This window comes from Canis lupus, chromosome 12 (genome assembly GCF_048164855.1).
Source record: "Canis lupus baileyi chromosome 12, mCanLup2.hap1, whole genome shotgun sequence".
In the NCBI taxonomy this organism is placed as follows: Eukaryota; Metazoa; Chordata; class Mammalia; order Carnivora; family Canidae; genus Canis; species Canis lupus.
Window position 1 is genome coordinate 17,655 of NC_132849.1, and position 71,530 is coordinate 89,184.

Consider the following 71,530-nt stretch of genomic DNA (forward strand, 5'->3'; position numbering starts at 1 on the left):
AACATAGTATTGGAAGTCCTAGCCTCAGCAATCAGACAACAAAAGGACATTAAAGGCATTCAAATTGGCAAAGAAGAAGTCAAACTCTCCCTCTTTGCCGATGACATGATACTCTACATAGAAAACTCAAAAGCCTCCACCCCAAGATTGCTAGAACTCATACAGCAATTTGGTAGCGTGGCAGGATACAAAATCAATGCCCAGAAATCAGTGGCATTTATATACACTAACAATGAGACTGAAGAAAGAGAAATTAAGGAGTCAATCCCAGTTACAATTGCACCCAAAAGCATAAGATACCTAGGAATAAACCTAACCAAAGAGGTAAAGTTTCTATACCCTAAAAACTATAGAACACTTCTGAAAGAAATTGAGGAAGACACAAAGAGATGGAAAAATATTCCATGCCCATGGATTGGCAGAATTAATATTGTGAAAATGTCAATGTTACCCAGGGCAATTTACAAGTTTAATGCAATCCCTATCAAAATACCATGGACTTTCTTCAGAGAGTTAGAACGAATTATTTTAAGATTTGTGTGGAATCAGAAAAGACCCCGAATAGCCAGGGGAATTTTAAAAAAGAAAACCATGTCTGGGGGCATCACAGTGCCAGATTTCAGGGTGTACTACAAAGCTGTGGTCATCAAGTCAGTGTGGTACTGGCAGAAACACAGACCCATAGATCAATGGAACAGAATAGAGAACCCAGAAGTGGACCCTGAACTTTATGGTCAACTAATATTCGATAAAGGAGGAAAGACTATCCATTGGAAGAAAGACAGTCTCTTCAATAAATGGTGCTGGGAAAATTGGACATCCACATGCAGAAGAATTAAACTAGACCATTCTCTTACACCATACACAAAGATAAACTCAAAATGGATGAAAGATCTAAATATGAGACAAGATTCCATCAAAATCCTAGAGGAGAACACAGGCAACACCCTTTTTGAACTTGGCCACAGTGACTTCTTGCAAGATACATCCACGAAGGCAAAAGAAACAAAAGCGAAAATGAACTATTGGGACTTCATCAAGATAAGAAGCTTTTGCACAGCAAAGGATACAGTCAACAAAACTAAAGACAACCTACAGAATGGGAGAAGATATTTGTAAATGACGTATCAGATAAAGGGCTAGTTTCCAAGATCTATAAAGAACTTCTTAAACTCAACACCAAAGAAACAAACAATCCAATCATGAAATGGGAAAAGACATGAAGAGAAATCTCACAGAGGAAGATATAGACATGGTCAACATGCACATGAGAAAATGCTCTGCATCACTTGCCATCAGGGAAATACAAATCAAAACCACAATGAGATACCACCTCTCACCAGTGAGGTTGGGGAAAAGTAACAGGGCAGGAAACAACAAATGTTGGAGAGGATGAGGAGAAAAGGGAACCCTCTTACACTGTTGGTGGGAATGTGAACTGGTGCAGCCACTCTGGAAAACTGTGTGGAGGTTCCTTAAAGAGTTAAAAATAGACCTGCCCTATGACCCAGCAATTTCACTGTTGGAGATTTACCCCAAAGATTCAGATACAATGAAACGCTGGGACACCTGCACCCTGATGTTTATAGCAGTCATGTCCACAATAGCCAAACTGTGGAAGGAGCCTCGTTGTCCATCGAAAGATGAATGGATAAAGAAGATGTGGTTTATGTGTACAATGTAATATTACTCAGCCATTAGAAATGACAAATATGGGATCCCTGGGTGGTGCAGCAGTTTGGCGCCTGCCTTTGGCCCAGGGCGCGATCCTGGAGACCCGGGATTGAATCCCACGTTGGGCTCCCGGTGCATGGAGCCTGCTTCTCCCTCTGCCTATGTCTCTGCCTCTCTCTCTCTCTCTCTCTCTGTGTGACTATCATAAATAAATAAAAATTAAAAAAAAAGAAATGACAAATACCCACCATTTGCTTCAACGTGGATGGAACTGGAGGGTATTACGCTGAGTGAAGTAAGTCAATCGGAGAAGGACAAACAGTGTATGTTCTCATTCATTTGGGGAATATAAATAATAGTGAAAGGGAATAGAAGGGAAGGGAGAAGAAATGTGTGGGAAATATCAGAAAGGGAGACAGAACATAAAGACTCCTAACTCTGGGAAACGAACTAGGGGTGGTGGAAGGGGAGGAGGGCGGGGGTTGGGGGTGAGTGGGTGTCGGGCACTGAGGGGGACACTTGACGGGATGAGCACTGGGTGTTATTCTATATGTTGGTAAATTGAACACCAATAAAAATTATTTTATTAAAAAAATGGACAGAGCATATGAATAGATATTTTTTCAAAGAAGACATGCAGATGCTCACATATACATAGAAAGATACTCAACATCATTAATCATCAGAGAAATGCAAATCAAAACCACAATGAGATATCACCTCACACCAAAAAGACAAGAAATAACAAGTATTGGAGATGATGTGGAAAAAAGGGAACTTTTGTGCACTGTTGATGGGAATGTAAATTGGTACAATTTTTGGGTATGAAAACTCCTCAAAAAATTAAAATATAACTACCATGTGATCCAGCAATTCTACTTCTGGGTATTTATCAAAGGAAATGAAAACACTAATTGGAAAAGATATGTTCACTACATCATTATTTATAATAGCCAAAGTATGGAAGCAACCTAGGTATATACTGATGGATGAATGGATAAGGAAATCATGGTATGTATGTGTGTATGTACGTGTGTTTCTGTGTGTTTAGGTATATGTGTACACACACAGCAGAATATTATTCAGCCACGAAAGAGAATGGAATCTTGCCATTGGTGACAATACAGATGGGCCTCAAGGGCATTATGCTAAGTGAAACAAGCCCAACAAAGACAAATACTATATGACCTCTCCTATATATGGCATCCAATATACACAGAGAACAGACTGGTGCAGATGCTCACATATACATAGAAAGATACTCAACATCATCTGGGGGAGGGGTGGTGGGAGGAATGCCTTTTTTGCTTGAGTTTAAATAAATTGAATAATAATAATAAAGTCCCAGGGCCAGGGCATTCCTTTTAAGCAAAAGAATCTAAAGTTATATGACTTCTGCTCACATTCCATTGGTGAAATCTTTGTGTCGCAGAACTATGACTTTGCTGCAAGGGAACCATATCTCAGCTGCGGTTTTACTGTTATGGAAGAAGGGAGAATAAAATTTAGTGACTGTGCCCCCTCCAGGTCTATATATACCTACAGACAGACAAATTATCTGTTCCCTCCCTACTCAATATCCAATGGTGACATGTGAATAGGATAACTATAACTAAACTAAAAGAATTAGAAAACTAACAGTCACCAATCCATATTAGTTGTTAAGTCCATTTAGCAGGTAATCCCAAGCCCCTAACAGTAGATTAAATTCCTTGAGTAGACTGCCCAGATTTTGCTGATGAGGAGAATTCCCAAATCCACTATGCTCCAGCGGCCTGTCTTTGCTCTCTGGGAGTTTCTTCTATTATTCCCCATGATAGCAGATAAAGAGAAGTCAGGGAAATACTCTTCTTGGGAGCTACCCATTTTCATAGCCTGGTTCTTGCTGCAGCAGGTTTTTCCAAACATTATCCTTTGTGTCACCTAGATGGATTCTCATGCTGCTTTGGTTAATGCTCAACTATTGATTCTGGGATTTCCCCAACCACTGACACCCACTATGCGAGTTCTGATGCTGGCACTTCTTAATCCTACCAGAACTTAAACCTTCACTAATATAAAATTTATCTCTTGCTGCCCTGGGCTTTTTGCAGGTGTGTATAACAGAATACTATCCAGTCATTAAAAAAGGGAATTCCTGCCATTTTTGATAACATGAGTGGAATTTGAGGGCATTATTTAAGTGAAATAAGTCAGAGAAAGACTAATGCTGCATGATTTCACTTATGTAGAATCTAAACAAATAAAAGCCCCTCAAAACGCAAACTCAGGAGTTCAAATTTCTGGTTAGAAGGGTATGGAAGTAGGGGAAGTAGATGCAGGTGGAAGTTAAAAGGTACAAACTTCCACTTATAAGATAAGTAAGTACTGGGGATGTACAACTTTAATATAGTTACCACTGCTGCATGGCATATTTGAAAGGTACTGAGAGTAGATTCTAAGAGTTCTCATTACAAGAAATTTTTTTTCTTTTCCTTTTTTTGTATCTATCTGAGATGATAGATGTTAACTAAACTTCTTGTGGTAATAATTTCACAATATGTAGAAGTCATTATCCTGCACACCTTAAACAGTGCTGTATGTCAGTTCTATCTTAATAAAACTGAAAGAAAAAAAGAACTGTTAAAAAAGGAAATAATTATATGAAAACTCTTCTCAAAACTGAAGAGTGAATAAATCAGTGAATATTTGCCCAAGTTAAACAGTAACAAAGGATCCTAGTGAAAACACCCTGCTCTCAATAATTAGTGTGAGATATAGGATAATCTAGATATGAGATACAGACAATTATATGATGAATAATATTTGACTTTTAATAGTTTAATAAGTCAGATATTTTAAATAGGTTAAAGATATTCAGCAGATAAAGAATACCATAATCCATATGACTTTTATCAATACTGCAAAACAATCTCCTTTTTATTAGCTGACATATTCAGTATAAATATAAACCAGCCTGAAGGGCTCTCTCTCACTTTTCAAACCCAGGATGATTTGAGCATCAAATAACTAATGATGGCAATAGATTTTAACCACAGAATGAAAGAATCTATGAGTCCCTACTAGTAGAAATAAATAAGAAGAGAGAGCTCCTTCTTAAAATTGAATTGCAATTAATAAATATGGTAGATATGTGTGCCGCCTGGGTGGCTCAGTCTGTGAGTGTCTGCCTTCAGTGTGGGTCATGACCCCAGGGTCCTAGGATCCAGTCCTGCATTGGGCTCCCTGCTCAGCAGGGTGCCTGCTTCTCCCTCTCCCTACTTGTGCTCTATCATTCTCTCCAATAAATAAATAAAATCTTTTTTTAAATGTGGTAATTTTATAGAATTAGAAAAAAAATCACAACTTGTCATGAAATAAAGAGAAAGACTGAGGAATTACCTCAGAGTGGAGGAGACTAACAGAGAAATAATAACTAAATGCAATAAGAAAGGGATCCTGGACCAAAGTAAGAACAATAAGATATTTAGCAAAATCTGGAAAAACTCCTTTTCTTTTGCTATAAAAGACATCAGTGAAACAAGTGGCATGATTAAGATCTCTAGACCATTAACTGTATAATAGAACTTTATGCAATGATGAAAATGATCTATAGCTATGATTTCCAATATGGCAGCCACTAAACTGCTAACTGATTGAAATGTTAAGTAGTGTGACCAAAGAAACAAATTTCTAATTAATTTAAGTAGCCACGTGTAGCTAGTGGTTATTGTATTGGACAGCACAGCTATATAGATTAGATAATGATACTATATCAATGTTAATTTACTGATTTTGATAATTGTATTGAGTTCATCAGGCTGTCCTTGGCTTTAGAAAATATAGAGAGAAATTTTTAGAGGTTAAAGGGCATTATGTGTGCAGCTTAAGTACTTCAAAACGTCTCAGAGAAAGGTGAGAGGAACCTAAATCAAATGTGGCAAAATGTTAATATTTGGAGTATTTGGGTAAAGGGCATAGCATTCATTGTACAATTTTTGTAACTTTCTTGTAAGTCTAACATTACTTCAAAAGTTAAAAAAGAGAAAAGAATAAATAGCTGCATAAAGCTAATGTTATTCTAATCAGAGCTTATTTGTAAATATAAAATTATTAAGATCCCATTTATCTCTGTATTTACTTAGTTTCACTTGGTTTTCTACTTAGTTTTTAAAGTTTAAGTATTCAGTTAATTTGATTTTCATAAAAAACTACTCTTCTAACTCTCTAAAACAAAATATTCACTCTTGATCTAAAGTGTGTGTATTTAGTTATTTCAAACTTGAGTAGTTAGCAGAGAAGAAAAGAAGATAAAGCTCAGATTATGACCCGAGTACTGAATGTTAAAAGCAGCAAGGATATTTAAAAGTTGATGTCATTCAGGAGAGCACAAATAACATTTTGAGCATCTTTCTGAGGATGTGGGATATATATAGTCCATCCCTACAGAGTAAAATGAAGAGGCCTGCAAAGTAAGATTTAGTGGGTTCATCCTTGAGAAGATAATCAAGAAAAAATATCTCTATGTTTCACCTGTATGTGATCAATTGTATGTCAAGGACCAATAATGCAAAAGTTGCTGGACACAAAATCTGGAAAATAAGGAAGAAAAGGTGTCTACTTAAAATAAGATTTCTTTTTTAAAAATATGCAAATCCAGTATAATCAAATCTTGTATCTCTATATATTTCTCTAAAACTATTCTCAGTATGATCATTTATGTATTTTTCACTAAATCCAATGAATAATTCTTGGTTCTTAATATCTGGATAATTTTTGATAATACAGACTGTCTTTTTTTCTTGAAACATTTTCTCCTGATTTTAATGATGTATATTTTCCTGATGTTCTTATCTCTCTACATCCTGCTTCCAATATCCTTTGCTCATTTCTTAACTATTGATATTTCTCCAGATTCTGTTCTAGACCATCACCTCTTCTCATTTATACACACTGTTCCTGAGTAATTTCATTCTATATTCTTGGCTTAGAAAACCATATACTACACATATGGGAATGAATCCAAGAGTGTACCATCCTAAGTCATTCCAGAGGTTCATGACCACAAATGGACTAATGAACATATCTAGTTTAATTTTTTAAAAAAGTCACATACAACACTTATAAAAGTATCTTGACCCCTAAAGAAAATATTGGGTTCCCAAAAATCCAACAGCAGAAAGTGGCTCTAAGTGGTTGCACATCCCACAAGAGAGCATATTCTTTAATGTACACTTTAAATGTGGCTACAAAAAAGAATCTTCTAATAGAAAAGCCTAGGATCACAGAAGACAATGAATAAAAAGATTCCTCCTAACAAACAGAACTGGGGAGAGAGGAGGAGCTAGGTGATGTTTTATATATGTGGGAAGTGGTTATGTCTATCTGTATTGTCTTTTAATTATCTTTTGTGGTATAATAATCACCACAGATTTAGCAGCTCAAAACAATGCACATTTATTATCTCATAGTTTCTGATAACAAAGAGTCCAAACATTGCTTAGGTGTGTCCCCTACAAGGCTACAATCAACATGTTGTTGGTTAGGGCTGGATTCACATCTGAACACAGTATTCTAAGTATTCTATTCCTTAAGATTACAGGCCTGAGCTTTATATAACTGCCCTACTCCAGTCTAACATAACAGAAAAGCTGTGGCCATACCCTCACCCTAAAGCCTGACAGATTTCTACTCTGACATGTGTTTTTTTTTAAGATTTTATTTATTCTTGAGAGACATAGAGACTCAGAGAGAGGCAAAGACATAGGCAGAGGGAGAAGCAGGCTCCAAGCAGGGAGCCTGATGCAGGACTTGATCCGGGACCCCAGGACAACGCCCTGAGCCAAAAGCAGGCGCTAACCACTGAGCGACCCAGGGATCCCTCCACTATGACATGTTATAACAAGGCAATTCTGAACTCTGCAGAGCTGGAGTCAAAGAAGACCAATAGGGAGCCAGGACGTTCATCCCCGCTGGCTGATAAAATGCCCTACTCCTGGGATGTCAGTGGAGGACTTGTGTGGAGATGAAAATTGTATACCTACCCAGTTGTCATGGGAAGCTCCTTCCCACAATCTCCCTTGGGATTTAACAGAGGACAATTGGGAAACCTAACACTTCTAGCCCCACATGGCAGTAATGAGGCTCCTTCTCCTGCTGGACAGGTGTTCGAGAAAACCAACTGAAGTAATAGGTTAAATAATATTTGGAGTCTCATGCTCTAATTCTGGACAAAAAAAAAGTTTTGACAGAAAGTTGCTCATCATAGGAAGAACCAGGAAGATCTTAAACCAAATGAAAAAGACATTCAACAGATACCAAAGCCCAGATAATAGAGATGTTAGAATTCTCTGACAAAGATTTTAAAGTGGCCATCTATGCTTCAGGGAGCAATTAAGAATACACTTTAAACAACACAAATTAGAAAACTCAGCAAAGAAATAAGAGATACAAAGAACAAAAAAACTAATACTCATGTCATCAGAGTCCCAAAGGAAGAGGAGAAAGGGGCTAAAAAAGTACTCAAATGAATAAAGGCCAAAAACTTTCCAATTTTGGAAAAACCTAAACTTACAGATTCAAGATGAATAAGTCCCCAAAACATAAACCCAAATAAATTTGTACCAATACATATTTTAGTCAAACTTCTGAAACTAATGTCAAAGAAAAAATCTTGAAAGCAGCAAGAAACCATCTAGATGACAGTAGATTTTTCATCAGAAACCATGAAAGCTGGGCAGCCCCGGTGGCGCAGCGGTTTAGCGTCGCCTGCAGCCTGGGGTGTGGTCCTGGAGACCCGGGATCGAGTCCCACATTGGGCTCCCTGCATGGAGCCTGCTTCTCCCTCCGCCTGTGTCTCTGCCTCTCTCTTCACTCTCTCTGAATGAATGAATAAATAAATCTTAAAAAAAAAGAAACCATGAAAGCTAGAAGTGGGATATTTTTCAAGACCTGAAAGAAAAGAGCTGTTAACCCAGAATCCTATATCCCTTAAAATTCCATCAGAAATGGCAAATTAATCAAGACATTCTTAGATGAAGAAAAACCAACAGAATTTGTCTCCAGCAGATCTAGTGTATAAAAAATCTATAGGAGGGGATCCCTGGGTGGCTCAGCGGTTTAGTGCCTGGCTTTGGCCCAGGACATGATCCTGGAGTCCTGGGATCGAGTCCCATATTGGGCTCCCTGCATGGAGCCTGCTTCTCTCTTTGCCTCTCTATCTCTCTGTGTCTGTCATGAATACATAAATAAAATCTTAAAAAACAAACAAACAAAAAACGATAGGAAATCCTCTAAACAGAAAGGGAATAATAAAACAAGAAAACATATAGGTAAACACAGTACACTTTACTTATTGAGTTTTATAAATTATATTTGATGGTCGAAGTACAAATTAAAATATTAACTACTATGTCTCTAAATGTATGTAAAGCAATACTTAACACAATTATGTTATAAACGGGAAAAGATAAAAGATTATTAATGGAAGTAAGGTTTCTATACTTCATCTGGTAAAATGACAACAGCAATAGACAATAAAGTGTGTGTGTGTATGCACATATATAAATAGTAACACCTGTGCAAACTCTAAAAAAGCTATACAGAGATATTCAAAAACACTAATATTAAATCAAAATTCTAAAAAAATGTTCAGGTAGCCCATAGAAAATTGGAAGATGTAAAACAAAAATGAAAACCACATTAAACAGGAAAAAAGAGGCAGACTTAAGTCCAATCTATTCATAACTACATTAAAGGTAAATGGCCTTACTACACTAATTAAAAGATGGAGATTGGCAGAGTGGATGAAAACCCATGATCCGAGTGTATGCTGCCTACAAGAAATTCAACTTCAAAAAAATAACATAATCAGGGTGAAAATAAAAGGATAGAAAAAGATGTATCATGCAAACACAAATCAACAAAAAGCAGGTGTGACTCCAGTAGACTTCAGAAAATTACAAAATACAGTGATGTTATATGATGATAAAAAGTCAATCCATTAAGACAATACAGCAATCTGAAATGTGCACACAACAAACAGCAGAGCTGAAATATTTGAGTAAAAACTGGTAGAACTAAAAAATGAGGAAATAGACAACCCACAATTACAGCTGGAGTACTTCAACACCCACTCTCTCAACAATTGACTGGACTAGACAGAGAATCAGGAAAGATATAAGATCTGAACAAGACAATCAACAAACAGGATCTAATAAGTATTTATAGAAAACTCCACTCCTAACAACAGAATACACATCCATTCAAATTCCCACAGAACATGTACCAAGATAGGTGATATCTTGGGTTGTAAAATAGACCTTAAAAAAACTTAAAAGAATTGAAATATAATAGAGCATGTTCTCTGACCACCAAGGAGTCTAACTAGAAATCAAGTATCAGAATGATAATGGGAATATCTTCAAACACCTAGAAGCTTTGTCAAAAAAAAAAGAAAGAAAGAAAAATTAGAGGGGACTTCTTCAACTTGACATTTTATCTACAAAACCTATAGCCAACATTATTGTTAATGGTAACACTGAATGGAGAACTTAGTGAGAAATCCCAAGATAGGGAAAAAGTAAAGGGATATCCTCTCTAAACTACTCCTACTTAATATAGGGCTGAGAGTTATAGCCAGGGGAATGGTAGAAAAAAAGATGTATATAAAGTGAAAGAAAGATGTCCATATTTGCAGATAACATGATTGTCTGTGTAGGAAAACTCAAGGAATCCATTAAAAAGATAGAACTAATGAGTTCAGCAAGGTTGCAAGGATACATGATAAACATAGATGTGTAATGACCATGTAGACATAAAATGTGAATATACAATACCGTTTATAAACATTCAAGAAAAATGAATTACTTAGGTATAAATCTAAGACGACATACAGTACTTGGATGCTGAAAATACAAAATAGTGATAAAAGAGATAGAAACCCTTAAAAATGGAGAATATAATGTATTTATGGATTAGAAAACAATAGAGTTAAGATTTCAACAGTTTCCAAATTGATATTCAAACTTCATTTAATTCCTATCAAAATCCCAGCAAGAATTTTTGTAGATATAGGTGAGATTCAAAAATTTATATGAAGGTAAAGAAGCTAGAAAAGCTAAAACAATTTTGAAAAAAACAAAGTGAGAGGAATAGAATGCCCATTTTCAAGGCATGACATAGAATAGTAATCAAGACTTTGTATTAGTGGAGGAATACACATGGAGATCAATGGAACACAAATAAGAACCTAAAAACACACTTAGGCAAAAGTGGCCAACTGATTTTTTACTAAAGTGCAAAAGCAATTCAATGAAACAAAGGTGTTTATTTCACCAAATGATACTGCTTCATTTTGGTGTCCATTATCTCCCCCTGACTCTCACCAAAAAGAATCTGCCAAGGGACACCTGGGGGGCTCAGCGGTTGAGCCTTTGACTGAGAGCATGACCCCAGGGTCCTGGGATCGAGTCCCACATCGGGCTCCCTGCATGGAGACTGCTTCTCCCTCTGCCAGTGTCTCTGCCTCTCTTTCTCTCTCTCTGTCTCTCTCTCTCTTTCTCTCTCTCTCTCTCACACACACACACACATGAATAAATAAATGAAATAAATTTTAAAAACGAATCAAAGTTTCCCATATTATACAAAAATTAATTCAGAATCAATCATGAACTTAAGCGTAAAATATAAAACTTTAGTACCATTCTTCTCAAGTGCACATGGAACTTTCACCAGAATAAACAACATATTGGGTCACAAATCAGGTCTTCACCAATACCAAAAGATTGGGATTGTCCCCTGTGTAGTTTGAGACCATAAGGCTTTGAAATTAGAACTAAATCACAAGAGGAAGTTTGGAAGGATTTCAAACACATGGATGGTAAGGACCATTCGGCTCAAAGATGAAAGGGTCAACCAGGAAATTAGAGAAGAACTTTAAAAGATTCAAGGAAACTAATGAGAATGAAGATAGAACTGTTCAAAATCTTTGGGATTCAGAAAAATCAGTCCTCAGGGGGAAATACATCGCAATACATGCATCCATCCAAAAACTGGAAAGAACTCAAATACAAAAGCTAACCTTGCACCTAAAGGAGCAGGAGACAAAACAGCAAATAGATCCTACACCCAGCAGAAGAAGAGAGTTAATAAAGATTCGAGCAAAACTCAATGATATAGAGAACAGAAGAACTGTGGAACAGATCAACAAAACCAGGAGTTGGTTCTTTGAAAGAATTAATAAGACAGATAAACCATTAGTCAGCCTTATTAAAAAGGAGAGGAGACGCAAATTTATAAAATCATGAATGACAAAGGAGAGATCACTACCAACACCAAGGAAATACAAACGATTCTAAAAACATATTATGAACAGCTATTCGCCAATAAATTAGGCAATCTCGAAGAAATGGACGCATTTCTGGAAAACCACAATATCGTTCTCAATGGGGAAGCACTGGGAGCCTTTCCCCTAAGATCAGGAACAAGACAGGGATGTCCCCTCTCACCATTGCTATCCAACACAGTACTAGAAGTCCTAGCCTCAGCAATCAGACAACAAAAAGACATTAAAGGCATTCAAATTGGCAAAAAAGAAGTCAAACTCTCCCTCTATTGCATAGTCAATATTTAATCACTATATTGTGAGACAGTTCAGTAGTGGAAGACAAGATTAACATATTGCTTTAAAACATTCTATTACTGGGGGATCCCTGGGTGGCGCAGCGGTCTGGCGCCTGCCTTTGGCCCAGGGCGCGATCCTGGAGACCCGGGATCGAATCCCACGTCGGGCTCCCGGTGCATGGAGCCTGCTTCTCCCTCTGCCTGTGTCTCTGCCTCTCTCTCTCTCTCTCTCTCTCTGTGTGTGACTATCATAAATAAATAAAAATTAAAAAAAACATTCTATTACTTTCTGCATCTGATTACTAATAATAAAAGACACAGCTGTTCTAAACTAAACAGGGATCCCTGGGTGGCGCAGCGGTTTGGCGCCTGCCTTTGGCCCAGGGCGCGATCCTGGAGACCCGGGATCGAATCCCACGTCGGGCTCCCGGTGCATGGAGCCTGCTTCTCCCTCTGCCTGTGTCTCTGCCTCTCTCTCTCTCTCTGTGACTATCATGAATAAATAAATAAAATCTTTAAAAAAAAATAAAAAATAAACTAAACACACTAAGAGGTGTAAAGTGCTAATTTGGCATTTTATGTAAAAGTTACTCCTCATTTACTTTTGGAATACTCTAAAATTATACTCTAAGCACAGCTACCAATAACTTGAAGAATTTTTTATACTAACTTGGATTATTCTACTCATTGAAGAAAAGATACACTTATTTCTCCATGAATTCAAGGTTATTTTTAAACAGTACACATCCTGAACTAATTATAATTACCCCAGATGTTTTCCATAAAAATGCTCACACATTTGAACATGGTTTCTTTAGCAACTGTTCTATATCAAATTTACTGCAAAGAGCATCAGAATTATGATGTAACACTGTATCAGATTTGTTATGTTCAAACTACAAATGATAATGACGCTTGAGCTTATAATTTATTTTGACAAGTTTTCAGCTAATCTGTAGCTGTATGTATTTAATCCAAGGTCACCATAAGGAAATTCAATATTTTTATGATAAATCTTCAATAATAACTCACCTAAAGGAAGTCAAAGTAACCATAATTTGTGAATAGCATGTAAATGTAACTATATAGTTTTGACCTTTTTGTTTGTTCTTAAAGCATAATATACTACAATCAACTTAAAATATCTCGAGTAGGGGTGCCCGGGTGGCTCAGTGGTTGGGCGTCTCTCTTTGGTTCAGGGCATGACCCCAGAGTCCCGGGATTGAGTCCTGCATCGGGGTCCCTGCAGGGAGCCTGCTTCTCCCTCTGCCTGTGTCTTTGTCTCTATCTCTCATGAATAAATAAATGGAATCCTTCTTAAAAATATCTCGAGTAAAATAACTCCATTCTAGTAATTTAATACACTTGGATAAATACTTTTAAATATTATAAGATATAACAGTGATATTATGAGACAATTACGTATTCAATGTCAGTGAAGATATGAATGTATTGGTGATAAGAAAGAGCACTGAAATATTTTAATTTGGCAATTATTTTTACTTAATATATAAAACTTGGAGAGGAAATGTTACTGTAGAATATCAAAGGAGTCCAAAGCGTTCCAGTATCTTTCTCTTCTTTTCCTGAAATAAACATATTTGTCAAATTAGCTGGGCTAATTTTTCTAAAGAAAAAGAGGTTCACTAACATTTACAAATACTTAAAGAGTCATTGACACTACGTCTATATTTTGAGATATACCACTTGAGGAAAAACATATAAAATATGTACATATTAATGCTTTAAGACTTTTCTTTGTTAGTTCAGGTACAAATGCAAATAAAATACTCTACAGCTTTGTAGTAAAGGTTTCTCTGTCAAGTCATTTAGTTACAACAGCTTTTCTGGTCCTTCTGGAAACAAGTTATGATCAATGAAAACTATGAGTTTGCTGCTTACACTTTGGAAAGAAACAGAAGAAGCAGAATTTCACATCAAAAGAATAAAGAAAAATCAATTTTACTGTGGAATCTAACAAAGTTTAACTCTGCCTATAATGTGGTAAAACTATGTTATGTAGAAACATAACCATGGGATTTTCTGGTTTGTAACCTAAGTCAAGGTATGTAGCCAATAAACCAAATCATATGATAATGAAACTGTGAATTGTTTATACAGATTTCATAAGACTATCAGTCTTTGTAAACTTAATTACTGTATGTAATGATTTATTCAAGCTATCTTAATCTTTTTTTTTTTTAAATATTTTTTCTTTATTTATTTATGATAGTCACAGAGAGAGAGAGAGAGAGGCAGAGACACAGGCAGAGAGAGAAGCAGGCTCCACGCACTGGGAGCCCGACGTGGGATTCGATCCTGGATCTCCAGGATCGCGCCCTGGGCCAAAGGCAGGCGCCAAACCGCTGCGCCACCCAGGGATCCCTATCTTAATCTTTATCATATTTAATTATCAAGGAAGGAGTTTATTACTTGGAATTGCATAGAATTACATGCTGTGATATACTAACTACAAAAGTACAATGCATACCTTAAAAAAGGATTTTTAAATTCCTTTCCCATACAAGATTATATTTAATTGGTTAATTTTTATTATAACCAGATATACATATTTATTTTGCATTCTTTTGTGTTCATAAGGAAAGGTAGACCAACCAATCTGTATTATTAAAAGAAACAGGTGAAGTAGATATAAAAGAAAAACTAGGAGTAGAAAGAAAAATAGAAACTTCCTTAGAAAACTGAAATTTGAAAACTCGCTAGAGCAGTTAAGTCCAGTAATTCAGGGAAATATAAGACAAAAGGGCAATTTACAGATAAAATGACTTGCAATTCATTAAAGATAGTAGCAACAACAGTTTAATGCCTTAAAAAACATCAGCCATTAAAGGAATTACAGGATGAGTGTTTCTAACAATGAAAAGCTACTAAATTTTAAAAACTGATATTGTATGAATTTAGTCAAATTTGTGTTACATTCTTGATTCTTTTTCTAGTATATATTAGTATGGTTAGAATCATGAGGCTCAGGCATAGGGTCTTACATTACACATCACTTGAGTAGCTACTGCACTTCATCTAACAATCAAGTGATGAGTTACAGCTGTGTTCTGAAACATTTCAGGATGGTAAGAAATCAATAAATTCTCTAAATCTCTTTCATAACTCAATAATCTTACTCCATGTATCTCCTCGTTCAATCTTAAAAACTGATATATTTCCTCCAAAACTAGTAGCAAATACATAATCATAATCGTATGTTCAAATGGATTTGAATAAAGTGGTATGTTAAGACTAGCAAAGCTCAACTTCTTTGTTCTATAGAATTTCACCTAAAAATCTGTAAGTATTGATTCTAATTCCTATGACCATGATGTGGCTACCCATCTGGTAAACTGAGGGTGTTAATTATTAAGCCCAACTAGTCTGCTATCCTTCCATCTTCTACTATGCAATATTTCTCAGATGAAGTAAAATTCTTCTCATTCATTCTGTTTTTCAAAACTTCAAATAAAAGTTTGCATTAAACTGTAAATCCTTGTGGAATAATACATAGGAGATTTTATTTAGGAAGGATATATTAGATGCTTAACTTAAAGCCATGGAATGAACTCTCCCCTTCCTTTGCTTGAATGTGAACAGTGCTTAGAAAGGAAACAGAGTGAGGTATGTACAGTGTATGTACAGTGTATGTTACCTCCAATCTCTAGTGAAAAAATTAGTCATAAAACAGTGCTTATAAATATCTTTTTAAAAGTTACGTGTTACATATCACATTGTTTTACACCCTAAAACAAAGGCTGTGTCTTTGTTCTCACTGCAAACTTAAATATCTTTATTGCTACCATATAAACAATTCAGTTTCTGATTTCAAAACTGATTAACTTAAATACTGATTAATAGTAAAGGAAATTTGATTATGCTTTAATCGTTACAGTTGAATAAAACAAGACACTCATATTTATAATCATAGACTACTGATGCATATTAATCCATACTACTAATGCATATTAATTCATCATACTAAAATATTTAAGTAGTAAATAAGGGAATTTTAAAAAACTGGAATCTCATTCTTATGCACATAGTATCAGAAGAGGTCCAAATATTACCTATTAAAAATTAAAAGAGATTTTCAAATTGTTCTACGACTGAGTGGTTTGAATTTTTCCAGATTTTTTAATTTTTTTTTATTTTTTTTAATTTTTATTTATTTATGATAGTCACAGAGAGAGAAAGAGAGAGAGGCAGAGACATAGGCAGAGGGAGAAGCAGGCTCCATGCACCGGAAGCCCGATGTGGGATTCGATCTCGGGTCTCCAGGATCGCGCCATGGGCCAAAGGCAGGCGCCAAACAGCTACGCCACCCAGGGATCCCGAATTTTTCCAGATTTTAAAAAATCCATTAAAAATACAAACTCAGATCCTATATATGACATGTTTACACAAAATGGAAGATCTTCAATGTATTAGTTTGGGTGTCAATGGAGAAAGATTAAGAGAGAGGTGGAGAGGGACAACAGACACAGACATTGAAGTAAAAATTTTTGTTTGATCATTTCTGCATACTTTCCAGATTCTTATGATAGTACAATTTAGGAAAGTAGAGTTCTAACAGAGCAACTGCACAACACGGAGAGTGTGCCAAGTTCCCTAAAGGGCTGCAGCGTACGCACACATTGACCCGGGAGTAGCTCGGAGGGGCTCGGATGGCGGATCCGGGGAGAGGGGGCTGCGTGTCCCGGGCGCAGCTCGGAGGCGGCTCCGGCAGAGGAGGAGGCTCTGTGCGGAGGGGGATGCGCGGCTCCAGGAGCAACTCGGAGGGTGTCGGGCAGCGGCTTGGCGGAGAGGCGTCTGCGCAGCCGGGAGGGCGAATCCGACAGCGCTGGCCCCGGAGCACTGGGCGCCGGGGACACAGCCCAGGATCCGGCCTCCCCCGGAGACAGGCAGAGGCTGGGAGGGCCCAGGACAGCAAGGACGCTCCTGCCCGGAGCTGAGTAGATCAGGGGCCCCGCCCCCAGAGCATCCAGGCCCTGCAGACTGAGAGCTCCTGAGTTACTGCAGGAGCTGAATCCAGGGCTCCAGAGCTGGCTGCCGCCACGGTGGTTGCTCCTCCTGGGGCCTCAAGGGGTAAACAACCCCCACTGACCGTTGCACCAGGCAGGGGGCAGAGAAGCTCTCCCAAGTGCTAACACCTGAAAATCAGCAAAACAGGCCCCTCCCCCAAAAGACCATTAGACGGACAAGTTCCAGGGAAAGTCAAGGGAATTAAAGTATACAGAATCAGAAGATACTCCCCAGTGTTTTCTTTTCTTTCTTTTTCTTTTTTTTTTTTTTTGCTTTTTTGCTTGTTGATTTCTGTTTGCTTCCCCCACCGTTTTTTTCCGTTCTTTCTTTTTCTGTCTCTTTTTCTTCTCTTTTTTCTTTCTTTCTTCCTTTTTTCCTTTTTCTTTTTCTCTTTTCTTTCCTTCTATCTCTCTTCTCTTTTTCTCCTTTTCCCAATACAACTTGTTTTTGGCCACTACACAGTGAGAGAAATGACTAGAAGGAAAACCTCACCTCAAAAGAAAGAATCAGAAACAGTCCTCTCTCCCACAGAGTTACAAAATCTGGATTAGAATTCAATGTCAGAAAGCCAATTCAGAAGCACTATTATACAGCTACTGGTGGCTCTAGAAAAAAGCATAAAGGACTCAAGAGACTTCATGACTGCAGAATTTAAATACAATCAGGCAGAAATTAAAAATCAATTGAATGAGATGCAATCCAAACCAGAAGTCCTAACGACGACGGTTAATGAGGAGGAAGAAAGAGTGAGTGACATAGAAGGCAAGTTGATGGCAAAGAGGGAAACGGAGGAAAAAAGAGACAATTAAAAGACCATGAGGTTAGATTAAGGGAAATAAACGACAGCCTGAGGAAGAAAAACCTATGTTTAACTGGTGTTCCCGAGGGCGACGAAAGGGCCAGAGGGCCAGAATATGTATTTGAACAAATCATAGCTGAAAACGTTCCTAATCTGGGAAGGAAAACAGGCATGCAGATCCAGGAAATAGAGAGATCCCCCCATAAAATCAATAAAAACTATTCAACACCTCGACATCTAATAATTAAGCTTGCAAATTCCAAATATAAAGAGAAGATCCTTAAAGCAGCAAGAGACAAGAAATCCCTGAATTTTATGGGGAGGAGTATTAGGGTAACAGCAGACCTGTCCACAGCGACCTGGCAGGCCAGAAAGGGCTGGCGGGATATATTCAGGGTCCTAAATGAGAAGAACATGCAACCAAGAATACTTTATCCAGCAAGGCTCTCATTCAGAATGGAAGGAGAGATAAAGAGCTTCCAAGACAGACAAGAGCTGAAAGAATACGTGAACTCCAAACCAGCTCTGCAAGAAATTTTAAATTTTAAAATCTTAAAATTCCCCTTTAAGAAGAAGTCCAGTGGAACAATCCACAAAAACAAGGACTGAATAGATATCATGATGACACTAAACTCATATATTTCTTTTTTTTAATATTTTTTTCTTTATTTATTTATGATAGTCACACACACAGAGAGAGAGAGAGAGAGAGAGAGAGAGGCAGAGACACAGGCAGAGGGAGAAGCAGGCTCCATGCACCGGGAGCCCGACGTGGGATTCGATCCCGGGTCTCCAGGATCGCGCCCCGGGCCAAAGGCAGGCGCTAAACCGCTGCGCCACCCAGGGATCCCTAAACTCATATCTTTCAATAGTAACTCTGAACGTGAACGGGCTTAATGACCCCATCAAAAGGCGCAGGGTGTCAGACTGGATAAAAAAGCAGGACTCATCTATTTGCTGTCTACAAGAGACACATTTTAGACAGAAGAACACCTACAGTCTGAAAATAAAATGTTGGAGAACCATTTACCATTAAAATTGAAATATTCAAATTGATCCTCAAAAGAAAGCAGGGGTAGCCATCCTTATATCAGATCAACTAAAATTTACCCCGAAGACTATACTGAGACTTGAAGAGGCCCAATATATCATACTTAAAGGATCTATCCAACAAGAGGACTTAACAATCCGCAATATATATATGCCCCGAATGTGGGAGCTGCCAAATATATCAATCAATTAATAACCAAAGTGAAGAAATACTTAGACAATAATACACTTATCCTTAGTGACTTCAATCTAGCTCTTCCTATACTCGATAGGTCTTCTAAGCACAACATCTCCAAAGAAACGAGAGCTATAAATGATATATGGGACCAGATGGATTTCACAGATTTCTACAGAACTTTACTTCCAAACTCAACTGAATACACATTTTTCTCAAGTGCACCTGGAACTTTCTCCAGAATAGACCACATGCTGGGACAGAAATCGGGTCTGAACTGATACCAAAAGATTGGGATCATCCCCTGCATATTCTCAGACCATAAACCTTGAAATTAGAACTAAATCACAACAAGGAGTTTGGAAGGACTTCAAACACGTGGAGGTTAAGGACCATCCTGTAAAAGATGAAAGGGTCAACCACGAAATTAAGGAAGAATTAAAAAGATTCATGGAAACTAATGAGAATGAAGAAACAACCGTTCAAAATCTTTGGGATGCAGCAAAAGCAGTCCTAAGGGAGAAATACATCGCAATACAAGCATCCATTCAAAACCTGGAAAGAACTCAAATACAAAAGCTAACCTTACACCGAAAGGTGCGAGAGAAAAAAACAGCAAATAGATCCTACACCCAGCAGAAGAAGAGAATAAATAAAGATTCAAGCAGAATTCAATGAAATCGAGACCAGAAGAACTGTGAAACAGATCAACAGGGATCCCTGGGTGGCGCAGCGGTTTGGCGCCTGCCTTTGGCCCAGGGTGCGATCCTGGAGACCCGGGATCGAATCCCACATCGGGCTCCCAGTGCATGGAGCCTGCTTCTCCCTCTGCCTGTGTCTCTGCCTCTCTCTCTCTCTCTGTGACTATCATAAATAAATAAAAATTGAAAAAATAAAAAAAGAAACAGATCAACAAAACCAGGAGTTGGTTCTTTGATAGAATCAATAAGACAGATAAACCATTAGCCAGCCTTATTAACAAGAAGAGAGAGAAGACTCAAATTAATAAAATCATGAATGAGAAAGGAGAGATCACTAACAACACCAAGGAAATACAAACGATTTTGAAAACATATTATGAACAGCTATTCGCCAAAATTAGGCAATCTAAAAGAAATGGGCGCATTCCTGGAAAGCCACAAACTACCAAACTGGAACAGGAAGAAATAGAAAACCTGAACAGGCCAATAACCATGGAGGAAATTGAAGCAGTCATCAAAAACCTCCCAAGACACAGGAGTCTAGGGCCAGATGGCTTCCCAGGGGAATTCTATCAAAAGTTTAAAGAAGAAACCATGCCTATTCTACTAAAGCTGTTTGGAAAGATAGAAAGAGATGGAGTACTTCCAAATTCGTTCTATGAGGCCAGCATCACCTTAATTCCAAAACCAGACACAGACCCCACCAAAAAGAATTACAGACCAATATCCCTGATGAACATGGATGCAAAAATTCTCAACAAGATACTAGCCAATAGGATCCAACAGTACATTAAGAAAATTATTCACCATGACCAAGTAGGATTTATTCCCGGGACACAAGGCTGGTTGAACACTCGTAAAACAATCAATGTGATTCATCATATCAGCAAGAGAAAAACCAAGAAACATAGGATCCTCTCATTACATGCAGAGAACAGCATCCATTCCTGATCAAAACTCTTCAGAGTGTAGGGATAGAAGGAACATTCCTCAACATCTTAAAAGCCATCTACAAGAAGCCCAGAGCAAATATCATTCTCAATGGGGAAGCACTGGGAGCCTTTCCCCTAAGATCAGGAACAAGACAGGGATGTCCACTCTCACCACTGCTATTCAACATAGTACTGAAAGTCCTAGCCTCAGCAATCAGACAACAAAAAGACATTAAAGGCATTCAAATTGGCAAAGAACAAGTCAAACTCTCCCCCTTTTGCCGAAGACACGATACTCTACTAGAAACGCCAAAAGTCTACACCCCAAGATTCCTGGAACTCATACAGCAATTTGGTAGCGTGGCAGGATACAAAATCAATGCCCAGATATCAGTGGCATTTCTATACACTAACAATGAGACTGAAGAAAGAGAAATTAAGGAGTCAATCCCATTTACAATTGCACCCAAAAGCATAAGATACCTAGGAATAAACCTAACTAAAGAGGTAAACGATCTATACCCTAAAAACCATAGAACACTTCTGAAAGAAATTATGGAAGACACAAAGAGATGGAAAAATATTCCATGCTCATGGATTGGCAGAATTAACATTGTGAAAATGTCAATGTTACCAGGGAAATTTATACGTTTAAAGCAATCCCTATCAAAATACCATGGACTTTCTTCAGAGAGTTGGAACAAATTAATTTAAGATTTGTGTGGAATCAGAAAAGACCCCGAATAGCCAGGGGAATTTTAAAAAAGAAAACCATGTCTGGGGGCATCACAATGCCAGATTTCAGGATGTACTACAAGCTGTGGTCATCAAGACAGTGTGGTACTGGCACAAAAACAGACCCATAGATCAATGGAACAGAATAGAGAACCCAGAAGTGGACCCTGAACTTTATGGTCAACGAATATTCGATAAAAGAGGAAAGACTATCCATTGGAAGAAAGACAGCCTCTTCAACATATGGTGCTGGGAAAATTGGACATCCACATGCAGAAGAATGAAACTAGTCCACTGTCTTGCACCAGACACAAAGATGAACTCAAAATGGATGAAAGATCTAAATGTGAGACAGGATTCCATCAAAATCCTAGAGGACACAGGCAACACCCTTTTTGAACTCAGCCACAGTAACTTCTTGCAAGATACATCCACGAAGGCAAAAGAAACAAAAGCAAAAATTTACTATTGGGACTTCATCAAGATAAGAAGCTTTTGCACAGCAAAGGATACAGTCAACAAAATTCAAAGACAACTTACAGAATGGGAGAAGATATTTGCAAATGATGTATCAGATAAGGGGCTAGTTTCCAAGATCTATAAAGAACTTCTTAAACTCAACTCCAAAGAAACAAACCATCCAATCATGAAATGGGCAAAAGACATGAACAGAAATCTCACAGAGGAAGACATAGACATGGGCAACATGCACATGAGAAAAAGCTCTGCATCACTTGCCATCAAGGAAAAACAAATCAAAATCACAATGAGATACCACCTCACACCAGTGAGGTTGGGGAAAAGTAACAAGGCAGGAAACAACAAATATTGGAGAGGATGTGGAGAAAAGGGAACCCTCTTACACTGTTGGTAGGAATGTGAACTGGTGCAGCCACTCTGGAAAACTGTGTGGAGGTTCCTCAAAGAGTTAAAAATAGACGTGCCCTACGACCTAGCAATTTCACTGTTGGGGATTTACCCCAAAGATGCAGATGCAATGAAACACCGGGACACCTGCACCCCGATTTTATAGCAGCCATGTCCACAATAGCCACACTGTGGAAGGAGCCTCGGTGTCCATCGAAAGATGAATGGATGAAGAAGATGTGGCTTATGTATACAATGGAATATTACTCAGTCATTAGAAACGACAAATACCCACCATTTGCTTCAACGTCGATGGAACTGGAGGGTATTATGCTGAGTGAAGTATGTCAGTCGGAGAAGGACAAACATTATATGTTCTCATTCATTTGTGGAATATAAATAATAGTGAAAGGTAATACAAGGGAAGGGAGAAGAAATGTGTGGGAAATATCAGAAAGTGAGACAGAACATGAAGACTCTTAACTCTGAAAAAAAAAAAAGACTCCTATCTCTGGGAAACGAACTAGGGGTGGTGGAAGGGAAGGAGGGCGGGGGGTGGGGGTGAATGTGTGACAGGCACTGAGGAGAGCAGTTGACGGGATGAGCATGGGGTGTTATAATGTATGTTGGCAAATTGAACATCAATAACAAATAAATTTATTATTAAAAAAAGAAGAAGAAGAAAAAACAAAATAAATAATGTATGTGTAATGTGAAAAAAATTAAAATTAAAATTAAAAAAAGGAATAAGCAGGGTGAGCTGCAGAGGGAGAGGGCGAAGCAGGCTCCCCACAGAGCAGGGAGACCAGTGGAGGTCTCAAAGCAAGGCCCCTGGGAACATGGCCTGACCTGAAAGTAGGGGCCTCACTGACTGAGCCACCCAGTGCCCTACCTTGATCTTATCGTTCATCCGAGTGGTCGAAATGTGGGTGGATCCATTCATCCCATGCGGCGGCCATGAACATGTCACATCTAACCAACTGTGGACATGGCGTGCCTAGGACAGGTAGATTGACTGTCTAACACTCTGATTAGAATTGAGACTGAGACAGTGTATCTACTGTATTCTTCCAATGATCTTAGTGCTTAGAAATGTGTCTGCAATCCTAGGCGCTTTATCTCTATTCTTGGAGAAAGGAATCCCAACCAGAACTTTCCATCTACTGAGTGGAACTTGAGCTGCTCTGCCTTCCTCCAGTGACCTCTGATCTGGGCACATGAAGGACAAGGAACAGGGCCAGTTAGATGGAATCCCAGAAGTCTTTTGCAAACAGGAAAACGGCCTGCTTTCCACGTGCTTCTGTGCACCCAGGGTGCCACAGGCCCATGAGGCTTGATGTGGAGAGCTTCTTCGCTGGCGAGAGACAGCTGCTCCACAGGAAGATGCCCAGCAGCCCTATCGACAAGGTTAGGCAGCAGAGAATTCTAGGCCATGTTTTCTGCTGTGATTGCCCACAGTAGCTCCATGAGGTTCATCCTCTTCCACAGCCCTTCTCAGAGGAGGAAAAGGAAGCTCAGAGAGGAGCAGTGACATTCCCAAAACATGCCAGTAGTAGAGGCAAGCCTCAGGCCCTGTGCTATGTATGGGGTGGTCACTCACCTGTGGAGCTGCTGGCCCAGGACCCTTTGGGCTTCGCTGAACACCTGGTAGACAGGGAAAACGACTGCGTTTTCTGAGAGGCTCCTCTTCTGGAAGGATCGCAGCAGGGACTGTACAAAAGTATCCATTCTGCCTTTGCGGTGAGTCCTCATGCTCCAGGCCTCATCTGTGGTCAGGGTGGATGATTCCTTTCCACACCAGAGGCACAAGGAGGGGCACTGTAGTCAGCTTCCAAGCCACAAGCCACTGGGAAGATCAGAGTCTGGCGCTCAGCCCAGAGACACCCATCCCCTCAGGAAGTTGTACAGGAAAAAGAATTTCAGGACCCACAGAGAAAAAGGTTTTAGGCTTCAAAGTACCATTGGTTGGTTGGGACGCAGGGTAGAGCAATGGAAACTTCCACACACATGAATAGCTGAGCAACACTCGCATTCTCTCAACTCAGAGCTTTTATGAAGACGAGTATTCCATGGAGTCATCCATAAACATCCAACTGCAGATAGAACACAGAGGGTTAGCACCTCAATTTTGCTCAACATCCCATAAATGGGGCCTGAAAAGAGACCACAGCATGGGCTGCATGGCATTTCCCCTAAGCTGATGTACCTTAATCTGTACCTGACATAGGGAGGAAGGAGCAGGGGAGAACACCTCTTTCGGCAGGCCCCAGGGGAGCCAGTTTTTTCTAGTCTGGGTGCTTGGCTTACCCTGATCATCTCTGGGTCCTGACTTTCACCATGAATGGGACTTGTTCTCAGCCCAGACTGGCCATTCTTGTAGTCGGTGGCCTGATGCACCTGTGCTTCTCGGGGGTAGATGGAGTAATTGAACCCTTGGAGCAACTCATCCAAGATTTCCTGTGTGGATCTCCACAAAAAAGACAGAGCCAGCCACTTGGGTCAGGCGGCATCAGAGGGCATCCACCCAAACTGGACATCCAGGATATGGCAGATCTAGCAACTTAAACAGTCTGTGGGGACACCCACGGTGCTCCTTGCAGCACGGCAGACATGGCAAGAGAATGCCATCATGTCAAGTGCCAAGGGCCTTCAATGGCTGAATCACTGTGGCAGACGGCCCCATTGATGGAGTACTACGAGTACCTCTACGGACACAGTTCATGACCCGTTGGGCCTGTAATTATCTGATGTGTTCTGGCACATGACACCTTAGGGATAAATATATGAAATGGCTTCATCCCACCCTTTTTTTTGTCTGAAAACACCCACTTTAGTGTGATTTTTTGTGAGGCCTGCAGACGTTGTGCAACGACAGTGGAGCTGCGTTCTACACAGGATACCTGGGGCGCGTGGGTGAAATAAGGAAAATGGTAGTGAAACGCAAAGACACTCAGTGCTCTGAGTGAAAAACAAACCACCCCCACTCCTCAAAAGCATGAAATCTATTCTGCACCATTCCAACCTAGGGGAACAGTGCCTTATCACCTCAGATGTAGCCGGAGGTTAGCAGTGGAGGTTCAGGTCTCTTTGCATTGGGCCTGTGCGACACTCGTGTGGAAACACTACGGGAGGGCCCCAGGTTTATCTCCATGTTTGTGTGGTGGCCATCTTGCTGTGGAGAACCCTCTTCCCATTCTCACCTCAGAACAGCACTGTGCCTTGTTTGCCTGGTACACCTGATCATTGTCTAGGGAGTTAGAAGAGTTGAAGCCACAGAACATCTCCTCCAAGATCTCCTGGGTGCAGCTCTGCAAATACAGTGCCCCGTATGTACAGGGCCAAGAGACATTAGGGTACTCCCTCCACATCACAACAAGGGGACATCCCCTTTAGAAATCGTGTTCTCTGCTTCACATCACAGGGGCATCTGAAGGGACATCTGGAAATGAGAACCCAGATGAAAGACACTCTTGTGCTCATGGCTTACATACTTGAAGTTGAGCTTAGCCCTCAGCACTCACCTTCTCATCTTGCCTACTATGACCTGGTGTCTGAACACCAAAGATGTGTCAGGCTTACAAACCGTGACACCTGGTTTCTGCCCAGGAAGGGCATGTTCCTCTCCTCTGTCCCCTCCTCACACACACAAACACACACACACACATACACACACACACATACACACACAGTCTCAAACAACACACCGTCTTACATGCATGAAAACGGAAACACACTCAATGAGGGTTAAAGAGGTGCGAGCCCCCTCAGCTGAGATTACAGTGTGGCCTGCTCTCCATTGGCCTCCCCCAAGGTGCCTTGTGGTACCTGTTGAAGTCTCCCGCACATAACCAGAAGCTTTTGAAAGAGGGCCGAACTGACGTCCATAGTGGCATGAACATCTCTCTTTCTGGACTCTCCTAAGCCAAGAGCCACTGAAAGTAGGGCAACAGCAACAGAACAAATTTTTCTCTAGTTAAGTGAGCTGGAAAGAGGGACATTGTTCAATGCAGCTTCCTGGTTACCAGAGTTCTAAATCCGTTACACGCTTGTCCCCAAGGAAGTGATGTCACATTTTCAAGATTCCAGCCCGTGGGCCCCTCCCTTCAGTCAGACCTATCCAGAGCCCCTTCTTGGCAGATGACTGCTTGCCCCTCGTTATCTTGTAAACTTTACTTCCGCAGCCAAAAATGCCATAGCTAGAACTCTCTGAAAATGCAAGGAAGGTCCTACTTTTCTGGACACGGAGCTGAATTCAGACCTCATTTTCTGTGCTTGCCTTTCCAGATCTGTGACCTATCTAACCCACCGTGTCTCTCATATCGACAGGATCCCAACCTGCACAGTGATCGGATAGTCAGAATCATCTTCCTAGGGACATCATTGGGGGTCTATGAATGATATCTGCAATGCACGTGAGCTGGTGCCCTGTGTATCTGAGGCGCAAATTTTCAGGATGGTGGATTGACATGAATAGGTGAGATGTGGCATGGAGTACCAGTGAAAGTGGCCTGGGTTCCACTGTTTTCACTTGACCTCCGGCCTCATTTCAATGGGGGCACCATGATGGGGTGGGAATGCTCTAAGATGCAGACATGGTGATCTTCTGTAGTCAAACCATCCAATTTTTCCTGTTCTATTTTGAATGAGACAGAGGTGCCTCTTTCTGGGCTCTGGGGGTCACAGCCTTCACCATGGCTCCCAGCGATAATGACCTGTGGCATAAATATCCCTGTGTCACTCCGAGGTGCTTCATGACTGGTTCCTGACCAACACAATACATCCAACTCAATGGCATGTCATATCTAATTTCCAAATTGATCTATGTTTAAGGTTAGGGTTAGGCCTCAGGGTTAGGGTTGGGTTAAGCTTCAGGGTTAGGTTTAGGATTAGGGGTTAGGGTGAGAGTTAGGGTTAGGTTTCAGGTTTAGGGTTAGGGTAAGGAGTTGGATTAGGGTTAGGCCTCAGGTTAGGGTGAGGGTTGGGCCTCAGGTTTAGGGGTGAGAGTTAGGCCTCAGGGTTAGAGTTAGGGGTTAGGCTGAGGGGTTAGGGTTAGGGGTTAGACCTAGGGATTAGGGCTAGGTTTAGTGTTTAGGGTTAGGGTGAGGTTTAGGCCTGGGGTCAGTGTTAGGGTTAAGCCTAAGGGTTAGGGTTCAGGTTTAGGCCTCAGGGTTAGGCCTCAGGGTTAGGTTAGGGTTAGGCCTCAGGATTAGGCCTAGTGTTAGTCCTCATGGTTAGGCCTTAGGGTTAGTTTTTGGCCTAGGGTCAGGGTTAGAGTTAGGCCTTAGTGTTACGGTATAGGCTTAGGCCACAGGGTTAGGCCTCAGGGTTAGGCCTAGGGGTTAGGCCTAGGGGTTAGGCCTCGGGGTTAGGCCTAGGGGTTAGGTCTCAGGGTTAGGCCTCAGGGTTAGGGTTTAGGGTTAGCCCTCATGTTTAGGTTTAGGGGTTAGCCGGAGGCGTTAGTGTTAGGGGTTAGTCCTAGGGGTTATGGTTATGATTAGGGTTTAGGGTTAGGGTTAAGGTTAGCACTGGGGTCCGTGTTAGCATTAGGACTAAGGGTTAGGGTTTAGGTTGAGGCCTCAGGGTTAGGCTTCAGGGTTAGGCCTTAGGTTTAGGGTTAGGCCTCTGGCTTAGGCCCCAGGGTTAGGCCTTAGGGTTCGGCCTCAGATTTAGGCCTCAGGATTAGGTTTAGGACTCAGGGTTAGGGTAAGACTTAGGCCTCAGGATTAGGATTTAAGTTTAGGCCTCAGGGTTACAGTTATGGGTTAGGGTCAGTGTTAGGCCTCAGGGTTAGGGGTTAGGACTCAGTGTTAGGGTTAGGGTTAGGCCTCAGGTTGAAGGGTTAGGACTCAGGGTTAGAGTTAGGGTTTGCCCTTAGAGTTAGGCCTCAGATTTAGGGTTAGGGTCTGGGTTAGGGTCAGGGATAGGCCTCAGGGTTAGGGTTAGGGTTAGGGTTAGGGATAATCCTCAGGGTTAAGCCTCAGGGATAGGGTAAGGGTTAAGCCTCAGTGTTAGGGTCAGGGTTAGAGTAAGGGTTAGGGTCAGGGTTAGGCCTCAGGGTTAGCCTCAGGGATAGGGTCAGGATTAGGCCTCAGGGTTAGGGATCAGGGTTAGGAAATGTCATGCTTAGGCCTTATCCTACATTCCCTGTGCGGATCTCTACAAAAATGACAGAACCAGCTGCTTGGGTCAGGAGGCATCAGAGGGCTTCCACCCAAACTGGACTTCCAGTATATGGCAGATCTAGAAACTTAAACAGTCTGTGGGGACACCCAAGGTGCTCCTTGCAGCACAGCAGACATGGCAAGAGAATGCCATCATGTCAAGTGCCAAGGGGCTTCAATGGCTGAATCACTGTGTCAGATGGCCCCATTGATGGAGTACTACGAGGACCTCTATGGACACAGCTCATGACCCGTTGGGCCTACAATGATCTGATGTGTTCTGGTCATGACACTTTAGAGATAAACATAGAGAATGGCTTCATCCCACCCTTCTTTTTGTCTTACATCACCCACTTTAGTGTGATCTTTTGTGAGGCCTGCAGACGTTGTGCAACGACAGTTGAGCTGCGTTCTACACAGGATACCTGGGGTGCGTGGGTGAAATAAGGAAAATGGTAGTGAAACGCAAAGACACTCATTGCTCTGAGTGAAAAAAACAAACCACCCCCACTCCTCAAGAGCAAGAAATCTATTCTGCACCTTTCCAACTTAAGAGAACAGTGTCTTATCACCTCAGATGTAGCTGGAGGTTAGGGGTGGAGGTTCAGGTCTCTTTGCATTTGGGCCTGTGGGGCACTAGTGTGGAAACACTACGCGAGGGCCCCAGGTTTCTCTACATGTTTGTGTGGGGGCCATCCCTCTGTGGAGAACCCTCTTCCCATTCTCACCTCAGATCAGCAGTGCTCCTTGTTTGCTTGGTGCACCTGATCATTGTCTAGGGAGTTAGAAGAGTTGAAGCTGGGATCCCTGGCTGGTGCAGCGGTTTAGCGCCTGCCTTTGGCCCAGGGCGGGATCCTGGAGACCTGGGATCGAATCCCATGTCGGGCTCCCGGTGCATGGAGCCTGCTTCTCCCTCTGCCTATGTCTCTTCCTTTCTCTCTCTCTCTCTCTGTGATTATCATAAATAAATAAAAATTAAAAAAAAAAAGAAGAGTTGAAGCCACAGAACATCTCCTCCAAGATGCAAGGCATCTCCTCCAAGGGTGCAGCTCTGCAAATACAGTGCCCTGTATGTACAAGGCCAAGAGACATTAGGGTACTCTCTCCACAACACAAGGGGACATCCCCTTTAGAAATCGTATTCTCTGCTTCACATCACAGGGGCAGCTGAGGGACATCTGGCAAGGAGAAGCCAGATGAAAGACACTCCTGCGCTCATGACTTACATACTTGAAGTTGAGCTTGACCCTCAGCACTCACCTTCTCATCTTGCCTGCTATGACCTGGCGTCTGAACACCAAAGATGTGTCAGGCTTCCAAACCGTGGCAGCTGGTTTCTGCCCAGGAAGGGCATGTTCCTCTCCTCTATCCCCTCTATACACACACACACACACACACACACACACAGTCTCCAACACACACACCTCTTACACATACACAAACTGATACACACTCAATGAGGGCTAAACAGGTGCGAGCCCCCTCAGCTGAGATTACAGTGTGGTCTGCTCTCCATTGGCCTCCCCCAAGGTGCCTTGTGGTACCTGTTGAAGTCTCCTGCACATAACCAGAAGCTTTGGAAAGAGGGCCGAACTGACGTCCATAGCGGCATGAACATCTCTCTTTCTGGACTCTCCTAAGCCAAGAGCCACTGAAAGTAGGGCAACAGCAACAGAAGGTCTTGTTCTCCTGACCGGCTCCAGTTAAGTGTGCTGGAAAGAGGGACATTGTTCAATGCAGCTTCCTGGTTACCAGAGTTCTAAATCCGTAACACGCTTGTCCCCAAGGAAGTGACGTCACTTTTTCAAGATTCCAGCCCGTGGGCCCCTCCCTTCAGTCAGACCTATCCAGAGCCCCTTCTTGGCATATGACTGCTTGCCCCACGTTATCTCGTTAACTTTACATCCTCAGCCAAAAATATCATAGCCACAACTCTCTGAAAATGCAAAGAAGGTCCTATTTTTCTGGACACGGAGCTGAATTCAGACCTTTCTTTCTGTGCTTGCCTTCCCAGATCTGTGACCTATCTAACCCACCGTGTCTCTCATATAGTTCATAGGTTCCCAACTTGCACAGTGATAGAAGAATCAGAATCTTCTTCCTAGGGACATCATCGGGGGTCTATGAATGATATCTGCAATGCACGTGAGCTGGTGCCCTCCGTATCTGAGGTGCAAATTTTCAGGATGGTGGATTGACATGAAGAGGTGAGATGTGACATGGAGTACCAGTTAAAGTGGCCTGGGTTCCACTGTTTTCACTTGACCTCCGGCCTCATTTCAATGGGGACACCATGATGGGGTGGGAATGCTCTAAGATGCAGACATGGTGATCTTCTGTAGTCAAACCATCCAATTTTTCCTGTTCTATTTTGAATGAGACAGAGGTGCCTCTTTCTGGGCTCTGGGGGTCACAGCCTTCACCATGGCTCCCAGCGATAATGACCTGTGGCATAAATATCCCTGTGTCACCCTGAGGTGCTTCATGACTGGTTCCTGAGCAACACAATACATCCAACTCAATGGCATGTCACATCTAATTTCCAAATTGATGTATGTTTAAGGTTAGGGTTAGGCCTCAAGTTTAGGGTGAGGGTTAGGCCTCAGGTTTAAGGATGAGGGTTAGGCCTCAGGGTTAGGGTTAGGGGCTAGGCTGAGGGGTTAGGGTTAGGGGTTACACCTAGGGGTTAGGTTTAGGGTTAGGGTTTAGGTTTAGGATTAGTGTGAGGCTGGGGGTCAGTTTTAGGGTTAAGCCTAAGGGTTAGGGTTTAGGTTTAGGCCTTCGGGTTAGGCCTCAGGGTTAGGGTTAGGGTTATGCCTCAAGGTTAGGCCTCAGGATTAGGCCTCAGTGTTAGGCTTCAGGGTTAGTCCTAAGGGTTAGTTTTAGGCCTAGGGTCAGGGTTAGGGTTAGGCTTCAGGGTTATGGTTTAGGGTTAGGCCTCAGGGTTAGACCTAGGGGTTAGGCCTCAGGGTTAGGCTCAGGGTTGGGGTTCATTTTAGGGTTAGGTTTAGAGTTAGGGTCAGGGTTAGGGTTAGGGTTAGGGTTAGTCTCAGGGTCAAGGTTAGGGTCAGGGTCAGGGTTAGGGTTAGAGTTATGCACCAGGGTTAGGGTTAGGGTAAGGGGTTAGGGTTAGGGTTAGGGTTATGGCTCAGGGTTAGGGTTAGGTTTATGCCTCAGGGTTAGGATTTAGGGTTAGGTCAAGGCGTTAGTGTTGGTGTTAGGCCTTGGGTCAGGGTTCGGATTAAGGTAAGGTGTTAAGGTTAGTGTTAGGGTTAGGCCTCACGGTTAGGGTTATGTTTAGGCCTCAGGGTTAGGGGTTAGGTTTAGGCCCCATGGTTACGCCTTTGGGTTAGGTCTCAGGTTTATGTCTCAGGATATGGTTTAAGACTCAGGGTTAGGGTAAGAGTTAGGCCTCCGGGTTAATATTTAGGTTTAGACCTCAGGGTTATGGTTTGGGTTAGGGTCAGTGTAAGGCCTCAGGGTTAGGGGTTAAGACTCAGTGTTAGGGTTAGGGTTAGGCCTCAGGGTTTGGGTAAGAGTTATGCCTCAGGGTTAGGGTTTAGGGTTAGGCCGACGGGTTAGGGTTGGGTTTAGACCTTGGGGTCAAGGTTAGGATTAAGTAAGGTATTAAGGTTAATGTTAGGGTGTGGCCTCACAGTTAGGGTTATGGTTAGGCCTCAGGGTTAGGGGTTAGGTTTAGGCCTCAGGGTTAGGGTTTAGGGTTAGGCAACATGGTTAGGTTTAGGGGTTAACCAGAGGGGTTAGGGTTATGGATTAGTCCTAGGGGTTATGGTTATGTTTAGGGTTTAGGGTTAGGGTTAGGGTTAGGGTTACCACTGGGGTTAGTGTTAGGATTAGGACTAAGGGTTAGGGTTGAGGTTTAGGCCTCAGGGTTAGGCCTCAGTGTTAGGCCTTAGGTTTTGGGTTAGGGAGGGGCCTCAGGCCTAGGCCCCAGGATTAGGCCTTAGGTTTAGGCCTCAGGGTTAGGTTTAGGACTCAGGGTTAGGGTAAGAGTCAGCCTCAGGGTTAGGATTTATGTTTAGGCCTCGGAGTTACGGTTTCGGGTTAGGGTCAGTGTTAGGCCTCAGGGTGATGGGTTAGGACTCAGTGTTAGGGATAGGGTTAGGCCTCAGGGTTAGGGGTTAAGCCTCAGGGTTAGAGTTAGGGTTAGGCCTTAGGGTTAGTCCTCAGAGTTACGGTTAGGGTCTGGGTTAGGGTCAGGGTTAGGCCTCAGGGTTAAGCCTGAGTTAGGCCGAGGGTTTAGGGTTAGTGTTAAGCCTCACGGTAAGGCCTCAGGGTTAGGCCTCAGGGATAGGCCTCAGGGATAGGCCTTAGGGTTAGATTTAGGCCTCAGGGTGATGGTTAGGGTTAGGCTTCAGGGTTAGGGTTTAGGTTTAGGCCTCAGGGTTAGGCCAAGTTTTTTGGCCTCAATGTTAGGGGTTAGGGTTAGGGTTAGGCTTCAGGGTTAGGGGTTTAGGTTAGGCCTCAGGGTTAGGTCTCACGGTTAGGGTTAGGTTTAGGGTTAGGGTTAGGGTTAGATTTAGGTTCAGGGTCAGGGTTAGGGTTAGGGTTATGGCAGTGTTAGGGTTAGGGTTAGGGCCAGGGTTAGGTTCAGGGTCAGAGTTAGGGTCAAGTTTAGGGTTAGGGTCAGTTTTAGGGTTAGGGTCAGGTTCAGGTTCAGGTTTAGGATCAGGGTCAGTGTTATTGTTAAGGTTAGGGTTAGGCCTCAGGGTTAGTGGTTAGGGTTAGGCCTCAGGGTTAGGGTTAGTGTTCTGCCTCAGGTTTAGGGATTAGGTTTAGCCCTCTGGGTTAAGGGTTAGGGTTAGTCCTCATGGTTAGGGTTAGGGGTTAGGCCTAGGGGTTAGAGTTAGGATTAGGGTTTAGGGTTAGGGTTAGGTTTAGGCCTCAGGTTTAAGCCTCAGCATTAGGCCTCAGTTTTAGGCCTCAGGGTTAGATTTAGGACTCAGGGTTAAGCCTAGGGTTTAGGCCCCAGGGTTGGGTCTCATGGTTAGTTTTAGGCCTCAGGGTTAGGGTTTAGGTTTAAGCCTCAGGGTCAGGAGTGGGGTTAGGCCTCATGGTTAGGGTTTAGTGTTAGGGTTAGTGTTAGGTCTGGGGCTTAGGGGTTATTGTTAGGCCCCAGGGTTAGGCCTCAGGGTTAGGGGTTAGGGTTAGGGTTAAGGTTAGGGTTCGGGTCAGGATCGGGGTCAAGGCCAGGGTCAGGGTCAGGGTTAGGTGTATGGTTTGGCCTCAGGGATAGGGTTTAGATTTAGGCCTCAGTGTTAGGCCTAGGGGTTAGGCCTCAGGTTTAGGGTTAGGCCTTAGCGTTAGGCCTCAGAGTTAGACTTCAGGGTTAGGTTTAGGCCTTAGGGTTAGGGTTAGGCCTCAGGGATAGGGTTTTATTTTTAGGCCTCATTGTTAAGCCTAGGGCTTAAGCCTCAGGGTTAGGGGTTAGGGTTAGGGTTAGGCCTCAGAGTTTGGGATTAGGGTTAGGGTTAGGCCTCAGGGTTAGGGTTATTATTAGGGTTAGGTTTAGGGTCAGGGTCAGATTTCAGTTTAGGGTCAGGGTTAGGTTTAGGGTGGGTTAGGGTCAGGGTTAGAGTTAGAGTCAGGTTCAGGGTTAGGGTGAGGGTTAGGGTCAGGATTAGGGGTAGGGTCAGGGTCAGGGTTAGGGTTAGGGTCATGGTCAGGGTTAGGGTTAGGGTCAGGGTTAGGTTTAGTGTTAGGGCAAGGGTTTGAGTTAGGCTTCGGGGTTAAGGTTAGCATAAGAGGTTAGGTTACGTTTAGGGTTCAGGCTTCAGGTTTAGGGTTAGGGTCAGGCCTCAGTGTTAGCGGTGAGAGTTAGGCCTCAGGGTTAGGATTTGGGGTTAGGCCTCATGGTTTGCGTTAAGAATTAGACCTCAGGGTTAGGTCTCAGGTTTAGGCCTCAGGGTTAGGACTCAGGGTTAGGCCTCAGGGTTAGGGTTAGGGTTAAGGCCGAGGGCTTAGTGTTAGGGGTGAGGCCTAGGGGTTAGGATTAGGGTTAGGGTTTAGGGTAAGGGTGAGGGTTAGGCCTGCGTTCAGTGTTAGGGTTAAGCCTAAGGTTTAGGGTTTAGGTTTAGACCTCAGGGTTAGGATTCAGGGTTAGGCCTCAGGATTAGGCCTCAGTGTTAGCCCTTAGATTTAGGCCTTAGGGTTAGATTTAGGCCTCAGAGTTAGGGTTAGGGTTGGGATTCAGGGTTAGGTTTTAGGTTTAGGTCTCAGGGTTAGGCCTCAGGGTTAGGCCTCAGTGTTTGGGATTACAGTTAGGGTTAGGGTTAGGCCTCAGGATTGGGGATTAGGTTTAGGCCTCGGGGTTAGGCCTCAGGTTTAGGGTTCGGGTTCGGTTTAGGGTTAGGGTTAGGTTTAGGGTCAGAGTCAAGGTTAGGGATAGGATCAGGGTTAGGTTTAGGGTTAGGGTTAGGGTTTGGGTGAGGGTCAGGTTTAGGTTTAGGCTCAGGGTCATGGTTAGGGTTAGGGTTAGGATTAGGCCTCAGGGTTAGCTTTAGGGTTAGGCTGAGGTGTTAGGCCTCGGGGTTAAGTTTAGGCCTCAGGGTTAGGGGTTAGGGTAAGGCTTCAGGGTTAGGGTTTATGTTTCGGCCTCAGGGTTAAGACTAGGAGTTAGGCGTCAGGGTTAGGGTTTAGAATTAGGGTTAGGGTTAGGCCTCAGGGTTAAGGTGAGGGTTAGGCCTCAGGCTTAGGACTCAGGGTTAGTCCTCAGGGTTAGGGTTAGGTTAGGCCTCAGTATTAGGGTTAATGCTTAAGCCTCAGGGTTTGGGTTGGGGGTTAGGCCTCAGGGTTAAGACTCAGGTTTAGGACTCAGGGTTAGTGTTTAGGTTTAGGCCTTAGGGTTAGGACTAAGAGTTAGGCCTCAGGGTTAGGGTTTAGGGTTAGGCCTCAGGGTAAGTCCTCAGGTTTAGGCCTCAGGGTTAGGTTTAAGACCCAAAGTTAATGTAACGGTTAGGCCTCAGGGTTAGGGTTTAGGTTTAGGGCTAATGGTTAGGCCTAGGGGTAGGCCTCAGGGTGAAACCTCAGGGTTAGGTTTAGGCCTCAGGTTTAGGGGTTAGGGTAAGGCTCAGGGTTAGGGCTAGGAGTTAGGCGTCAGGGTTAGGGTTTAGGGTTAGGGTTAGGGTTAGGCCTCAGGGTTAAGGTGAGGGTTAGGCCTCAGGATTAGGCCTCAGGGTTAGTTCTCAGGGTTAGGGTTAGGGTAGGCCTCAGTATTAGGGTTATGTGTTAGGCCTCAGCATTTGGGTTAAGGGTTAGGCCACAGGGTTCAGGTTATGGGTTAGGGTCAGGGTAAAGCCTCAGGGTTAGGTGTTAGGCCTCAGTGTTAGGGTTAGGTTTAGGCCTCATGGTTAGGGTGAGGTGTTAGCCCGATGGATTAGGGTTAGGGGTTAGGCCTGGGGGTTACGGTAGGATTAGGGTTTAGGGTTAGGTTTAGGGTTAGGCCTGGGGTCAGTGTTAGGATTAGGACGAACCGTTAGGGTTTAGGTTTTGGGTTACACCTCAGGGTTAGGCCTCAGGGTTAGGGTTTAGGTTTAGGCCTCAGGGGAGGCCTAGGCGTTAGGCCTCAGGGTTAGGGGTTAGGGTTAGTGTTAGGGTTAGGCCTCAGGGTTATGGGTTAGGTTAGGCCTCAGGGTTATGGGTTAGGGTTAGGCCTCAGGGTTAGGCCTCAGTTTTAGGGTAATGGTTAGGATTAGGTTTAGGGTTAGGATCAGAGTCAGTGTAAGGTTTAGGGTAGGGTTAGGGTTAGGGTCAGGGTTAGGGTCAGGGTCAGGGTTAGGTTAAGGGTCAGGGTCAGGGTTAGGGTCAGGGTTAGGTGTAGGGTCACGGTTAAGGTTAGGCTCAGGATCAGGGTTAGGGTTAGGCCTCAGGGTTAGGGGTCTGGGTTAGCGTTAGGGTCAGGGTTAAGCCTCAGGGTAAGTGTCAGGGTTAGGACCAGTGTTAGGGTTAGGGTTAGGCCTCAGGATTAGGCCTCAGGTTTAGGCTTCAGGGTTAGACCTCAGGGTGAGGTTTAGGCTTCAGGGTTATGGTTAGGTTTAGGCCTCAGAGTTAGGATTTAGGTTTAGCCCTCAAGGTTAGGCCTAGGCGTTAGGCCTCAGGTTTAGGTGTTAGGGTAGGCCTCAGGTTAGCGATTAGGGTTAGGCCTCAGGGTTAGGGCTCACGGTAAGGCCAAAGGGTTAGGGTCCGGGTCAGGGTCAGGGTTTGGGTCAGGGTCGAGATAAGGGTCAGGGTCAGGGTAGCGTCAGGGTTAGGGTTAGGGTCATGGTTAGGGTTAGGGTCAGGGTCAGGGTTAGGGTCAGGGTCAGGGTTAGGGTCAAGGTTAGTGTTAGGGTCATGGTTAGGTTTAGTATAAGGGTCTGGGTTAGGGTCGGGGTCAGCGATAGGGTTAAGGTTAAGGTTAGGGTTAGGCTTAGGCTTCAGGGTTAGGGGTTAGTGTTAGTGTCAGGGTCAGGGTTAGGCCTCAGGGTAAGGCCTCAGGGTTAGGTCTCACGGTTAGGTTTAGGCCTCAGGGTTAGGGTTAGTGTTAGGCCTCAGGGATAGGGTTTAGGTTTAGGCCTCAGTGTTAGGCCTAGGTGTTCAGACTCAGGGTTAAGGGTTAGGGTTAGGGTAGGCCTCAGGGTCTGGGGTTAAGGTAGGGTTAGGCCTCAGGGTTAGGTTTAAGCCTCAGGGTTGGCTTAGGGCTAGGCCTCAGGGATAGGGTTCAGGCCTCAGGGTTAGGGTTAGTGTTAGGGCTCAGGGATAGGTTTTAAGTTTAGGCCTCAGTGTTAGGCTTTGGGGTTAGGCCTCAGGGTTAGTGATTAGTGTTAGGGTTAGGCCTCAGGGTTTGGGGTTAGGGTTAGGGTTAGGCCTCAGTGTTAGGGTTAGAGTTAAGGTTAGGGTTAGGGTCAAAGTCACAGTTAGGGTTAGGGTGAGGGTTATGTTTAGGCTTAGGGTTAGGGTTACTGTTAGGGTAAGGGGTTAGGATTAGGGTTAGGTTTCAGGCCTCAAGGTTAGGGTTAGGATTATGCCTCAGTGTTAGCAGTTAGGGTTAGGCCTCAGGGTTAGGGGTTAGGTTTAGGCCTCAGGGTTAGGGGTTAGGGTTAGGTCTCAGGGTTAGGGTTAGGGGTTAGGCCAAGGGTTTAGGGTTAGGGAGTAGGCCTAGGGGTTGGGGTAAGGGTTAGGGTTTAGCGTCAGGGTTAGGGTTAGGCCTGGGGTTTGTGTTATGGTTAGGCCTAAGGGTTAGGTGTCAGGGTTAGGGTCAGGGTCGTAGTTAGCCTCATCCTAGATTTTCTGTGCGGATCTCTACAAAAAAAGACAGAGCCAGCTACTTGGGTCAGGATTCAGAGGGCTCCCACCCAAACTGGGCTTCCAGGTATGACAGATCAAGCAACTTAAACAGCCTGTGGGGACACACAAGGTTCTCCTTGCAGCACAGGAGACATGGCAAGAGAATGGCATCATGTCAAGTGCCAAGGGCCTTGAATGGCTGAATCACTGTGGCAGACGGCCCCATTGATGGAGTACTACGAGGACCACTAAGGACATAGCTCATGACCCGTTGGACCTATAATGATCTGATGTATTCAGGCACATGACACCTTACAGATAAACATAGAGAATGGCTTCATCCCACTTTTCCTTTTGTCTTAAATCACCGTCTTCAGTGTGATCTTTTGTGAGGCCTGCAGACATTGTGCAACGACAGTGGTGCTGCATTCTACACAGGACACCTGGGGCACGTGTGTGAAATAAGGAAAATGGTAGTGAAACGCAAAGACACTCAGTGCTCTGAGTGAAAAAAAAACAAACCACTCGCACTCCTCAAAAGCATGAAATCTATTCTGCACCTTTCCAATCTAGGGGAACAGTGTCTTATCACCTCAGACACAGCCGGAGGTTAGGGGTGGATGCTCAGGTCTCTTTGCGTTTGGGCCTGTGTGGCACTCGTGTGGAAACACTACGGGAGGGCCCCAGGTTTATCTCCATGTTCGTTGGTGGCCATCTCTCTGTGGAGAACCCTCTTCCCATTCTCACCTCAGAACAGCACTGCTCCTTGTTTGCCTGGAGCACCCTATCATTGTCTAGGGAGTTAGAAGAGTTGAAGCCACAGAACATCTCCTCCAAGATCTCCTGGGTGCAGCTCTGCAAATACAGTGCCCCATATGTACAGGGCCAAGAGATATTAAGGTACTCCTTCCACAACACAACAAGGGAACATCCCCTTTAGAAATCGTGTTCTCGGCTTCACATCACAAGGGCAGCTGAGGGACATCTGGCAAGGAGAAGCCAGTTGAAAGACACTCTTGCGCTCATGACTTAACATACTTGTAGTTGAGCTTGGCCCTCAGCACTCATCTTCTCATCTTGCCTGCTATGACCTGGAGTCTGAACACCAAAGATGTGTCAGGCTTCCAAACCGTGGCAGCTGGTTTATACCCAGGAAGGGCATGTTCCTCTCCTCTATCCCCTCTACACACACACACACACACACACACACATGCACAATCTCACATTAACACACCCTTTTACACATACACAAATGGACACACACCCAATGAGGGTGAAAGAGGTGCGAGCCCGCTCAGCTGAGATTACAGTGTGGTCTGCACTCCATTAGCCTCCCACAAGGTGCCTTGTGGTACCTGTTGAAGACTCCCACACATAACCAGAAGCTTTGGAAAGAGGGCCGAACTGACGTCCATAGCGGCATAAACATCTCTCTTTCTGGACTCTCCTAAGCCAAGAGCCACTGAAAGTAGGGCAACAGCAACAGAAGGTCTTGTTCTCCTGATCGGCTCCAGTTAAGTGCGCTGGAAAGAGGGACATTGTTCAACGCAGCTTCCTGGTTACCAGAGTTCTAAATCTGTTACACGCTTGTCCCCAAGGAAGTGACGTCTCGTGACGTCAATCTTTTTCAAGATTCCAGCCCTTGGGCCCCTCCCTTCAGTCAGACCTATCCAGAGCCCCTTCTTGACATATGACTGCTTGCCCCACGTTATCTCGTTAACTTTACATCCGCAGCCAAAAATGCCATAGCCACAACTCTCTGAAAATGCAAGGAAGGTCCTACTTTTCTGGACACGGAGCTGAATTCAGAACTTTCTTTCTGTGCTTGCCTCTCAGATCTGTGACCTATCTAACCCACCGTGTCTCATATAGTCCACAGGTTCCCAACTTGCACAATGATAGAAGAATCAGAATCTTCTTCTTAGGGACATCATCAGGGGTCTATGAATGACATCTGCAACGCACGTGAGCTGGTGCCCTGTGTATCTGAGGCGCAAATTTTCAGGATGGTGGATTGACATGAAGAGGTGAGATGTGGCATGGAGTACCAGTTGAAAGTGGCCTGGGTTCCACAGTTTTCACTTGACCTCCGGCCTCATTTCAATGGGGGCACCATGATGGGGTGGGAATGCTCTAAGATCAGACATGGTTATCTTCTGTAGTCAAACCGTCCAATTGTGTCCTGTTCTATTTTGAATGAGACAGAGGTGCCTCTTTCTGGGCTCTGGGGGTCACAGCCTTTACCATGGCTCCCAGCGATAATCACCTGTGGCATAAATATCCCTGTGTCACCCCGAGGTGCTTGGTGACGGTTCCTGACCAACACAATACATCCAACTCAATGGCATATCACATCTAATTTCCAATTGTTTAAGGTTAGGGTTAGGCCTCACGGTTACGGTTAGGGTTAGGCTTCAGGGTTAGGGTTAGGGTTAGGGATTTAGGTGAAGGTTAGATTAGGCTTCAGGGTTAGGGTTAGGGTTAGGCTTTAGGGTTAGGGTGAGGGTTAGGCCTGAGGTCAGTGTTAAGGTTAAGCCTAAGGGTTAGGGTTTAGGTTTAGGCCTCAGAGGTAAGCCTCAGGGTTAGGCCTCAGGGTTAGTGTTAGAGTTAGGCCTCAGCATTAGGCCTCAGGATTAGGCCTCAGTGTTTGGCCTCAGGGTTAGGCCTTAGGGTTAGGTTTAGACCAAGGGGTTAGGGTTAGGGTTAGGCTCAGGGTTAGGCTTCAGGTTTAGGCCTCAGGGTTAGGCCTAGGGGTTAGGCTTCAGGGTTAGGGGTTAGGTTTAGTGTTAGGGTTAGGCCTCAGGGTTACGGGTTAGGGTTAGGCCTCAGGGTTCAGCGTAGGGGTTAGGGTTTGGGTTCGGGTAGGTTTAGGGTTAGGTTTAGGTTCAGGGTCAGGGTCAGGGTTAGGGTCAGGGTCAGGGTTAGGGTTAGGCTCAGGGTCAGGGTTAGGGTCACGTTCAAGGTTAGGGTCAGTGTCAGGATTAGGGTCAGGTTTTGGGTTAGGGTCAGAGTCAGGGTTAGGATCAGGGTCAGGGTTAGGGTTAGGGTTAGGGTTAGAGTTAGGCTTCAGTTTTAAAGTTAGGGTAAGGGGTTACGGTTAGGATTAGGGTTAGGCCTCAGGGTTAGGGGTTAGGGTTATGCCTCAGGGTTAAGGGTTAGGGTTAGGCGTCATGGTTAGGGTTAGCCATTAGCTCGAGGCGTTAGGGTTAGGGGTTAGGCCTAGGGGTTAGGGTTAGGATTTGGGTTTAGTGTTAGGGTTAGGATCAGCCCTGGGGTCAGTATTAGAATTCGAACTAAGGGTTAGAGTTTAGCGTTAGGCCTCAGGGTTAGGTCTAGGGTTAGGCCTCAAGCTTAGGCCATAGTGTTAGGCCTCAAAGTTAGGGGTTAGGTTTAGGCCTCACGGTTATGTTAGAGTTAGGCCTCAGGCTTAGGCCGCAGGGTTAGGCCTCAGGGTGAGGCCTCAGGTTTAGGTCTCAGGGTTAAGTTTCCGACTCTGGGTTAGGGAAAGGGTTAGGCCTCAGGGTTAGGTTTTAGGTTTAGGCCTCAGGTTTAGGCCTCAGGGTTAGTTTTAGGCCTCAGGGTTAGGGGTTGCAGTAAGGCATCAGGGTTAAGGTTTTGGTTTAGGCCTCAGGGTTAGGACTAGGAGATAGGCCTCAGGGTTAGGACTCAGGGTTAGGACTCAGGGTTAGGGTTAGGGTTAACATTAGGATTAGGTTCAGGTCAGAGTTAGGGTCAGTGGTTGGTTTAGGGTTAGGGTTAGGTTCAGGGTTATGGTTAGGGTCAGGGTCAGGGTTAGGGTCAGTGTCAGGGTTAGCATCAGGGTTAGGGTTTGGGTCACGGTTAGGTTTAGGGTCAGGGTCAGGTTTACGGTCAGGGTCAACGTTAGGGTTAGGGTTAGGTTAGGTTTAGACTTCAAGGTTAGGGGTTAGGGTTAGGGTCATTGTCATGGTCAGGCCTCAGGTTTAGGGTCACGGTTAGGCCTTTTGGTTAAGGTTAGGCTTAGGCTTCAGGGTTAGGCCTCAGGGTTAGGGTTAGGGTTAGGCCTCAAGGATAGGGTTTAGGTTTAGGCCTCAGGTTTTAGGGTTAGGGTTACAGTTAGTCCTCAGGGTTCAGGTAAGAGTAGGGTTCGGTTTAGGGTCAGGGTCAGATTTAGGTTTAAGGTCAGGGTTAGGGTTAGGGTCAGGGTTATGGTTAGTTTCAGGGTCAGGGTTAGGGTCAGTGTCAGGGTTAGCGTCAGGGTTAGGGTTTGGGTCACGGTTAGGTTTAGGGTCAGGGTCAGCTTTAGGGTTATGGTTAGGGTTAGGGTAGGGTTAGGCTTCAGGGTTAGGGTTGAGGGTTAGGGTCAGTGTCACGGTCAGGCCTCAGGGTTAGGGTCACGGTTAGGCCTTCTGGTTAGGGTTACGCTGAGGTCTCAGGGTTAGGCCTGAGGATGAGGTCTCAGGGTTAGGTTTAGGCCTCAGGGTTAGGGTTATGGTTAGGCCTCAAGGTTTGGGTAAGAGTTTGGGTTAGGTGTAGGGTCAGGGTCAGATTTAGGTTTAGGGTCAGGGTTAGGGTTAGGGTTAGGGTTAGGCCTCAGGGTTAGGGATTAGGGTTAGGCCTCAGGGTAGGGCCTCAGTGTTAGGCTTCAGGCTTAGGGTTAGGCCTCAGGGTTAGGCCTCAGGGTTAGTCCTCAAGGTTAGGCCTCAGGGTTAGCTTTAGGCCTCAGGGCTAGGGTTAGGGTTAGTCCTCAACGATAGGGTTTAGGTTTAGCGTTAGGATTAGGGTTAGGGTTAGGGTTAGGCCTCAGGGTTTGGGGTTAGGGTTAGGGTTAGGCCTTAGGGTTAGGATTAGAGTTAGGGTTAGGTTTAGGGTATGGTCAGATTTAGGATTAGGGTCAGGGTTAGGTTTAGGGTTAGGGTTAGAGTCATGGTTAGGGTTAGAGTCAGGGTCAGGGTTAGGGTGAGGGTTAGGGTCAGGGTCAGGTGTAGCGTCAGGGTGAGGGTTAGGGTTAGGGTCACGGTCAGGGTTAGGGTCATGGTCTGAGTTAGGGTTAGGGTTAGAGTTAGATTTTGAGTGGCTTTGGGGTTAGTGTTAGGGTTAGGGGTTAGGATTAGGGTTAGCTTTATGGTTCAGGCCTCAGGGTTAGGGTTAGGGGTTAGTCCTCATGGTTTGTCTTATGGGTTAGACCTCAGGGTTAGGCCTCAGGTTTAAGACTCAGGGTTAGGGTTACGAGTTAGGCCTCAGGGTTAGGGTTAGGGTAGACCTCAGGTTTAGGGTTAGGTTTAGGTCTCAGGGTTAGGCCTCAGGATTAAGCCTCAGGATTAGGACTCAGTGTTCCGCCTCAGGGTTAGGGTTAGGGTTAGGTTCAGGCCTCAGTGTTAGGGTTAGGGTTAGGCTCACGGTCAGGGTTAGGGTCAGGGTCAGGTTTAGGGTTAGGGTTAGGGTTAGGCCTCTAGGTTAGAGTTAGGATTAGGACTCAGGGTTATGGGTTAGGGTTGGGCCGAGGGTTTAGGGGTTAGGGTTAGGCCTCATGTTTAGGGTTAGTGGTTAGCCCATCAGTTAGGGTTAGGGGTGAGGCCTAGGGGTTAGGGTTAGGATAAGGATTTAGTGTTAGGGTTAGAGTTAGGCCTGGGGTCAGTGTTAGTATTAGGTCTAAGCATTAGGGTTTAGGTCTTGGCCTCAGGGTGAGGACTCTGGGTTAGGCCCTCCAGGTTAAGGGTTAGGGTTAGGCCCCAGGGTTAGGGTTTAGGGTTAGGCCTCAGGGTTAGGGTTAGGGAAGGCCTCAGGTTTAGGGTTTAGGTTTAGGCCTCAGGGTTATGACTAGGGGTTAAGCCTCTGGGTTAGGGTTAAGGGTTAGGGTTAGGCCTCAGGGAGTGGGTTAGGGTTAGGGTTAGGCCTTAGTGTTAGGATTAGAGTGAGGGTTAGGTTTAGGGCATGGTCAGATTTAGGATTAGGGTCAGGGTTAGGTTTAGGGTTAGGGTTAGAGTCATGGTTAGGGTTAGAGTCAGGGTCAGGGTTAGGGTGAGGGTCAGGGTCAGGGTTAGGGGTAGCATCAGGGTGAGGGTTAGGGTTAGGGTCACGGTCAGGGTTAGGGTCATGGTCAGAGTTAGGGTTAGGGTTAGAGTTAGAGTTTGAGTGGCTTCGGGGTTAGTGTTAGGGTAAGGGGTTAGGTTTAGGGTTAGGTTTATAGTTCAGGCCTCATTTTAGGGTTAGGGAAGGCATCAGGTTTAGGGTTTAGGTTTAGGCCTCAGGGTTATGACTAGGGGTTAAGTCTCTGGGTTAGGGTTTAAGGTTAGGGTTAGGCCTCAGGGAGTGGGGTTAGGGTTAGAGTTAGGCCTCAGGGTTAGGGTTAGAGTTTGGCTTAGGGTTAGGGTCAGGGTCAGATTTAGGTTTTGGGTCAGGGTTAGGGTTAGGGTTAGAGTCAGGTATAGGTTTACAGTCAGTGTCAGGGTTAGCGTGAGGGTTAGGGTCAGGGTTAGGGGCTGGTGGTTTCTGCCCAGGAAAGGCATGTTCCTCTCCTCTGTCCCCTCTACACACACACACACACACACACACACACACAGTCTCCCACTAACACACCCTCTTACGCATACACATGTGGACACACACTCAATGAGGGTGAAAGAGGTGCGAGCCCCCACAGCTGAGATTACAGTGTGGCCTCCTCTCCAGTGGCTTCCCCCAGGTGCCTTGCGGTACCTGTTGAGGTCTCCCGCACATAACCAGACTTCGGCAAAGAGGGCCGAGTTGACGTCCATGGCAACATGAACATCTCTCTGTCTGGATTCTCTTAAGCCCAGAGCCACTGAAAGTAGGGCAACAGCAACAAAAGGTCTTGTTCTCTTGACCGGCTCCAGTTAAGTGAGCTGGAAGAGGGACATTGTTCAACGCAGCTTCCTGGTTACCAGAGTTCTAAATCCGTTACATGCTTGTCCCCAAGGAAGTGACGTCACTTTTTCAAGATTCCAGCCCTTGGGCCCCTGCCTTCAGTCAGACCTATCCAGAACCCCTTCTTGGCAGATGACTGCTGACCCCATGCCATCTCCTTAACTGTACATCAGGAGCCAAAAATGCCATAGCCACAAATCTCTGAAAATGCAAGGAAGGTCTACTTTTCTGGAGACGGAGCTGATTTCAGACTTTCTTTCTGTGCTTGCTTTCCCAGATTTGTGACCTACCTAACCCACCGTGTCTCTCACATAGTCCGCAGATTCCCACCTTACATGGTGATAGAAGAGGCAGAATCTCCTTCCTAGGGATATCATCAGGGGTCTCTGGATGATATGTGTAATGCACGTGAGCTGGTGCCCTGTGTATCTGAGGCGCAATTTTAAGGATGGTGCATTGACATGAATGGGTAAGATGTGGCATGGGGTACTACTTGAAATTGGCCTGGGTACCAGCAATGTAATATCACAATGGTCACTTTACCTCTGGCCTCATTTCAATGGGGGCAGCATGATGGGGTGAGAATGCTACAAGATGCAGCCATGGTCATCTTCTGTAGTCAAACCGTCCAATTGTGACCTGTTCTATTTTGAATGAGACAGAGATGCCTCCTTCTGGGCTCTGGGGGTTGCAGCCTTCACAATGACTCCCAGCAATAATGACCTGTGGCATAAATATCCCTGTGTCACTGCGAGGTGTTTCGTCATGGGTTTTGACCAACACGATACATCCAACACAATGTTATGTCACACCTAAGTTCCAAATGGAACTATGCTTAATGTTAGTGTTAGGCTTCGGGTTGGGGTAGGGTTACATTTGCGGTGTAGCGTTAGGGTTAGGGTTAGGGTTAGGGTTAAGGTTAGGGTTAGGGTTAGGGTTTGGGTTTAGTGTGAGTGTAAGGGTTACTCTTAAGCTTACGGATTAGGGTTATGGTTTAGGGGTTGGTTAGGGTTCAGTTTAGGGTTCAGGTTCGGGAAAGTTAGGGTCGGGTGGGTGAAACCCTTGTGAGCAGCCGTTACTAATTAATTATGGCCTGTTGTGGCCATATCAAGTCCAGTGTTTCTAGATATTTGAATTTTTAAGCTAGAATATGGATTTTATGTGAAATCTCCAGATCTTGTAGATGTTTGCTCATTTTAATACACTAAAAACTGAACAAATTACACCTATGGGTTAAACTTGGTTCTTCTGCAACAAGTTTGCAATCTTTGTTATAGAGCAGTGGTTCTCCAGGTTGTCCCTGGATCAGTAGCATCAGCATCACGTGCATCCTTAATAGAAATGCAAGTTCCCAGGCCTCACTTCATCTCTCCTGAATCTGAATCTCTAGGGCTGAGGCCCAAGAATCATGTTTAATAAATCCCCTGGGTGGTACTGATGTGTGCTGAAGTTGAGAACCATTATTCTGGAGCCTGGAAGTTGATAGCACTATTTTTATCTGGGGATAGTTATAAAGACAAAAGTTCATTGAATACCCTCCTGTAGATTTATCAAGTGCGTGTATCAAAAATACCAGATGTATATTGTTGCAGATACAGATGACTGTTTATGTATATATAGATTTTTGCCAGCATCAGAATATACAATGATTAAATCACATTTTGTTCTTTTTGTCCTTCTTCTCCTTCCTTGCCCCTCTGCATCTCCATCACAAATGAATTTAATGGTAACTCTGCCACATTTTGACTTTACTAGAACACATCTTAGATTTTATTTACTGGTGATTAAAAGATATGTTTGTTGCTAAATTGAGTTCTATTTGTTAGAACTTCCATCTCTAGTTATCTTTTAATTTGAGAGTGAAGTTTAACTTACATGGTTTTATGTAAACCTGGCCTCCTAATAGCTGACCAGGTTGTTCACATTTTAAAGGCCAAGTATACCAATATTTTCCTCCATTCTCAAGTGTTGAGATGATTGCTATCCTGATGATTGTTCTGAAAATGCTCCTTTTTGTGTTACCCATAAGCACAATTTATTCATTTAAAAATCCTGAATATCTGGCTAATCAAATTAATCATGCATTACATATAAATAATTTCCTTACATTTTAAAATACACAGAAAACTTTTTATAAAAAGTAAAGCTTTTTATGATAGGAAAACTTCATGTATGTCTTGTATAATGAAGTGCTAAAAGTGTCCTTTCAAGTATTTATAATGCTTGAGATTGAGAAGTTTGGTATAATATGATTTAAAGTAATGGATAATGGTATTTCTCTGACTTATTTCACTTAGCACAATAATCTCTAGCTCCATCTATGTGATTTTGCTCATACGTGGAATTTAAGAAACAAAACAGAGGTGCTTGCCTGGCTCAGAGGAGCATGTGACTCTTGATCTCATGGTCGTGAGTTCGAGCCCCACATTGGATGTAGAAATTATTTAAATAGGTAAACTTAAAAATCAAAGGGGAAAAACGAGGCAAACCAAGAAACAGACTCTTTAGTTATAGAGAACTAATGGACACCAGAGGGGAGGGGGTTCGGGCGTGGGTTAAATACATGATGGGGATGAAGCAGTGCACTAGTGATGAGCAGTGGGTAATTTATGGAAGTGTTGAATCACTGTGTTGCACACCTGAAACTAATACTACACTGTATGTAAACTAACTGGAATTTAAATAAAAACTTAAAAGTAATGGATAATGAATTAATAAAAAATGGACCAAATTATATTTATACATATTATTTATTAATGAAAACATGCTTAGATCCACCGGGTAAACCAGACTTGAATACAACATTGTCAATCAGACAAACCATATCAATTTTCAAACAACCAGTAACCAAAGTCACAACTCACCCTAGTAATAAAGTGAAATCAGACCCACAACAAATGAATGAGCAGCCACGTCAGGTAAAGATCTAATTGGTTCTCCAATCCTATTTGTCAGAAAATTCTGCCATTTTTTACCAGATATAGTTCAAGTAAACTGGTTAAAATGGAAGATATTTGGAAAGAAAATTGTTTTATGTTCTAGGCTATTACATGAACGCTGGAGAATAACTGTAATATAATATTTAGGTAAAATATTTTAAGAAAAAAGTTACTAGATTGAATCTAAATATTATGGACTACATTTTTATGCTTTTGTGTGGTAATGTACATCAGATTTGCTTTTGCTAATATTAGTTTTTTTTTAAGATTATCTTTTCAGAGGATAATATTTCCTAAGGGGATGAAGCATGCAGTTTGTTTTGCTTAGTTTAAAAATATTTTCTATTACATAAAAACTACTTTTGTTCTGATTTCTTATTATATGAAAGCTGTCCCTCCCCTTTTGAAAAACAGAATTAAATAAACTTTGTCAATATGGTATATTGTCCTGTGACTTCTTTTTGCATAAATTGAGTTTATATTTCTCTTTCTTATTGCTTCAAGCTGTATTACACCAGAATCTGTTCTTAGAAAAAAATTATTATCTGAGAGGCCTCCCTGCAGCTTAATAATGTCACATAGCCAGGGGAGGGAGACTTGACAAAATGTTTACCTTTCCAATTAACCTTGCTTATTCACTCCCTAGTTGTGGTCCAAAAGTTTAGGTACTTTGGGAATTTTTAGTAGCAATTGGGGTGAGGGAGTGGAGGGAGAAACATCTGTGCTTATTTTTTCTCTCCTTTCTCTGCCTCCTCCCACTTACAGATTAGAAATGCTGATTTACCTACGGCAGTCGGTTATCTTTTGCTCTTGTATTCCCCATTTAGATGCCTCACTCCGCCTTTTCATTTGAATTTTGTTTTCCAATAGTCACTCAAGTGCCTCATCTCCAGTCTTCATAAAGGATTGGGCCAAAACTTTCAGACAGTTTCTCTAGAAGAAACTACATCAAGAAATTCAGTTCCCACATCCTCAGTAGTGTTTTTTCCTCTTCAGGTGAGCCAGGAAAACACAAGATATTTGGAACCACATTGGATCAGCATCTTGCTAGAGATGTCTCAAGATATGAAGTTCTAAACTTACTTTACTGTTGGTCCCCAAGAGATTCAACAGGGGCCATGTAAATGGATCACATCCAGTATAAAAGATGCGTACCTGTATGTACCTTTAGGCTCTTATCACCACTTAGGTTTTCTCTGAGCCAGTCAGCTTTCTGTACCAGGCTTTCCCCTTCTGTTTTACTACTGTAAATGTAAAATGTAAAACAGTAGTGGAAAGTGATAGTCACCAAACCGTTGATGGTTTTCATATATTCATTACAACAGGGAAGGAATTCTGCCATTCTGACCTCTGCCCACCTGATTGTAACCATTCTCTGACTATATTCTCTCTTAGATACTGTCTAAAGTCTTGAACATCTTGTCCTTTGGCTTTTTGGTGATTTTTAAATCGTTTCCTTGTACAGATTTTTATCAGTTGAAATTTTCAAAGCATCTCATTGGGTAAGACACTTTGTCTCAAAAACGCCCAAAAGATAAAGAAAGTGGAATAACTACAAATAACAGTTCCAAACTGGAAACTGGAGTTCTTATTGAGAATAAGTAGTAGATGGATTTTATCCTCAACTTTTCTTTGCCAAATCGTTCTCAATATAGTCTATCTATAAACGCACGTATTTCACAGGCCAATTGAGTAGCAAATTATGGTGATTTAAACAGTAACTTAATTGTTTTCTGTACCTAAGTTCAGTCACAGATTTTAACAACTGTACTAACTGTATTTTCCAGGTATTTACCTGGCTCTAGAGAATGCTGGTAAAAGAGAGTTTTAAAGCTGAAGTAATCAGTCAGTTGTTCCTTATTCACTGATACATTGAGTAGTTTTATATATTCCTTCTTTTATTAAAGTTTGTGGCATTGTGCTCAGTTGAAAAGAGTATGTCAGAAAAGCTAAATCCATCCCCTCCCTACCTGACCCAATCTTATGTCATTTTAACCCAGATCTTTTGAGGATTTTATCTTCCTTTTAGCATGCATAGACAGGAAGTGTTAAAAATATTTAGGAGGTCAGCTCTCCAAATGTTTGAACTGTTTTCCCTTTATCCTCATGTCACCTGACAGTTTTGGTTGTTTTTGATTATAACAAGGCATTAGTTGTCTTTCCCCTGTCTTTACCTTCAACATAAGAATTGAGGTAATATTTGGCTGCTGTCCCACTAATAGGATTTCAAAATAAAGGACAGGGCATTGGGCAACTCTAGGAAAATAGCAGATACAACTTTTATATTAATGTTTAAAAAAAACAATCTGTCATTCTGATTATTCCAGTATAGATTCAGGTTTTTAAGTAAAGGAAAGATGTTGATTCAAAGTATATTTTGACAGATACGTGCTAATCAACAGTTGTTGAGGAGATAGTTGACCAAAAAAATTGACAAATATAATTATTGCTACTGTGCTTTTACACAGCCTCGTTGAACTAGATTGGCAGTATAAATTGCTAGATATTCCATTTGGAGAAGTTATTTTGATCATTCAGAAAAAAAAAAACTATACAAAGAGGTTTTTTTTTTTTGAGACTCCTGTAGATGCAAATGTTTTTATTCCTTCATGCTACAGTCTTTTAAGAAGGCACACAAGCTAGTGGTATTATAATAATTTTTTAGAGGGTTGAATTTTGAGACCTAGAACTAGGATGAGATTTTTGGATTTTAACTAGGTTCAACCTTGAATAGGATAGGTTGAAGTGATTAACTTAGATGTGAAGCTATCATAGAAATTAATAATTCTGTCTTATATAACAAACATCTTATGCTTGCATCATAATATGGCAGTTTGATTTGAATTTTATAAATTAGATGACGTATAAATTTCTAATGTAGTGATTACATGAAAAATGCCTTAGCTTTAAAATTGCAAATTAAGGGAGAGGGGGAGGAACAAGATGGCAGAAGAGTAGGGTCCCCAAATCACCTGTCCCCACCAAGTTACCTAGGTAACCTTCAAATCATCCTGAAAATCTACGAATTCAGCCTGAGATTTAAAGAGAGAACAGCTGGAATGCTACAGTGAGAAGAGTTCACGCTTCTATCAAGGTAGGAAGAGAGGGGAAAAAAGAATTAAAGAAACAAAAGGCATCCGAGGGGGAGGCGCCCTTCGAGGAGCTAAGGCCAGGGCGAGTGCCCCTAGGACAAGAAAGTTCCGTCCCAGAGAAGCAGGAGCTACACCAATCTTCCCGGGTGGAAAGGCACTTGCAGGGAGTTAGAGCATGACCCCAGGAAGGGCGGGAATGCCCTCAGGCTCCCTGGGACACTAACAGAGCACCTGCGCACCAGGGAGAGTGCACCGAGCTCCCAAAGGACTGCAGCGCATGCACCCAATGACCTGGGAGCAGCTCGGAGGGCCTCGGGGGGCGGCTCTTCAGAGAGGGGGCTGCGCGGCTCTGGGAGCAGCTCAGAGGGGCTCGTCGGCAGCTACGCGGAGAGGGGGCTGCGTGACCGAGAGTGTGAATCCAACAGCGCAGGCCCTGGAGCACAGGGCACTGGGGACACAGCCCAGGATCCAGTCTCCCCCCGGGACAGGCAGAAGCCAGGAGGGCCCAGGACAGCAAAGACGCTCCTGCCCCGAGCTGAGCAGATCAGCGGCCGCGCCCCTGGAGCATCCAGGCCCCTGCAGACAGAGAGCTCCGTAGTTACTGCGGGAGCTGAATCCAGGGCTCCAGAGCTGGCCAGCGCCACTGTGGTTGTTCCTCCTGGGGCCTCACGGGGTAAACAACGCCCACTGAGCCCTGCACCAGGCAGGGGGCTGAGCAGCCCCCCCAAGTGGTAACACCTGAGAATCAGCACAACAGTCCCCTTCCCCAGAAGACCAACTAGACGGAGAAGTTCAGGGGAAGTGAAGGGACTTAAAGTATACAGAATCAAAAGATACTTCCCCATGTTTTGTTTTGTTTTGTTTGGTTTGCTTTTTGATTTCTGTTTGCTTTCCCCCACCCTTTTTTTCCTTTCTTTCTTTTTCTTTCTCTTTTTATTCTCTATTTTTCTTCTTCTTTTTTCTTTTTCTCTTTAGTTTCCTTCTTTCTCTCCTCTCTTTTTCTCCTTCTCCCAATACAACTAGTTTTTGGCCACTCTGCACTTAGCAAAATAACTAGAAGAAAAAAATCACCTCAAAAGAAAGAATCAGAAACAGTCCTCTCTCCCACAGAGTTACAAAATCGGGATTACAATTCAATGTCAGAAAGCCAATTCAGAAGCACTATTATACAGCTACTGGTGGCTCTAGAAAAAGCATAAAGGAGAATTTAGATCTAATCAGGCAGAAATTAAAAATCAATTGAATGAGATGCAATCCAAACAGGAAGTCCTAACGACGAGGGTTAACGAGGTGGAAGAATCAGTGAGTGACATAGAAGACAAGTAGATGGCAAAGAGGGAAACTGAGGAAAAAAGAGACAAACAATTAAAAGACCATGAGGCTAGATTAAGGGAAATAAACAACAGCCTGATGAAGAAAAACCTACATTTAATTGGGTTTCCTGAGGGCCCTGAAAGGGACAGAGGTCCAAAATATGTATTTGAACAAATCATACCTGAAAACGTTCCTAATCTGGGAAGGGAAACAGGCATTCAGATCCAGGAAATAGAGAGATCCCCCCCCAAAAAAAATCAATAAAAACCGTTCTACACGAGACATCTAATAGTTAAGCTTGCAAATTCCAAAGATAAAGAGAAGATCCTTAAAGCAGCAAGAGACAAGAAATCCCTGACTTTTATGAGGAGGAGTATGAGGGTAACAGCAGACATCTCCACAGAGACCAGACAAGCCAAAAAGGGCTGGCAGGATATATTCAGGGTCCTAAATGAGAAGAACATGCAACCAAGAATACTTTATCCAACAAGGCTCTCATTCAGAATGGAAGGAGAGATACAGAGCTTCCAAGGCAGACAGGAACTGAAGGAATATGTGACCTGAAAACGAGCACTGCAAGAAATTTTAAGGGGGACTCTCAAAATTCCCCTTTAAGAAGAAGTCCAGTGGAACAATCCACAAAAACAAGGACTGAATAGATATCATGATGATACTAAACTCATGTTTCAATAGTAACTCTGAACGTGAACAGCCTTAATGACCCCATCAAAGGTGCAGGGAGTCAGACTGGATAAAAAAGCAGGACCCATCTATTTGCTGTCTACAAGAGACTCATTTTAGACAGAAGGAAAATACAGCCTTCTGTATTTTCAGCCTGAAAATAAAAGGTTGGAGAACCATTTACCTTTCAAATGCTCTTCAAAAGAAAGCAGGTGTAGCCATCCGAATATCAGATCAACTAAAATTTAACCCAAAGACTGTAGTGAGAGATGAAGAGGGACACTATATCATACTTAAAGGATCTATCCAACAAGAGGACTTAACAATCCTCAATATATATGCCCCGAATGTGGGAGCTGCCAAATATATCAATCAATTAATAACCAAAGTGAAGAAATACTTAGATAATAATGCACTTATCCGGGGATCCCTGGGTGGCGCAGCGGTTTAGCGCCTGCCTTTGGCCCAGGGCGCGATCCTGGAGACCCGGGATCGAGTCCCACGTCGGGCTCCCGGGGCATGGAGCCTGCTTCTCCCTCTGCCTGTATCTCTGCCTCTCTCTCTCTCTCTGTGACTATCATAAATAAATAAAAAAATTAAAAAATAATAATAATAATACACTTATCCTTGGTGACTTCAATCTAGATCTTCCTATACTCGACAGGTCTTCTAAATAAAACATCTCCAAAGAAACGAGAGCTTTAAATGATACACTGGACCAGATGGATTTCACAGATATCTACAGAACTTTACTTCCAAACTCACCTGAATACACATTCTTCTCAAGTGCACATGGAACTTTCTCCAGAATAGACCACATACTGGGTCCCAAATCGTGTCTGAACTGACACCAAAAGTTTGGGATCGTCCCCTGCATATTCTCAGACCATAATGCCTTGAAATTAGAACTAAATCATAGCAAGAAGTTTGGATGGACTTCAAACACGTGGAGGTTAAGGACCATCCTGCTAAAAGATGAAAGGGTCAACCAGAAAATTAAGGAAGAATTAAAAAGATTCATGGAAACTAATGAGAATGAAGATACAACCGTTCAAAATCTTTGGGATGCAGCAAAAGCAGTCCTGAGGGGGAAATACGTCACAATACAAGCATCCATTCAAAAACTGGAAAGAACTCAAATACAAAAGCTAACCTTATACCTAAAGGAGCTAGAGAAAATAGAGCAAATAGATCCTACACCCAGCAGAAGAAGAGAGTTAATAAAGATTCGAGCAGAACTCAGAAACCAGAACTGTGGAACAGATCAACAAAACCTGGAGTTGGTTCTTTGAAAGAATTAATAAGATAGATAAACCATTAGCCAGCCTTATTAAAAAGAAGAGAGAGAAGACTCAAATTAATAAAATCATGAATGAGAAAGGAGAGATCACTACCAACACCAAGGAAATACAAAGGATTTTAAAACATATTATGAACAGCTATACACCAATAAATTAGGCAATCTAGAAGAAATGTACGCATTTCTGGAAAGCCACAAACTACCAAACTGGAACAGGAAGAAATAGAAAACCTGAACAGGCCAATAACCAGGGAGGAAATCGAAGCAGTCATCCAAAACCTCCCAAGACACAAAAGACCAGGGCCAGATGGCTTCCCAGGATAATTCTATCAAAAGTTTAAAGAAGAAACCATACCTATTCTACTAAAGCTGTTGGGAAAGATAGAAAGAGATGGAATACTTCCAAATTCGTTCTATGAGGCCAGCATCACCTTATATCCAAAACCAGGGATCCCTGGGTGGCGCAGTGGTTTGGCGCCTACCTTTGGCCCAGGGCGCGATCCTGGAGACCCGGGATCGAGTCCCACGTCGGGCTCCCGGTGCATGGAGCCTGCTTCTCCCTCTGCCTGTGTCTCTGCCTCTCTCTCTCTCTCTTTCTCTGTGTGAGTATCATAAATAAATTTTAAAAAATTAAAAAAAAAACAGACAAAGACCCCACCAAAAAGGAGAATTACAGACCAATATCCTTGATAAACATGGATGCAAATATTCTCAAGAAGATACTAGCCAATATGATCCAGCAGTACATTAAGAATATTATTCACCATGACCAACTAAGATTTATTTCTGGGACACAAGGCTGGTTGAACACTCGTAAAACAATCAATGTGATTCATCATATCAGCCAGAGAACAACCAAGAAATATATGATCCTCTCATTAGATGCGGAGAAAGCATTTGACAAAATACAGCATCCATTCCTGATCAAAATTCTTCAGAGCGTAGGGATAGAGGGAACATTCCTCGACATCTTTAAAGCCATCAATGAAAAGCCCAGAGCAAATATCATTCTCAATGGGGAAGCACTGGGAGCCTTTCCCCTAAGATCAGGAACAAGACAGGGATGTCCACTCTCACCACTGCTATTCAACATAGTACTGGAAGTCCTAGCCTCAGCAATAAGACAACCAAAAGACATTAAAGCATTCGAATTGGCAAAGAAGAAGTCAAACTCTCCCTCTTCTTCGATGACATAACACTCTACATAGAAAACCCAAAAGCCTCCACCCCAAGATTGCTAGAACTCATACAGCAATTTTGTAGCGTGGCAGGATACAAAATCAATGCCCAGAAATCAGTGGCATTTCTATACACTAACAATGAGAATGAAGAAAAAGAAATTAAGGAGTCAATCTCATTTACAATTGCACCCAAAACCATAAGATACCTAGGAATAAACCTAACCAAAGAGGTAAAGGTTCTCCACCCTAAAAACTATTGAGCACTTCTGAAGGAAATTGAGGAAGACACAAAGAGATGGAAAAATATTCCATGCTCATGGATTGGCAGAATTAATATTGTGAAAATATCAATGTTACCCAGGGAAATTACACATTTAATGCAATCCCTATCAAAATATCATGGACTTTCTTCAGAGAGAACAAATTATTTTAAGATTTGTGTGGAATCAGAAAAGACCCCAAATAGCCAGGGGAATTTTAAAAAAGAAAACCATATCTGGGGGCATCACAATGCCAGATTACAGGTTGGACTACAAAGCTGTGGTCAACAAGACAGTGTGGTTCTGGCAGAAAAACCGACACATAGATCAATGGAACAGAATAGGGAACCCAGAAGTGGACCCTCAACACTATGGTCAACTAATATTTGATAAAGGAGGAAAGACTATCCATTGGAAGAAAGACAGTCTCTTCAATACATGGTGCTGGGAAAAGTGGACATCCACATGCAGAAGAATGAAACTAGACCCCTCTCACCATACACAAAGACAAACTCAAAATGGATGAAAGATCTAAATGTGAGACAAGATTCCATCAAAATCCTAGAGGAGAACACAGGCAACACCCTTTTTGAACTCAGCCACAGTAATTTCTTGCAAGATACATCCACAAGACAAAATAAACAAAAGCAAAAATGAACTATTGGGACTTCATCAAGATAAGAAGCTTTTGCACAGCAAAAGACACAGTCAACAAAACTCAAAGACAACCTACAGAATGGGAGAAGATATTTGCAAATGACGTATCAGATAAAGGGCTAGTCCAAGATCTATAAAGAACTTATTAAACTCAACAGCAAAGAAACAAACAATCCAATCATGAAATGGACAAAAGACATGAACAGAAATCTCACAGAGGAAGACATAAACATGACCAACATGCACATGAGAAAATGCTCTGCATCACTTGCCATCAGGGAAATACAAATCAAAACCACAATGAGATCCCACCTCACGCCAGTGAGAATGGGGAGAATTAACAAGGCAGGAAACCACAAATGTTGGAGAGCATGCGGAGAAAAGGGAACCCTCTTACACTGTTGGTGGGAATGTGAACTGGTGCAGCCACTCTGGATAACTGTGTTGAGGTTCCTCAAAGAGTTAAAAATAGACGTGCCCTACGACCCAGCAATTGCACTGAGGGGGATTTACCCCAAAGATGCAGATGCAATGAAACACCGGGACACCTGCACCCCAATGTTTATAGCAGCGATGTCCACAATAACCAAACTGTGGAAGGAACCTCGGTGTCCATCGAAAATTGAATGGATAAAGAAGATGTGGCTTATGTATACAATGGAATATTACTCAGCCATTAGAAATGACAAATACCCACCATTTTCTTCAACGTGAATGGAACTGGAGGGTATTATGCTGAGTGGTGTAAGTCAATTGGAGAAGGACAAACATTATATGTTCTCATTCATTTGGGGAATATAATTATGAAAGGGAATAGAAGGGAAGGGAGAAGAAATGGGTAGGAAATATCAGAAAGGGTGACAGAACATGAGAGTACTAACTCTGGAAAAGAACTAGGGGTGGTGGAAGGGGAGGGGGTGTGGGGGTGAATGGGTGACGGGCACTGAGGGGGGCACTTGAAGACATGAGAACTCGGTGTTATTCTGTATCTTGGCAAATAAAAAATAAATTTATTATTAAAAATAATAATAAAATAAAACAAAATAAATAACTAAATTATGTATGTGTAATGTGAAAAATAATAAAAATTAAAATTAAAATTAATAAAAAGAGAGAATAAGCAGGGTGAGCTGCAGTGGGAGAGGGCAATGCAGGCTCCCCACTGAGCAGGGAGCCCAATGGAGGTCTCAAAGCCAGGTCCCTGGGATCATGGCCTGATCTGAAATCAGGGGCCTCACTGACTGAGTCACCCAGTGCCCTTACCTGATCTAATCATCCATCCCAGTGGTCTAAATGTGGCGGGATCATTCATCCCATGCGGCGGCCGTGAAGATTTCACATCTAACCAACTGTGGACATGCGTGCCTACAACAGGTAGATTGACTGTCTGACACTCTGATTAGACTTGAGACTGAGACCGTGTATCTACTGTATTCTTCCAATGATGTTAGTGCTTCGAAATGTGGCTGCAATCCTAGGCACTTTATCTCTATTCTTGGAGAAAGGAATCCCAGCCAGCACTTTCCGTCTACTGAGTGGACCATGAGCTGCTCTGTCTTCCCCACTGACCGCTGCTCTGGACACATGAAGGACAAGGAGCAGTGCCAGTTAGATGGAATCCCAGAAGTCTTTTGCAAACAGGAAAACGGTCTGCTTTCCAGTGTTCTGTACACCCAGGGTGCCACAGGCCCATGACGCTTGATGTGGAGAACTTCTTCGCTGGCGAGAGACAGCTGCTCCACAGGAAGATGCCCAGCAGCCCTTTCAACAGAGCCAGGCAGCAGAGAATTCTAGGCCATGTGTTCTGCCAGGATTGCCCACAGTAGCCCCATGAGGTTCATCCTCTTCCACAACCCTTCTCAGAGGAAGAAAAAGAAGCTCAGAGAGGTGCAGTGACATTCCCAAAACATGCCAGTAGTAGAGGCGAGCCTCAGGCCCTGTGCTGTGTATGGGGTGGTCACTCACTTGAGGAGCTGCTGGCCCAGGACCCTTTGAGCTGTGCTGAACACGTGATAGAGGTGGGAAACGACTGCGTTTTCTGAGAGGCTTCTCTCCTGGATGGATCGTGGCAGGGACTGTACAAAAGTATCCATTCTGGCCTCCCAGAGCGTCCCCATGGCCCAGGACTCATCTGTTGTCAGGGTGGATGATTCCTTTCCACACCAGAGACACAAGGAGGGGCACTGTTGTCAGCTTCCAAACCACAAGCCACTGGGAAGATCAGGGTCTGGCACTCAGCCCAGAGACACCAATCCCCTCAGGAAGTTGTACAGGACAAAGGAGTTCAGGGCCCACACAGAAAAAGGTTTTAGGCTTCAAAGTACCATTGGTTGGTTCAGACGTAGGGCACAGCATTGGAAACTTCAACACACACGAATAGCTGCGCAACACTCACATTTCTCTCAACTCAGAGCTTTTACGAAGACCAGTATTCCATGGAGTCATCTATAAGCATCCCACTGCACATAGAACACAGAGAGCACCTCAAATGCTGCTCAAAATCCCACAGATTGGGCCTGAGAAGAGACCAAAGCATGGGCTCCCTGGCATGTCCCCTAAGCTGATGTACCTTGGTCTGTTCCTGACCTATGGAGGAAGGATCAGGGGAGAGCACTTTCTCCAGCAGGCCCCAGGGGAGCCAGTTGTTATTAGTCCCGTTCCTTGGATTGCCTTGATCATCTGTGGGTCCTGACTTTCCCCATGAATGGGACTGGTTCTCAGCCCAGACCGGCCATGCTTGTAGTCGGTGGCCTGATGCACCTGTGCTTCTTGGGGGTAGATGGAGAATTGAACCCTTGGAGCAACTCATGCAAGATTTCCTGTGTGGATCTCTAAAAAAAAGGCAAAGTCAGTATCTTAGGTCAGGAGGCATTGAGGGCTTCCAGCCAAACTGGGATTCGAGGTAATGGCAGATCTAGCAAATTAAACAGTCTGTGGGGACACCCAAGGTGCTCTTTACAGCATGACAGACATGGCAAGAGAATGGCATCATGTCAAGTTCCAAAGGCCTTGAATGCCTGAATCACTGTGGCAGAAGGTCCCATTGATGGTGTATTACGAGGACCTCTAAGGACACAGATCATGACCCATTGGGCAGGCAATGGGCTGATGTGTACTGACACATGACAGCTTAGAGATAAACATAGAGAATGGCTTCATCCCACCCTTGCTTTTGTCTTAAATCACCTTCTTTAGTATGATCTCTCGTGAGCCTGCAGACGTTGTGCAATGACAGTGGAGCTGCGTTCTACACAGGATCCCTGGGGCGCATGGGTGAAATAAGGAAAATGGTAGTGAATCTCAAAATACTCATTGTTCTGAGTGAAAAAAAAAACCACACCCCCTCCTCAAAAGCATGAAATCTATTCTGCACCATTCTAACCTAGGAGAACAGTGTTTTATACCTCAGATGTAGCCGGAGGTTAGGGGTGGAGGTCCAGGTCTCTTTGCGGTTGGGCCTGTGCAGCACTCGTGTGTAACCACTACGGGAGGGCTCCAGGTTTCTCTCTATATTTGTTGGGAGCCATCTCTCTGTGGAGTACCCTCTTCCCATTCTCACCTCAGAACAGCACTGCTCCTTGTTTGCCTGGAGCACCCAATCATTGTCAAGGGAGTTAGAAGAGTTGAAGCCACAGAACATCTCCTCCAAGATCTCCTGGGTGCAGCTCTGCAAATACAGTGCCCTGTATGTACAGGGCCAAGAGACATTAGAGTACTCCCTCCACATCACAACAAGGGGACATCCCCTTTAGAAATCGTGTTCTCTGCTTCACAGCACAGGGGCAGCTGAAGGGACATCTGGAAACGAGAACCCAGATGAAAGACACTCTTGCGCTCATGACTTAACATACTTGAAGTTGAGCTTGGCCCTCAGCACTCACCTTCTCATCTTGCCTGCTATGACCTGGCGTCTGAACAGCAAAGATGTGTCAGGCTTCCAATCCGTAGCAGCTGGTTTATACCCAGGAAGGGCATGTTCCTCTCCTCTGTCTCCTATACACACACACACACACACACACACACAAACACAGTAGTCTCAAACACACATCCTCTTGCACATACACAAATGTACACACACTCAATGACAGTGAAACAGGTGCGACCCCGTTCAGCTGAGATTACAGTGTGGCCTGCTCTCCATTGGCCTCCCCCAAGGTACCTTCCTTGAGGTACCTGTTGAGTTCTCCCCCACACAACCAGAAGCTTCGGAAAGAGGGCCAAACTGACGTCCATAGCGGCATGAACATCTCTCTTTCTGGACTCTCCTAAGCCAAGAGCCACTGAAAGTAGGGCAACAGCAACAGAAGGTCTTGTTCTCCTGACCGGCTCCAGTTAAGTGTGCTGGAAAGAGGGACATTGTTCAACGCAGCTTCCTGGTTACCAGAGTTCTAAATCCATTACACGCTTGTCCCCAAGGAAGTGACGTCACTTTCTCAAGATTCCAGCCTGTGGGCCCCTCCCCTCAGTCACATCTATCCAGAGCCCCTTCTTGGCAGATGACTGCTTGCCCCATGTTATCTCGTTAACTTTACATCCGCAGCCAAAAATGCCATAGCCACAACTCTCTGAAAATGCAAGGAAGATCCTACTTTTCTAGACACGGAGCTGAATTCAGAACTTTCTTTCTGTGCTTGGCTTCCCAGATCTGTGACCTATCTATCCCACCGTGTCTCTCATATAGTCCACAGGTTCCCAACCTGCACAGTGATAGAAGAGTCAGAATCTTCTTCCTAGGGACATCATCGTGGGTCTATGAATGATATCTGCAACGCACGCGAGCTGGTGCCCTGTGTATCTGAGGCACAAATTTTCAGGATGGTGGATTGACATGAAGAGGTGAGATGTGGCATGGAGTACCAGTTGAAAGTGGCCTGGGTTCCACAGTTTTCACTTGACCTCCGGCCTCATTTCAATGGGGGCACCATGATGAGGTGGGAATGCTCTAAGATGCAGACATGGTGATCTTCTGTAGTCAAACCGTCCAATTGTATCCTGTTCTATTTTGAATGAGACAGAGGTGCCTCCTTCTGTGCTCTGGGGGTCACAGCCTTCACCATGGCTCCTAGCGATAATGACCTGTGGCATAAATATCCCTGTGTCACCCGAGGTGCTTGGTGACGGTTCCTGAGCAACACAATACATCCAACTCAATGGCATGTCACATCTAATTTCCAAATTGATCTATGTTTCAGGTTAGGGTTAGGCCTCAGGGTTAGGGTTAGGGTTAGGCTTCAGGATTAGGGTTAGGGTTAGGCTTCAGGGTGAGGGTTAGGGTTAGGGGTTAGGGTTATATTTAAAGTTAGGCTTCAGGGTTAAGGTTAGGGTTAGTCCTCAGGTTTAGGGTTAGGGTTAGGCCTCAGGTTTAGGGGTGAGGTTTAGGCCTCAGGGTTAGGGGTTAGTGTTAGACCTCTGCATTAGGCTTAGCGGTTAGGCCGAGGGGTTAGGGTTATGGGTTAGGCCTTAGGGTCAGGGTTAGGTTTAAGGTAAGGGGTTAGGGTTAGGATTATGTTTAGGCCTCAGGGTTAGGGTTAGAATTTGGCCTCAAGGTTAGGGGTGAGGGTTAGGCCACAGGGTTAGGGGTTTGGGTTAATCCTCAGGGTTAGTGTTATGAGTTATGCTGAGTGGTTAGGGTTAGGGGTTAGGCCTAAGGAATAGGGTTAGAGTTAGGGTTTATGCTGAGGGTTAGGGTTAGACCTGGGTTCATTGTTAGGGTTAGGCCTAAGGGTTCAGGTTTAGGTTTCGGCCTCACGGTTAGGCCTCAGGGTTAGGCTTCAGGTTTAGGGTTTAGGTTTAGGCCTCAGGGTTAAGCCTAGAGGTTTGGCCTTAGGGTTAGAGGTTAGGGTTAGGGTTAGGGTTCGGCCTCAGGGTTAGGCCTCAGTGTGTTAGGGTTAGGATTAGGGTAAGGGTTAAGGTTAGGGTTAGGGTCAGGGTCACATTTAGCATTAGGGTTAGGGTTAGAGTTAGGCTTCAGGGTTAGGGTTAGTGTAAGGGGTTAGGGTTAGGCCTTAGGGGTAGGGGTTAGGTTTAGGCCTCAGGGTTAGGGTTAGGGTTAGGCCGCAGGGTTAGTGTTTAGGTTTAGGCCTCAGTGTTAGGTCTACAGGTTAGGTCTCAGGGTTAGGAGTTAGGGTTAAGATTAAGTATAGGCCTCAGGGTTAGGCCTCAGTGTTAGTTCTCAAGGTTAGGGTTAGGGTTAATGTTAAGGTTAGGGTTAGGGTCAGGGTCAGGGTTAGGGTTAGGGTCAGGGTTTGAGTTAGGATTAGGTATAGGGACAGGGTTAAATTTAGGGTCAGGGTCAGGGTTAAGGTGAGGGTTAGGGTTAGGGTCAGAGTTAGAGTTAGGGCGAAGCCTCAGAGTTAGTGGTTACGGTTAGGCCTCAGGGTTAGGGGTTAGGGTTAGGCCTCAGCATTATTGTTAGGGTTTAGGCCGAGGGGTTATGTTGAGGGTTTAGGCCTAGGGGTTAGAGTTAGGGTTAGGGTTTAGGGGTTAGGTTTAAGGTTAGGCCTGGGGTCAGTTTTAGGGTTAGGCCTAAGGGTTAGGGTTAGGTTTAGGCCTCACGGTTAGGCCTCATGGTTAGGCCTCAGGGTTTGGCTTAGGTTTAGGCCTCAAGGTTAGGCCTCAGAGTTAGGCCTCAGGGTAAGGCCCTAGGGTTAGGTTTAGGCCTCAGGGTTAGCAGTTAGGGTAAGGCATCAGGGTTAGTGTTTAGGTTTAGGCCTCAGGGTTAGGACTAGGGGTTAGGCCTCAGGGTTAGGGTTAGGGTTAGGTTTAAAGTTAGCATCAGGGTCAGGGTCAGGGTTAGGTTTAGGGTTAGGGTCAGGGTCAGGGTCAGCGTTAGGGTCAGGGTCAGGGTTAAGGTTAGGGTTAGGGTTAGGGTCAGGGTTAGGGTTAGGGTTCGGCCTCAGTGTTAGGCCTCAGGGATAGGGCCAGGGTTAGAGTTAGGCTTAGGTTAGCATTAGGCATCAGGGTTAGGGTTAGGGTTAGGCCTCAGGGTTTGAGGTCAGTGTTAGGCCTCATAGTTAGGGCTTAGTGTTAGGCTTCAGGGTTATTGTTAGGGTTAGGGTTAGGTTTAGGTTTAGGTTTAGATGTTAGGCCTAGGGGTTAGGGTTAGGCCTGTGGTCAGTGTTAAGGTTAGCCCTAAGGGTTAGGGTTTAGGTTAAGCCTCGGGGTTTGGCCTCAGGTTTAAGTTTAGGCCTCAGGGTTAGGGTTAGGGTTAGGCTTCAAGGTTAGGATTTAGGTTTAGGCCTCAGGGTTAGGTCTAGGTGTTAGGCCTCAGGGTTAGGAGTTAGGGTTACGATCATGGTTAGGCTTCAGTGTTAGGCCTCAGGGTGCGGCCTCAGTGTTAGGCTTCAGGATTAGGGTTAGGGATAGGGTTAGTGTCAGGGTCAGGGTTAGGGTTAGGTTTAGGGTTAGGTTTAGGGTCAGGGTTAGGGTTAGGGTTAGGTCTCAGAGTTAGGGGTTAGTGTTAGGCCTCAGGGTTAGTGGTTAAGATTAGGCCTCTGGGTTACGGGTTAGGTTTAGGCCTCAGGGTTAGGGTTAGGGGTTATGCCTCAGAGTTAGGGTTAGGGTAGGCATTAGGGTTAGGTTTAGGGTTTAGGCCTCAGGGTTAGGGTTAGGATTTAGGCCCCAGGGTTAGGGTTATGGGTTAGGGACAGGGTTAGGCCACAGGTTTAGGGGTTAGTGCTCAGTGTTACGGTAAGCGGTAGGCATCCAAGTTAGGCCTCAAGGTTAGGGGTTAGGCCTCAGGGTTAGGGTTAAGGTGAGGCTTCAGAGTTAGGCCTAAGGGAAAGAGTTAGAGTCAGGGATAGGTTCAGGGTTAGGCCTCAGGGTTAGGCCTCAGGGTTAGCATCAGGTTTGGGGTTAGGGTTAGGGTCAGGGTTAGGCCTCAGGGATAGGGTTAGTGTTAGGCCTCAGGTTTAGCATCAGGGTTAGGGGTTAGGCCTCAGGGTTAAGGTGAGCGTTAGGCCTCAGGGTTAGGCCTCAGGATTAGGGTTATGGTCAGTGTTATGGTCAGGTTTAAGCCTCAGGGTTAGACCTCAGGGATAGGGTCAGGGTTCGGCCTCAGGTATAGGGTCAGGGTTAGGGTTAGTGTCAGTGTCAGGGTTAGGCCTCAGGGTTAGGCCTCAGTGAAAGGGTCAGGTAAGGCCTCAGTTTTAGGGGTCAGGATTAGGGTCAGGGTCAGGGTTAAGCCTCATCCTAGATTTCCTGTGTGGATCTCTACAAAAAAGACTTGGGTCAGGAGGCATCAGAGGGCTTCCACCCAAACTGGGCTTCCAGGTTATCGCAGATCAAGCAACTGAAACAATTTGTGGGGACACACAAGGTGCTCCTTGCAGCACAGGAGAAATGGCAAGAGAAAGGCATCATGTCAATGCCAAGGGCCTTGAATGGCTGAATCACTGTGGCAGACGGTATCATTGATAGAGTACTACGAGGACCTCTAAGGACACAGCTCATGACCCATTTGGCCTACAATGATCAGATGTGTTCTGGCACATGACACCTTAGAGATAAAGAAAGAGAATGGCTTCATCCCACCCTTCCTTTTGTCTTAAATCACCGTCTTCAGTGTGATCTTTTCTGAGGCCAGCAGACGTTGTGCAACGACAGTGAAGCTGCGTTCTACACAGGATACCTGGGGCGCATGGGTGCAATAAGGAAAATGATACTGAACGCAAAGACACTCAGTGCTCTGAGTGAAAAAAAACAAACCACCCCCACTCCTCAAAAGCATGAAATCTATTCTGCACCTCTCCAACCTAGGGGAATAGAGTCTTATCACCTCAGATGTAGCCGGAGGTTAGGGGTGGAGGTTCAGGTCTCTTTGCATTTGGGCCTGTGCGGCACTGGTGTGTAACCACTATGGGAGGGTCCCAGGTTTCTCTCCATGTGTGCGTGGTGGCCATCTCTCTGTGGAGAACCCTCTTCCCATTCTCACTTCAGAACAGCACTGCTCCTTGTTTGCCTGGTGCACCCGATCATTGTCTAGGGAGTTAGAAGAGTTGAAGCCACAGAACATCTCCTCCAAGATCTCCTGGGTGCAGCTCTGCAAATACAGTGCCCCGTATGTACAGGGCCTAGAGACATTAGGGTACTCCCTCCACATCACAACAAGGGAACACCCCTTTAGAAATCGTGTTCTCTGCTTCACAGCACAGAGGCAGCTGAAGGGACATCTGGCAAGGAGAAGCCAGATGAAAGAGACTCTTGCGCTCATGACTTAACATACTTGAAGTTGAGCTTGGCCCTCAGCACTCACCTTCTCATCTTGCCTGCTATGACCTGGAGTCTGAACACCAAAGATGTGTCAGACTTCCAAACCATGGCAGCTGATTTCTGCCCAGGAAGGGCATGTTCCTCTCTTCTGTCCCCTCTACACACACACACACACACACACACACAATCTCACACTAACACACCCTTTTACACATACGCAAACGGACACACACCAATGAGGGTGAAAGAGGTGCGATCCCCCTCAGCTGAGATTACAGTGTGGTCTGCTCTCCATTAGCCTCCCACAAGGTGCCTTGTGGTACCTGTTGAAGACTCCCGCACATCACCAGAAGCTTCGGAAAGAGGGCCGAACTGACGTCCATAGTGGCATGAACATCTCTCTTTCTGGACTCTCCTAAGCCCAGAGCCACTGAAAGTAGGGCAACAGCAACAGAAGGTCTTGTTCTCCTGACCAGCTCCAGTTAAGTGCACTGGAAAAAGGGACATTGTTCAATGCAGCTTCCTGGTTACCAGAGTTCTAAATCCGTTACACGCTTGTCCCCAAGGTAGTGACGTCACTTTTTCAAGATTCCAGCCCTTGGGCCCCTCCCTTCAGTCAGACCTATCCAGAGCCCCTTCTTGGCAGATGACTGCTTGCCCCACGTTATGTCGTTAACTTTACATCCGCAGCCAAAAATGCCATAGCCACAACTCTCTGAAAATGCAAGGAAGGTCCTACATTTCTGGAGATGGAGCTGAATTCAGACCTTTCTTTCTGTGCTTGGCTTCGCAGATCTGTGACCTATCTAACCCACCATGTCTCTCATATAGTCCACAGGTTCCCAACCTGCACAGTGATCGAACAGTCAGAATCCTCTTCCTAGGGACATCATCAGGGGTCTATGAATATCTGCAATGCACGTGAGCTGGTGTCCTGTGTGTCTGAGGCGCAAATTTTAAGGATGGTGGACTGACATGAAGAGGTGAGATGTGGCATGGAGTACCAGGTGAAAGTGGCCTGGATTCGACAGTTTTCACTTGACCTCCGGCCTCATTTCAATGGGGACACCATGATGGGGTGGGAATGCTCTAAGATGCAGACATGGTGATCTTCTGTAGTCAAACTGTCCAATTGTGTCCTGTTCTATTTTGAATGAGACAGAGGTGCCTCCTTCTGGGCCTGGGGGTCGCAGCCTTCACAATGGCTCCCAGCGATAATGACCTGTGGCTTAAATATCCCTGTGTCACCGCGAGGTGTTTCGTGATGGGTTTTGAACAACACGATACATCCAACACGATGGCATGTCACACCTAAGTTCCAAATGGAACTATGCTTAATGTTAGTGTTAGGCTTTGGGTTGGTGTTGCAAATTGAAGACCAATAAAAAATAAATTTATTAAAAACAATAACAGTAATAATGAAATCTTGCCATTTGCAATGATGTGGATGGAACTAGAGGGTATTATGCTAAGCGAAATAAATCTGTCAGAGAAAGACAATTATCATATGATTTCACTCATGTGGAATTTAAGAAACAAAACAAATGAACATAGGGGAGTAGAGGGAAAAATAAAATAAGATAAAAAATTAGAGAGGGGCAAACTATAAGAAACTTAACTACAGGGAGCAAACTGAGGATTTCTGGAGGGAAGATGGGTGCAGGGATGGGCACTAAGGACAGCCCTTGATGTTAATGAGCATCAGGTGCTGTATGCAGCACATGAATACACTAAATTCTACCAATGAAACTAAAAAAATTGTTTAATAAGTGATTCATATTGATGATGAACTCCTTCGAGAAGGGTAACTGATAATGAAGTCATCAAACAAGAAAATTGCCAAGGGATGAAATGTTTATAGCTAGGAGTTTTCATGACATTTAGCTTATTGAGAGCTTATGTAATATTCAACCACATAGTCAACTCCATTTGCACGGGCTTATCTGTGGACTTACCACATTATTTGGGGGCAGTCAGCATTACTTGCAAGTGTCTAAAAACACTTGCCAAGTGACTGATCATCTGAGTAAAATTTGCCAGAGTTTTTTCTCTGTATTCCCCTTGGTGGAGGTAAATTACAGCTTTGATGTAACTCATTTCTATCTATCAGGTAAGAGGCCCAGAGCTAAATACCAGTCACTGTCACATCTGAAGAAAAATCCAATCTTAATGGTAAGTTTTTCTCTTTATCGTCTTCCCTTACTGTCTTACCGCTTTTCTACTTCTTTTGTCTTCCTTCTTTTTTACTTTTTCTTCTCTATTTCCCTTCTCTTTGAACACTTATTTACTTTATTTTGCATTTCACTTCATTATTCTTATTCTCTTCCCGTTTTCAGAACTATAACCAGAAGAAACACTGAATTTGTTTAATTCTGTTCAAGTCAGTTTTAGTATGCAATCAGATAAGTTTAATATTGGCATAGGAGGCAGTAAAAGTGAAGAAATGAAGAGATGGAATAGGGACAAAACACTGATTTATAGGAATAAAAAAATCTGGACCAAGATAGAGTATTCATTATCTAAGTAGAGGCAGCGCAGGCCAAACCAGGGAAGAGTTACAGTTGTTACCCGGAATTACTTCCAGAATTAAACTTAAATCTAAGCTTGATTTCTATTTTCAACCATCACAAGTATTTATATATCACCTTGTTTCTCTGTTGCACTCATGGTCAGTTCCATGAGGCAATGATATTTATACAGTCATCAGGCTGAGTAGTACTGTGACATCTTAGCGCTTACATACTGAGAAAAGTAGAAATAATTTTTTCACATGCTTGTTAATTTCTTTACCTCATTACCATAAATCTAAGCCAGACTACAAAGATGATTTATAAGATAGTGTTTTATTCATCAGATTTGTAGAAAATATTTGTCTTTCCTCAAAAATAAAGTAATAAAAATAATAAAAAATATAAGTACTAGTTTTTGTTACTTTATCTTACATTAGTCATTTCAAAAATGTGCCCTATTAGTATGTATAATCAATAGCAACTACTAATATTCTGACATAATTATCTTCATAATTTACTATTGGTTCCTGTGCATATTGTTTTCTCAATATTTTTACCAGAGCAGAAGCATATAAAGAGGTCAAGATGGAAAACCATACAACTGTGACAGTATTTATCTTAGCAGCATTGACGGAGGACCCAAAACTGAAGATTGTGCTATTTGTCTTCCTGCTCCTCACCTACTTGCTAAGCATCTCAGGCAACTTAGTTATTACCCTCACTTTGCTGGACTCACATCTCAAGACCCCTATGTATTTCTTTCTTCGAAATTTTTCTTTCTTAGAAATTTCTTATACGACAGTCTGCATCCTCAAATTGCTTGTAAGCAAGGCAACTGGTGACAAAACCATTTCCTTTTTTTTTAATTTTTATTTATTTATGATAGTCACACAGAGAGAGAGAGAGAGGCAGAGACACAGGCAGAGGGAGAAGCAGGCTCCATGCCGGATGTGGGATTCGATCCCGGGTCTGCAGGATCATGCACTGGGCCAAAGGCAGGCGCCAAACCGCTGCGCCACCCAGGGTTCCCCAAAACCATTTCCTATAACTGTTGTGCAACTCAGTTGCTTTGCCTTCCTTCTTGGAGCATCTGAATGTTACCTCCTGGCTGTCATGTCCTACGATCGTTATGTCGCCATCTGCAAGCCCCTGCATTACACAACCATTATGAGCAGCAAAATCTGTATCCAGCTAGTCCTTAGCTCTTGGATCACTGGTTTCCTCATCATCTTTCCAGGACTCATTTTAGGCTTAAGCCTGGACTTCTGTGATTCCAGTGTCATTGATCATTTCTACTGTGACACTGCTCCCCTCCTGCAGATCTCCTGCACGGACAGACACGTGCTGGAAATGATGAGTTTCATCTTAGCTTTGGTGACTCTGCTGGTCACTTTGGCATTCGTAATTCTATCATACACATATATTGCCCTGACAATTTTAAAAATTCCTTCTGCCAACCAGAGAAAAAATCTTTCTCCACCTGTTCTTCTCACATGATTGTCATCTCCCTCTCATATGGCAGCTGCATCTTTATGTACCTTAAACCCTCAGTCAAACAGAGGATATCCTTGATGAAGGGAGTGGCAGTTCTCAATACTTCTGTTGCTCCACTTTTGAATCCCTTTATTTATACTTTAAGGAAACAGCAGGTGAAGCAAGCATTTTATTTTTCTGTTCCATTGTAAGCATTCTCAATTTTTAAAAACATTTTAAAAAATATTTTTCTTATTTATTCATGAGAGACACAGAGAGAGGGGCAGAGACACAGGAAGAGAGAGAAGCAGGCTCCCCTTTGGGAGTCTGATTTGGGACTAGATCCCAGGACCCCGGGATCATGCCCTGAGCTGAAAGCGGACGCCCAACCACTGAGACACCCAGGCATCCCAACATTCTCAAATTTGACTAATTTCTTCTCTGCTTCTTCCATTTAAATGTAGCAAATACTTGAAAGATTATTTTAGTCAACTTTATATATTAGTTCATGGAGACTTAATTATTTTTATATCTGTGTGGTATATTTTATTCTTATATTTGATTTTCTGCAAAATCTTGATAAGTTCGAAACAATTATATATCTTCCTTGGGATTTTACTTTTCCTTGGCTTTTATGTCCTGATACACATTCTCTACTGTTTTAAATAAATATCTTTAAAAGTTGGAAGTTGAGATTAAAATATCAATATCAGGGATCCCTGGGTGGCGCAGCAGTTTGGCGCCTGCCTTTGACCCAGGGCGCGATCCTGGAGACCCGGGATCGAATCCCACGTCAGGCTCCCGGTGCATGGAGCCTGCTTCTCTCTCTGCCTGTGTCTCTGCCTCTCTCTCTCTGTGTCTATCATGAATAAATAAATAAAATCTTTAAAAAAAAATATCAATATCATCCTTTGTCTTGAGAATTGAAAAAACCCCACTATGCTAGTGTAATAAAATATTATATGGTATATTATTTTTATTTTACATTTTATGCCATATAAGTAAATAAGTAAATAAATACTGACTCATGTATGTGTACTAAATCAAGTAACTTTGATTAAGAATAAAATGCATCCTGGAGAGAGAGATCACATTTGATGCTTTATCAGCTATTCCTTATTCATCTTGGAACTAACTGTGTTCCTTAAATTCTACATCTATCACATAGATAGATATGATGCTGAGGAGGGCACCATCTGATGTCCACTTCAACTGCAGCTCCTTTCCTCCTCCTGCGAGAGCCTTTGGGCCGAGTTCTCCACCCAGGCGGGGCTGAAAGGGCCCGGGCCCTCGGCCCCCATCCCTGCAGCCCTCGGCGGGGTGGGGGGCAGGTGCTGCCATCTGTTCACCTGAGAGTGGCTGCACGGCTACCCCACCCCCCGGCCGAGCTGGGAAGCCAGTCCCAAAGCCACTGCAGCTGCAGTACAGACACCCCGGGGAGGGGGGCGGCAGGTGTGCAGATGCAGGCAGCTCTCTGAGACAGGGGGGCAGCGCCAGCCAGGCTGAGGGCGAAAGCAGCCTCCTCATAGCTGAGCTCAGTGTGCAGACGGCAGGCACGTCCTCAAGGAAATGGCCACAGGCATCTCAAGTGACACGGACATAGGCGCCCACACAGCATAAATACCAGCTGCTCCCAGAGGATGAGGTTGAAAAATAGCAGCATGGTCGTGGAGGAGGTGGTGTGGGCTGTGGACTCCACCTATGGCCGGGCCTCGGGCTGGGGGCTGCACTTGTGTCTGTGCCTCGGGCTGGGGGCTGCACCTGCGGCCGGGCCCCGGGATGGGGACTAAACCTGCGGCCAGACCTCCGGCCTGGGGACTACATGGGCTGTGGTGTTCACTACAGCCCCCCAGCCCCCGCCCTTCAGCCCCGAAATTGTTAATAAAATGTTAGGAATCATACTACTTACCTTTCCTGGCTCATGGCAAGGGCTCAATAAACACTATCGCCATTTAATATAGATACATGAGTGGATTGGTCAGTACTTGGCAAAATTCAAAATATAATTGATGGTCTTTCTGGCTGAACGCAGGTCCC

The 71,530-nt window shown here is 43.8% G+C and overlaps 3 long non-coding RNA genes and 1 pseudogene across 11 annotated transcripts; 2 read left to right on the forward strand and 2 right to left on the reverse strand.

The window, feature by feature from the left end:
* Positions 1-13,747: 13,747 nt before the first annotated feature.
* LOC140600820 (uncharacterized) lies at positions 13,748-39,511 on the reverse strand. Of its 6 annotated transcripts, none has more exons than XR_012003957.1 (6): positions 39,365-39,511; positions 30,269-30,436; positions 29,453-29,673; positions 25,764-25,871; positions 24,164-24,656; positions 13,748-13,862 (listed from the first exon to the last, which is right to left on the reverse strand). It is a non-coding gene; the product is annotated as an uncharacterized lncRNA (long non-coding RNA). The 6 variants fall into 6 exon arrangements; XR_012003956.1 differs by lacking the exon at positions 39,365-39,511 and adding an exon at positions 38,757-39,329; XR_012003955.1 differs by lacking the exon at positions 39,365-39,511 and having other exon boundaries at positions 30,269-30,834.
* Positions 39,512-57,103: 17,592 nt separating this feature from the next.
* LOC140600821 (uncharacterized) lies at positions 57,104-60,797 on the reverse strand. Of its 4 annotated transcripts, none has more exons than XR_012003964.1 (4): positions 60,474-60,789; positions 59,860-59,967; positions 59,487-59,560; positions 57,104-59,131 (listed from the first exon to the last, which is right to left on the reverse strand). It is a non-coding gene; the product is annotated as an uncharacterized lncRNA (long non-coding RNA). The 4 variants fall into 4 exon arrangements; XR_012003962.1 differs by having other exon boundaries at positions 57,104-58,759; positions 58,870-59,131; positions 59,860-60,768; XR_012003963.1 differs by having other exon boundaries at positions 59,705-60,797.
* Positions 60,772-67,673, forward strand: LOC140600823 (uncharacterized). Its single transcript, XR_012003965.1, has 3 exons — positions 60,772-61,136; positions 66,342-66,493; positions 67,621-67,673. It is a non-coding gene; the product is annotated as an uncharacterized lncRNA (long non-coding RNA).
* Positions 67,674-68,605: 932 nt separating this feature from the next.
* LOC140601869 (olfactory receptor 6C76-like) lies at positions 68,606-70,028 on the forward strand (annotated as a pseudogene).
* Positions 70,029-71,530: the final 1,502 nt, after the last annotated feature.